General features: G+C 37.8%; 5 protein-coding genes, 2 long non-coding RNA genes and 1 other non-coding gene across 9 annotated transcripts in view; 3 read left to right on the top strand and 5 right to left on the bottom strand.

The window, feature by feature from the left end:
* Positions 1 to 8380: 8380 nt before the first annotated feature.
* LOC112194569 lies at positions 8381 to 9805 on the bottom strand. Of its 2 annotated transcripts, none has more exons than XM_040517104.1 (2): positions 9743 to 9805; positions 8381 to 8953 (listed from the first exon to the last, which is right to left on the bottom strand). In XM_040517104.1, the coding sequence occupies exons 1-2, from the start codon at positions 9775 to 9777 to the stop codon at positions 8446 to 8448; spliced, it is 543 nt and encodes a 180-aa protein (XP_040373038.1). In that variant the 5' UTR covers positions 9778 to 9805; the 3' UTR covers positions 8381 to 8445. The 2 variants fall into 2 exon arrangements, with proteins under 2 accessions (XP_040373038.1, XP_040373037.1); XM_040517103.1 differs by having other exon boundaries at positions 8381 to 8957; positions 9747 to 9805.
* Positions 9806 to 10604: 799 nt separating this feature from the next.
* On the top strand, positions 10605 to 16607 carry LOC112194568 (protein C2-DOMAIN ABA-RELATED 1-like). Its single transcript, XM_024334790.2, has 2 exons — positions 10605 to 10872; positions 16386 to 16607. Exons 1-2 carry the CDS (start codon positions 10762 to 10764, stop codon positions 16605 to 16607), a joined length of 333 nt encoding a protein of 110 aa, XP_024190558.1. The 5' UTR covers positions 10605 to 10761.
* Positions 16608 to 31587: 14980 nt separating this feature from the next.
* LOC112195135 lies at positions 31588 to 38763 on the bottom strand. The gene is made up of 7 exons (XR_002934371.2): positions 38624 to 38763; positions 38418 to 38523; positions 38124 to 38277; positions 36954 to 37055; positions 35986 to 36055; positions 35389 to 35521; positions 31588 to 34309 (listed from the first exon to the last, which is right to left on the bottom strand). It is a non-coding gene; the product is annotated as an uncharacterized LOC112195135 (transcript).
* Positions 38764 to 39329: 566 nt separating this feature from the next.
* On the bottom strand, positions 39330 to 45445 carry LOC121048972. The gene is made up of 4 exons (XM_040517050.1): positions 45343 to 45445; positions 40183 to 40634; positions 40051 to 40079; positions 39330 to 39465 (listed from the first exon to the last, which is right to left on the bottom strand). The coding sequence occupies exons 1-4, from the start codon at positions 45443 to 45445 to the stop codon at positions 39429 to 39431; spliced, it is 621 nt and encodes a 206-aa protein (XP_040372984.1). The 3' UTR covers positions 39330 to 39428.
* A 4794-nt stretch (positions 45446 to 50239) lies between these two features.
* Positions 50240 to 52454, bottom strand: LOC121052046 (secreted RxLR effector protein 161-like). The gene is made up of 2 exons (XM_040515903.1): positions 50789 to 52454; positions 50240 to 50501 (listed from the first exon to the last, which is right to left on the bottom strand). The coding sequence occupies exons 1-2, from the start codon at positions 51501 to 51503 to the stop codon at positions 50485 to 50487; spliced, it is 732 nt and encodes a 243-aa protein (XP_040371837.1). The 5' UTR covers positions 51504 to 52454; the 3' UTR covers positions 50240 to 50484.
* Positions 52455 to 59633: 7179 nt separating this feature from the next.
* LOC112193894 (transcription factor MYB1) lies at positions 59634 to 61672 on the bottom strand. Its single transcript, XM_024334153.2, has 3 exons — positions 61460 to 61672; positions 61195 to 61324; positions 59634 to 60315 (listed from the first exon to the last, which is right to left on the bottom strand). Exons 1-3 carry the CDS (start codon positions 61587 to 61589, stop codon positions 59820 to 59822), a joined length of 756 nt encoding a protein of 251 aa, XP_024189921.1. The 5' UTR covers positions 61590 to 61672; the 3' UTR covers positions 59634 to 59819.
* Positions 61673 to 69069: 7397 nt separating this feature from the next.
* On the top strand, positions 69070 to 69639 carry LOC121052238. Its single transcript, XR_005808616.1, has 3 exons — positions 69070 to 69133; positions 69250 to 69324; positions 69423 to 69639. It is a non-coding gene; the product is annotated as an uncharacterized LOC121052238 (long non-coding RNA).
* Positions 69640 to 70452: 813 nt separating this feature from the next.
* LOC121052344 overlaps positions 70453 to 71747 on the top strand; it is a 2967-nt gene continuing 1672 nt past the window's right edge. Inside the window, exon 1 of the long non-coding RNA XR_005808765.1 lies at positions 70453 to 70473. This is a non-coding gene — a long non-coding RNA (uncharacterized LOC121052344). The remainder of the gene's footprint in view (positions 70474 to 71747) is intronic.

Raw genomic sequence — 71747 nt, 5'->3', positions numbered from 1 at the left:
GGTGATAAATTTGTTATGTGATAGTTTTAGTAGAATTAATCATTAGATGTAAAATCATTTTTCTTATAAATAAATAATTGTTTTAAATTATATGAACTAGATCCTCAACGGTTCATGGGTAAGTAAAAACAGTTAATTGTTACAAATGATTTTCGGTTTGAGTAGACTGTGAAATATAGTTGGAATTGTTTGGTGAAGTGAAAAACATTGTTTTGTGTGATTTTACCACTATTGGGTTGAGAGGTGATTTTGAAGAAAATAAATGAATTTGAAAAGGGAAAATGACGATGTTGTTAAATTTATGTTTTGAAAGGAATATGTACCATTTGTGAAAATGTTGAGGTGTGAAAACAATATTTGAAAAATGGTTCGTTATGGTTTTGAGGTTGTTGGAGATGAGGAAACAGTAATTGAGGCGATCAGTTTTATTGTGTTATTGAGATTTGGGATTTCATTTTGTGTTGTGTGATTAAATAAATAGTATGGTGTAGTAGTACCAGTGTGGCGATCTGTGTGACGATTACTATGAAAAGAATATGGATTATTGTTGAGTGATTGATGTTTGAAATTGTTGATATGGTGTTTGGTGTTATCAGTAGATGAACGTGTATTGATTTTCTTGCTTATTCTTATTAATGAATTGCTTGTTTTTCTTTCGTAATCTCTTGAACTACACTATATGCAGGGATTACTGTTTTCTGAATTGATTGGTTTTAATGTAATCTCCTGAACTAAACGATATGCAGGGATAACTATGATTTACTTGACATGTTTTTGATGTGATCTTCTTAACTAATTCACATGCAAGGATTACTTTTTACTTGATTTTGAATTATCAGTGCTTTACATTTTCGAGAAGTAGTTGTTGAGATTTCAATGTTTTTGAAAGGTCACTGAGATGACAATTATTCCGTTGAGATAAATGAAGGATAATTTTGGATTATTGGAGTTTTTAATGTTTTAAAACATTACTTGTGTTTGATTGTTTAGTTGGACCTTTGTGAAATTAAATGCATCAATTGAGAGACAGAGCATGTGGGTTTTAGTTTTGAAGTAACGTATGTGAGCATGATATTGTTGGACATGAACTGATGTTTTTATTGTGAAAATTGCATAATGATTTTGTTAGGTTGAGATGGTTTATGCATGTGCTTCTTTTTTGTTGTTTTGAGTTTACTCACATGAGCTTTAATAAGCTTACCGCGTTTGTTATTTCAACCTGGTGCACTATTCAATGATGTAGGGGTCTATCCTGTAGGTTAGGGTGAACGTGATGGAGCTATGGTCCCTTGCCGTTGCAGTCATGAGTTTAGGAACTTAATTGTTGTACGCACTTGTTAGTCTTCTGTTGTGTAGTGAGTGGGGTGGAGCTGTTTACTTATTGAATTGCTATCCAGTTTAGTTTGTAAACTTGGTTTAATGTAATATAAGACTCTAAAGAATGAGTCTGTATTGACATTGTGGGTTATGGACATCTTTACTTGCTGTTCTTTAAAGAAAAATTTTTTTTCTAGTGTTTTGTATTGATGTCTAAACCATCACACTCAGAGTATTTGTGATTGTTATTTATTTATAAATTGTGCTTGAAAATCGGGGCATGATCGATGAGATAGTCTTCCCGTCGTTAAGGGGAGATAAGAACACATATGTTCAACAGGAACGATAGGAATTGTCGTGGTCTGTCCCCACTATGTCTCATCTCAATCCCCGTTAAAGTGACGAGATCACACATATCTTCTGCAAACATTCCTGTAAGGATGGACGTCCCTACGAGAGACATAGCGCCACCCTACATGGAGGTAGGCATGGTGCTAACGCCATATAGAGTGGCACTCTGGCGTTACAAGCTATGGCCTCAGCTAGATGCTCGGGAGGCCTGTGGGTTCAAAGGATATTTTGGCATAACTCAATCCATTGATTATCGACACTCAAAATCTGTCTCATGAGAATGTTTCAAATTATGGTTATCGTTGGGGGACACCTCAACGTCAGAACCTATTCCTGAGAATATAGAGCTCTCTAAAAAGTACACTAGTGTACATGAGTCGTGAGATAAAAACTCCATCATAATTGATGATGTATTCGCGCATTTCATAGCACATGAGTTGGTTGAGTCCGATGATATTGAACCACGCTACGTTGATGAATGAATGCCAACATAGAGAAATTTGGCCTAAATGGAAAGATGCGATTCAGGTTAAGTTGGATTCTCTAACGAAGAGGAATGTCTTTTGAGCCAGTGATGCCAACACCTACTAACGTAAAACCTATTAACTAATGGGTCTTCATTAGAAAGCGTGATGAGGAAAAGATATGGTAATCTCGCCTTATAGCGCAAAGCTTCTCACAAAACGCCATAGAATTGACTACAAGGAGACATATTCTCCCGTAATGGATGTCATTGCACTTCACTACCCTGTCAGTTTGGTAGCTTTCGAATAACTGAACATGCAACTTACGAATGTGGTCACTACGTATCTCTATGTGGATCAAGATACGGAATATACATGAAAGTTCATGGTGGACTTTATTTACCCAAGTCAAGTGGCTCTAGACCACGGAGCGCGTTTGCAATGAGGTTGAAACGCTCACTAAAAGTAACTACTTGATTGGGAAGGGATATGCCCGCGCGATTTCATGATAAGTTTTGGATCCTATCGCAGTTCATGTTGGACATGATCTTCATTGGAAGCCCTTAAAGAGTTAAGGAAAACCACTGAACACTAGAAATCCGAGTTTGAGATGAAGGATCTTGGGAGAACACGATTATGTCTCAGTTTGGAACTTGAGCATCGTGTTGATGGATGCTTAGGCGTTTTGACAAGGTCAAGCCTTCAAGCACACCCATGATCGTCTATAGTCTTGATCCTAAAAGGGACCCTCTTCGTCCGAAGGATACTGACGAAGATGTGCTAGAGGCAGAAGTGCCTTACTTGAGTACAATATGCGCATTATTGTACTTAGCTCAATGCACAAGACCGGACATCTCATTTATAGTGAACTTGTTAGCTAGATATAGCTCTGCGCCAACGTGACGCCATTAGACTACTGATATGGGCTTGTTCTATCCCTACAGAGAGATGATGGATTCAGACCCATCACACACCAGGAAAGCCTCCAACACTGTCCTGCGTCCTCTATCCCCATCCCAAAACGACATTTGTGTTTTGGAAGGTTTTGCTGCTGCTGGGTACCTCTCTGGCCCACAGAAAGGTTATTACCAAATTGGTTATGCGTTTACCATGGGTAAGACCGCGATATCTTGGACGTCTACAAAACAAACCCTAGTCGCTATATCTTCGAACCATGCAGAGATTATTGCTCTTCATGAAGCGGTTCGTGATGAATGTATATGGATTGGATCCGTAATTACGCATGTTCGAAGTAATTGTGGTTTGAAGTCTACCACAGATGAGCCTACGAGCATTTATGAGGATAATATGTTGCTTGCTTTAAACAAATGAAGCAAGGCTACATCAAAAGCGACATCACCAAGCATAAACAGCAATAACAGACTCTACTCAAGATCAAAGTGAACAAGGTTCAATTTGAGGACATTGTGATAGACTTGTTCATTAAGTCATTGCCTAAATTTCACTTTCGAGAAACATGTTGGTAGCATCGTTTGCGGAAGCTCTGAACTCCCATGACTGTTGTCATCAGGGGGAGATGCAGACATCAGGGGGAGATGTCTACATGTATGGTCTCGAAATGTGAATGGTGTGTTGTACTCTTTTTCTCCTTCGACCGAGGTTATTTTTGTCCCACTGAGTTTTTATTACTCGGCAAGGTTTTTGATGATGCAACGAAATGAGCACCACATTTGGGCTACACAATGGGGAATGTTCAAGTATATCTGAATATGTGTCTGGCCCAAACTCTAGGTTACTTGTCTTAGTTGTAATAGAGTTAATCTTAGAGATATTCTCTGAGCTATCTTCGTAGATATCCATTCAATGTACAATTACGTTTCCATGTACAACTCTGATTCTCTACTTGTAATCCTCTATATAAAGAAGCTCCTATTATCAATGAAGGATGCAGTAAATTCTCTTCCAATTTCGATTTCCTAAAACAGTTTGAATATTATTTGTTGTAGATTTTGATTTTTAAAAAGGCAATATGAGAAAAAATTATTTTATTTATTAAATTCTTATTGGGGATTTGGGGCGGGTTTGGAGGCTTAGTCTCCAGTGAGGATGGGGACGGGAAATCCCCAATATATTTTTATTGGGGATTGGGGTGGGGGGATGAGGGTGGAGAATGACCCTGGGGATGGAGATGGTATTGTGGTCCCCATCCCCAACCCGCTTCATTGCCATCCCTAGGTAAAATGCAGATTTCATAAGCTAAAAGCTAGAGCCAGCTGTTTACGGTTTAAGTTAAACTACCCCAAATTGAGCCAAGGTGAATCCACCACCTAAACGAGGGCCGTGTGCCAAAATCAATTGAAGAGAGCAACCTCCCCTCCATTAAAGATCGCCCAAGGCCCAACCACGCACCACCATCGTCTACAAGCAGCAATTGACTCAATCTATTCTCCCTACCCCGGAGTCGTTGTCGACAAATCTCAGACAAAGCCATACCTTCTCAACGAAGAAAAGCAAACCTAGGCAAAGGCCTATAAGTTCTACGTAGTTTAGACGAAAAGGAGCTTCTATTTCTGCTTTATGATGACCATAGGATCGAGAATCCTCTTACTAATTACATCCCATTTTTTGCTTGATGATAGTATTTGATCTGTAGCTAACAATTTTTTCCAAGTCTTGGTAGAGAATAAAGTCAATAAACTATTTCTTGCTCAGTATTCAAACTTTACCCTCGCAACTTGATTCAATCAATCAATCAAAAATTTAAGGTAACTGTAACAAGAATTTTACTCGATCAACTGCCATTTTATATAGTAAGGCAGACTTGAGGTGACGCTCATTCCATTCCGGAATGAATTTTTATAGTCCAACTCCAAAAATGAGTTGACTATAGAACCCACCAAGGTAAAATATACTGATTTAATTAGAAACGCAGGAAGGAACCCTTATATAAAACTCACCCGAGGGTCAATGTTTGTAGCACGTTTACAGTGAATTTGTAATGTATTGTTTATTTTTTTGTAAAATTATTGATGGAAGTTTCTTTCAAAATCAATTTATTAAAGCATAATACTTAATTGGCTGAATGAAGACGCATAGCACTGTATCATTTTCTGATAAGACAATCACAAAGCTTTCAAAGGGAGAGACATTGACTGTGTATAATGTTTGATATGTTTGCACTTCTTGCAAGCAATAAGTCCCTCCAGTAGTTGTGTAGGGCTAGTCGGGCTTTGTGCCTGTGTATGCACTCAAAATGCATTGTTTGCTCTAGGTAGGTGGTGAGTTGTCAAATGGTCGCTATCGTCTAGTGGCCGAATAAAGCTAAGTGTCGTCGGATCCCGCGGCAACATAGTGGGAAATCTGGTATTATAGTAAGTATGCTACGTTATAATTGTGTTACATATCGAGTTATCTTTTCGCTATGTCACTGCTATGTCAAAGCAAATGGAGCAGCAAGTAGAACACTCTTTGCTAGTTGGTGCTTTTTAGAATACATGTATTTTGTAGAGATTCCTAATATTAATTCATGAAATACTCTAGATGCTTATTGTAATCAGGGGTTTAGGCTCAATGTCCCTCTCTTGTATTCGGCAGTTTCATTAATTAAGGCTTGAAAGCAGCCGCACCAGCCCTTAATTCAAAAAAAAAAAAAAAAATGTTTGATAATAATAAAAAGAGTCATCTTATTGTCCCTATTAACAAAGATAAGAAGAGATCTGCATGAGCTGATTATTGTAATTAAACACTAGTATGTGGCATATGCACATGGTTCGATCCCTACTAACGGCTGTTTAGTCTGTGTCACATTATGTTCTTACAAAAATGCCTAACTGTAACACCGTGTGCGCGCTTGGTGAGAGGATCATGATTAAGAACACCTAATTAACATTAATTAACTAGCTGTAATACGGTTATAATCTTTGATCTTCTTCGTATTCTTGTTAATTGGATCTGATATGATCGGGACAAGTCATGGCATGCCCGCATTGACATGGCTACTTACTGTAAGGGCAAGTTCACCGGGCATCCTATTGCCCGGGCACCACGTCAAAAGTAGCAAAAAACTTGACCCAGCTCACTATTCACCTTTCCACCGGGCTTGGGGCAAAACCACAGTGGGAGGCCCAGGTCACGAACTCGGGTAGGAGGGTGACCGAGCCCGTGACCCAGGATGCCAGCGTGGCCCAAAAAACTGACGCTCGGGAGACGCGCCGCAGGGGGGAAGTGAAGCGCAGTTTCTTGTCGTCTAGCGGGGACAACGTCTGCAGGCGCGTAGCAGCCGTTTTTTTGTCGTCTTCTGGCGTGATGCGGCGACGTGGCGTGTAGCCATTGGGCTACTTTGCATATTTGAATGCAACGGTCCACAGATCTGGACCGTTGCTTATGAAACTGAAATGCATCTGACGGCCAACATGAAAATCGATTTGCAGAGGTTAAAAAAAAAAAAAATACCGTTAGATTTCAACGGTAACAAAAAAAATATAACCAAAATTTTCTATAAATACCTTACCTCCTATTTTACTTCTCACACCAAAAAATCATCTTTCTTCCTCAATATTTTTTTTGTTCCTTCTCCTCAAAGCTTTCATACTCTACAATTTTTTTATTCCAATATGAGTGTACGAGGCAATACGATTGTCCAACCCGTAGGAGATCCAAGTATTGACGGGACACGTTGGCAGACTAATGAAGACATTCAATTGTGCAAGTCTTGGAGGGCTGTTAGCAAAGATCCGGCAAAGGGTACGGAACGAAGAAAAGATGATCTATGGTTAGAGGTACGCCAACACTATGCCGAACATTGGGATGGATATGTCCGATCATTGCAAGCTTTTCAAGGGAGGTGGAAAACCTTGAAAGTCGAACTCTATGCTTGGCATTGTGCGTTAAGGCAAGCGAAACTTTGGTACAAGAGTGGTGCGAATATGATTGATGAGGTATGAATTTGTAGTGTAACACAAATATTAATTTTTATTATTCTTTTAGTGTATATTAAAATTTAATTAGTTGATACATCTTACTTTAAATTATTAGTTGAAATATTTTGTTGATAATTATACTTTAAATTATTAGTTCATATATAAAAATTTAGTTGATAATTATACTTCAAATTAGTACTTCATAATCATACTTTAGACTTCATTTTATTTAAATTATACATTATACTCACCTTATACTTAAATAGTTGATACATTGTACCTCGTTTATATTTATACTAATAGAATTATACTTTTTTGTTTAAATTCAATAGCTACGTCAAGCACAAGATTTGTGGAGAGCTGCGATGACCAAATCTAAAGGAAAACAAAAAAAAGGTGATTTCATTAATTTAGAATGTTACGAGATTGTTAAGGGGTTTCAACAATTTGAAGACATTCCAAACCATTCCTCTTCGGCTGGAGGAACCTCCAGGGGAGGAACTGAACGGATGCACACACAACAATCCGTTCCTGATTCTCATGTCCAGTTGGACATAGATGCAGATGAGGTAAACGCCGATGCAACTCCAAATCCTTCGGTGAGGCCTCAAGGAAAGAAGGCTGCCAAAGAAGCTCTTCGGAAAGGAAAGAAAGCATCTAATGATTCCAGTCCTCTGACAGCCGCTGTGGAGACTATAGCAACCAACCAAACATCAATGATGTCTGCCAAGGAGAAACGTGATGAGGAATATGCTCGACATCTCCGTGACCAACAACAACGAGATTATATACGCTTGCAAATGGATATGCGAAACGAGGCATTCAAAATTCAAGAGAGGGAAGAGCGTATTATGGAGATGGACACAAGTAAGATGACGCCAACCAAAAAGAATTACTGGCAAAGAAAACAAAAAAAATTGCAGAGAAAGAAGCTGAAGATGCAACCCGTGGATCTAACATCCCACAACCACCATTCCCCGGTTGGTATTATCCACAATCTCCTTTCTCCGGTGGCTATCCACAACCACCATTCCCCGGTGGGTATTATCCACAATCTCCTTTCCCCGGTGGCTTCCCACAACCACCATTCACCGGTGGTGTCCCTTCCCCACCTTTCTCTTCGGGTGAATCCACCAACCCCAACCATATGGATGACCCCACAAACACAAATTGGATTCCTAATGAAGATGAGGATTAGGAAAATTAGGGAGTTATATATTTTAAATAATTGTATTGTTATGATTCCAATGCTTGGTTTTTGACTTATGTAATATTAGATTGATGAAATTAAAATTTATTGGAATAATACCCTTACAAATGAAAAGCTAAATGAAACCACACAAACATAATTAAAACATTAAAACTAAAGTAGAAACCACACAAACATAATTAAAAACATAAAAACTAATAGAAAACACACACAAATAGCAGATCTAGATACGCCTATTGCCTTGAAATTCCCAAAAGTGTTGAATGAGGTCTTCCTGAAGGTTGGAGTGACACTGCTCAGATCTAATTTGTTGGTAGCGGTCCATGAATCCGTTCATATGATGAGCATCTCTACCAACAGGATCAAAGTCTCTACCGGTTGGTCCCTCCCATACCTCAGCAATCCTGGGCCTCATATTATTATCCTCCTCATCATCGGACTCCAACTCATCATCGCTATCTTCAGGTCGTTGATTTTCGACAATCATGTTGTGTAATATAATACACGTCAACATAATGTATCGAAGGTCCTCTTTATGCCACCCACGAGCAGCTCCTCGAATAATACCAAATCGTGACTGTAATATACCAAAACATCTTTCTACATCCTTCCTATACCCCTCTTGAGCCTTTGCAAACTCGATTTCCTTGGGGCGTGTAGGATTTCGAACAGTTTTCAAGAAAGTCGCCCATCGAGGATAAATACCGTCGGCGAGATAGTACCCTAGATTGTGAGCTCTGTTGTTAACTTGGAATTGGACAAGAGGTGCTCTACCGGCGGTAAGGTCATCAAACAATGGAGACTTTGCCAAGACGTTCAGGTCGTTGCATGCCCCAGGCACTCCAAAGAATGCGTGTCAAATCCAGGTGTCGTAAGATGCGACTGCTTCCAGGATGATAGTGGGGATCTGTTTCCTACCACTATATTCTCCAGCCCAACCTGTCGGACAATTCTTCCATTGCCAATGCATACAGTCGATGCTCCCAATCATTCCTGGAAAACCTCTCCTCTCAGCTTTGGTAAGAAGTCGTCTGAGGTCGGCTGCAGTTGGAGTGCGGAGGTATTTTGTTGAGTAAAGATCAACAATTCCTCGTGTGAAGTGCTGAAGAACGGAGGTGGATTTCGCCATCCTACAATACTCAGCACATTGATCTGCCCCTGCACCGTACGCAAGCATTCGCAAGGCAGCTGTCATCTTCTGCTCCGGAAGCAGTCCGACTTTGCCAGTAGTATCTGACCTTTGAACAAAGTAACGATCATACTGGCAAAGGTCAGTAGATATATGCTGGAAGAGATTGAGACTCATCCTGTAACGTGTTCGGAACTCTGCATCTTTGAACACTGGCTAGTCGACAAAGTAGTCGGCCAACATACCTTTACCCCTTTCTTCTCTAAATCGTTCCTCATTTGGTGCACGACCCGGATGAGAACCGCGCCCTCGGTGTTGGTTTCCAGATTCTTGAGCGACTGCAGCCATGACAATGGCGTTGGTGGCCATCATCTCTTCATCATCCTCATCCTGAGACCGTCGAATTTGATCCCACAAATTGTTCATTGCAACGAGGGGAATTTAGGAAATATGTAATGCTAAAGATATGAAAAGGGTGAAGTTTTGTTAAGCTCGGATGGTGTGTGTATGTAGTGAAAACATCATGTCTATTTATTGAAATTTTCCACACATAAAAGTGTCGGTGGGTTATCACTCACTCATTTCAAAAAACTTGTCGGTGGTGTGCATGTGATAAAAGTGTCGGTGGATTTTAAAATTTGTTCACACTTTTCAAAAAACTTGTCGGTTGTGTGCATGTGATAAAAGTGTCGGTGGATTTTAAAATTTGTTCACACTTTTCAAAAAACTTGTCGGTGGTGTGCATGTGATAAAAGTGTCGGTGGAGTTAAAAAAATTTTCACACTTTTCAAAAACTTTGTCGGTGGTGTACATGATAAAAGTGTCGGTGGAGTTTTAAATATTTTCACACTTTTCAAAAACTTTGTCGGTAGTGTATATATGATAAAACTGTCGGTGGAGTAAAAAAAAAAAAAAAAGAGTGTCGGTGGACATATAATTTGTCTACCAATAAAATTTTCTTTGGTTGCATTTTCAAATTGTTTATCAATACTATTTATTTACATCATACATTTTTCATTTTCCAAAAAAAAATTTATAAAATATTCGATGAACAGTAACTGACTGGTGACCCTGACCCAATGGGTGGAAGCAAAGATCCAGTGGCAGTCAATAGTTTCCTGCCCTGGTGACCCAACGGGTGAACTTGCTCTAATGGTAAAAGATCAGTGGGACTAACGCGCCCTTCATGGTCAATCCCTCCCTCTGTAAGACAGAGTCGTGGGTTTAGTGCATATATTTCAAACTAGCTACCTCCTCCTTTCTCAACAACTTCACAGTTCACACACCTTGGTCTATTTCTAAACAGATCGAGATCGCATCCATACTACTAAGCCCTTCATCCTTCTCCTACTAATTTGTTTGTGGTGCGCGATTAAATCTGGTCGTACTGTACGTTGAAGCTAACTAGCAATGGAGAACATGTTGGGTCTGTTGAGAATTCATATCCAAAGAGGAGTGAACCTTGCCATCAGAGACATGAGAAGCAGCGACCCTTATCTCATTGTCAGAATGGGCAAGCAGGTACCTTCATTTCTTTTCTGTTTTTTTCTTCCATTTCTAGGTTTGGGAAAAGTATATCTACTTTTCCGCTGTAACAAATTTATGGCAGAACATTCTACTAAATTGTAGATTGCTATATATATGAATTTAAATAATATCCGGAATAGCTTGCAATAGGCATTTAATATCTTCAACCAAGCAACCGATCACTGATAATGCTCCTTACGAAACACAGATTGGACTGATAGATTGTAAACTATTTTTCTTCTGGTGTTGATCAGGCACTTAGATTATTTTTTTTCCCCAGATTGGATTAGTATTTTGTTTCCATTTTAACCTTCTAATCTGATCCTATGATTTGTCTTTATTTTTTCTCAGCCTTGACTTTTTAATTGAGCATGACATAGAGGTCAATCGAAAGCACTCTATGTCAATCAATAAATTAAGAAAATCTAATAGAAATATAAAAATTGAAAACAATATCGGTCTCAGTAAATATGGAAATTCTAAAGTTCCTATTAAGGAATGAGATCGAGGATGATGTGATTGGTTAGCTGTAAAGATATGCGTAGTTAGGTTTTGGTTTCATACTATAGTTATCCCTACTTTTACGTAGGAAGATTTGCATGGAGTTGTATATAAAGTCTGTAATCTTCTTTGATTCATTATTAATCAAGAATATATTCATCTTCAATTTCTTTATGGTATCAGAGCGGCAACGCTTCTGAGAACCTAGAAACCCTACCAAACCAACAAACACACTTACAACCTTTACCTCATGGCAGGAGACGAAGAGAAGGCTGTCGTTGAAAAACCTCTCGAACAACAGACCTCCAAGAATGCTGCTCCATGGGAGAATTCTAATCACCCGCTATTTCTCCACCACTCAGACCAGCCAGGCGCCATGCTCGTTGCGCAGGCCTTGGTGGAAGATAACTATACTGCATGGGAACAATCGATGCTTATGGCACTAACCATCAAGAATAAGAAGGGCTTCGTCGATGGAACTCTGGCAAAACCAACTCATAATCCTTCCGAGCAACTCCAGTGGGAGAGATGCAATACTCTGGTGAAAACATGGCTGCTAGGGGCCATGTCGAAAGATATATCCAACAGTGTGATACACTGTAAAGATGCACGAATCATGTGGCTGGAATTGAAGGAGAGGTTCTCTCAGGTGAACACAGTTGCACTATTTCAAATTGAGAGTGCTATTCATGGTTGTGAACAAGGAGGTACATCTGTTACTTCATTCTTTACCAAACTGAAGGCTTTATGGGATGAGAAGGACTCTCTCTGCTCTTTTCCTCCTTGTAGTTGTGATGCTGCTCCAGAAGTCAAATCCTTCATGGAAACTCAGAAGACAATGAATTTTTTGATGGGACTGAATGAAGGATTCGCACAGACTAGAAGCAACATCATCAGCCTTGATCCTCTACCACCACTGAACAAGGCATATGCCATGGTGCTTCGTCAAGACAAAACAAGCAGCAGCAATTGCAAGCAAGAGTGGATCAATGACAGAAGCCTCGGCCTTCGCAGTCAAGAGGCCAGAGAAATATGAACAACGAGAGAAGAATGCTCCATCTTTTCCTCGTGATACACAATTCACAGGAGGAGGAAATATATATTGTGAAAAGTGTAATATGACAAACCATTACACAAAGTATTGTAGAGCACATCTCAAGTGCACCTATTGTGAGGGCAATGGTCACACCTATAACTATTGCAGAAGAAGAAAGAAATTGATGGGAGAAGGGTACAACAATCCAAAGGCCAACCATGTTAGTGCCACCAGTGAAGGAAAAGAGGATGCTGTGAGTTTTCCACTCTCCCAGACAGAGTGTAACCAAATGCTAGGGCTGCTAAGCCGTCTCCAAGCAGCAGGGAATAAACCAAAGGATGAGAGTCAATTGCTAGAGATGCTGAACATCAACAAACCATCCACGACCAACTTTGTGGGTAATGTACCAAACCTTGAAGATATCTCAGGTAAAATTTGTGCACTTCATCAGCATAACAAGGATGTAGTATGGATTTTGGATAGCGGGGCTAGCAACCATATTGTATGTAGTGCAGAATTTCTTTCTACATGTTATCCTGTGCACAATAGAACTGTGAGATTGCCAGATGGAAAAAGACTTTCAGTATCTCACATTGGGACAGTGACCTTTTCGTCCCATTTCATCCTCCACAATGTTCTATGTGTTCCCACATTCTACCTGAACCTCATTTCGATAAGAAAACTTGCTTTAGATTCATTTTATATCACCATATTTCTCAAGCATATTTGTTTTATTCAGGACCTGTGTTCGGGGAAGATGATTGGGACGGGAGCTGAGAGTGAAGGCCTATACTGCCTCAACATGCCTCAGGAAGGAACGTGCAATGCGGTGAGCAGCAAAACCGGTGATTTATGGCATCAGAGGCTAGGGCACCCGTCAAGCAAAATAACCCCATTTTTTCCTTTCTTGCACAATAAGTCGTGTGACACAAGCCATTGCTCTATTTATCCTTTGGCCAAACAAACTCGAAAGCCATTTCCTTTAAGTACTTCTTTGAGTAATCGTTGTTTTGAATTGATTCATGTTGACATATGGGGAGGATATCATGTTCCATCCATTTCAGGGGCACAATATTTCCTTACAATCGTAGATGATTTCTCTCGTTTCACTTGGATTTATCTCATGCACAATAAGTCTGAAGCACAAAACCTCCTCATACAGTTCATCACACTTGTTGAAAATCAGTTTGATAGTAGGGTTAAAACAGTACGTAGTGACAATGGCCCTGAGTTTAAGTGTTCCCAATTTTATTCCTCGAAAGGTATCTTGCATCAAACCAGCTGCATTAATACGCCACAACAGAATGGCATAGCTGAGTGCAAGCATAGACATTTACTGAATATGGCTCGCGCACTCTTGTTCCAATCTCACTTGACCAAACCTTTCTGGGGTGATGCCATTCTTTCCGCTGCATACTTGATCAATCGAACACCAACACCTCTTTTGCAAAACAAAACACCTTTTGAAATGCTCTTCAACAAAGCTCCAACCTACTCCCATTTACGAGTTTTTGGCTGTAAATGTTTTGTTTCCACACATCCCTTACGTCCTACAAAGTTTGACCCTCGTTCTTCTGAGTGTGTGTTCTTAGGCTATCCACATGGACAAAAGGGCTACAAAGTCTATCGTCTGCATGATGCAAAGATCTTGGTCTCTAGAGACGTCGTATTCTTTGAAACTGAGTTTCCTTTTCAAACTAGGGTTTCTTCGAGTCCTTACTCCACGTCACCACCAACCATGTTGTTTCCTCCTCCCACTACTATACCTTCTCATATCGAAGATGATCTCGGGCATACCCCAAATCTCTCTGATCCTACCATATCTTCCCCTCAATCACCAAATCACTCGGATTCTACCATATCCCCTACTTCCCCGGATGATACACTCTTTCCTTCTTCCACTATACCACCACCAAATCCGGATGTTCATTCTCCATATACTATCCCTATTCAGGTCTCTACTTCCCAACCTTTGCTCCGCCGCTCTACACGTGCAACCAAGCCTCCTACCGCTTTGCAAGACTTCCACGTTGAGACGGCCTTGCCTTCACGCTCTGCGTCCCCATCTTCCACGAGCAATGCAGCGTCAGGTACGCCATATCCTATCTCTGAGGTTATTTCATATGACAGACTCTCTCCCAAGCATAAAGTCTTTACTGTTAACATCTCTCACACACGAGAACCTCAGTTTTTCTCCCTAGCAATTCATGATCCTCAGTGGCGTGCTGCCATGAATGAAGAGATTCAAGCCTTGCAGAACAACAAGACCTGGAGCATCGTACCTTTACCTCCCAACAAACGACCCATTGGCTGCAAGTGGGTTTATAAGGTGAAGTATAAACCAGATGGCACCGTCGAGCGTTATAAAGCACGCTTGGTGGCCAAAGGATATAGTCAAGTTGCCGGAGTTGATTATGGTGAAACTTTCGCGCCTGTAGCTAAGCTTACCACTGTGCGTGTCTTGTTGAGCCTCGCAGCATTGAAAGGTTGGTACCTTCACCAGCTTGATGTTAACAACGCCTTCTTAAATGGCGATCTCCTCGAAGACGTATACATGAAGCTACCTCCTGGTTTTGGAGGTAATTGGGAGACTCAGCATGTTTGCAAACTACATAAGTCGTTATATGGTCTCAAGCAAGCTTCGAGACAATGGTTTCTGAAACTTTCAAGTGCATTACAAGCTGGTGGTTTCACACAATCTTGGTCTGATTATTCTATGTTCATTCGGAAGTTTAAAGACACAATCACAGTGCTGCTTGTGTACGTAGATGATGTAATTGTTGCAGGGAACAACCTACACGATATAGAAGCCACAAAGCAGTTTTTATCAGCACATTTTAAACTCAAGGACATGCGAGCACTGCATTATTTCCTTGGGATTGAAGTGGCACGTTCCCGGCAAGGCATAGTACTTTCACAACGCAAATATGCACTGGAGGTGCTTGAAGATGCTGGATTCTTGGGGGCCAAGCCATCCAAATACCCCAATGATCAGAACCTGGTCTTAACTAAAGATGAAGGAGCCTTGTTACAAGATGCTTCTCAGTATAGAAGACTCGTTGGTAGGCTCATTTACCTAACAATTACAAGACCTGATTTAGTTTATGCAGTCCACATCCTAAGTCAATACATGGATAAGCCTCGGCAACCACATCTTGAAGCTGCTTATCGAGTTTTGAGATATGTCAAGCACACACCAGGACAGGGAATTTTATTGCCTTCTCATGGACGCATAGAACTTACGGCCTATTGTGATGCTGACTGGGCGAGATGTAGAGATACTAGACGTTCTACAACTGGATACTGCTTGTTTCTAGGCAAGGCACCGATTTCTTGGAAGAGTAAGAAGCAAGGAACTGTTTCTAGATCGAGTGCAGAGGCCGAATATAGATCAATGACTGCCACCTGTTGTGAAATCACCTGGATATTAGCATTGTTGCGTGATTTACATGTTGATCACAAAGAAGCAGTCCAGCTCTTTTGTGACAATAAGGCGGCAATCCACATTGCTTCAAACCCTGTGTTTCACGAAAGGACAAAGCACATTGACATTGATTGTCATGTTGTGCGTGAGAAAGTTCAGAAAGGGCTTGTGAAAACTATACATGTCAGGACTAATGAGCAGACAGCAGATTTGTTCACCAAGCCTCTTGGTTTGAAGCAGTTCGCAGCTCTATTAGGCAAGTTGGGTGTTCTTAACATACACACCAACTTGAGGGGGAGTATTAAGGAATGAGATCGAGGATGATGTGATTGGTTAGCTGTAAAGATATGCATAGTTAGGTTTTGGTTTCATACTATAGTTATCCCTACTTTTACGTAGGAAGATTTGCATGGAGTTGTATATAAAGTCTGTAATCTTCTTTGATTCATTATTAATCAAGAATATATTCATCTTCAATTTCTTTAGTTCCAATCCTCGTCTTGTTGTTTTTAACTCATAGCTAATAGAAATTCCTTCGTAATGCAGAAGCTAAAGACTCGTGTAGTGAAGAAGAGCGTGAATCCTGAGTGGAATGAACAATTGACTCTTTCAATTGCTGATCCAAGTCTTCCAATCCTGGTCTCTGTGTATGACAAGGATACATTTAGTTTTGATGACAAAATGGGGGATGCAGAGTTTGAGTTTGGTCCATTCATTAAAGCCTTGAAGATGGGTTTCCATGTATTGTCATCAACATATGGGATGTGAGAATCTAATAAACTACAAATTGTATGCGATACCTTTTCTATTTCTATGTATGTGCACAGTAAAAAAGAAATAAATATCGCTTTCTCTAGATTGACAAAACGTCCTATGAGAAGCTCTGCTAGGATTTTTCTAGGGACCACCAGGTTGGAGAGGGCTTTCGACCTTTCAACGGTGTATCGGGTTCTTCCCTCGTATACTTATGGGTCTTTTGGTTGAAATGAGTATGGAGGATGCGGCAACGTTCTTATTATTGGGTCCTATTTCGGGGTTCTGGCAAGTTTGTTTCTTTTCTGAGTTTTGTTTCACCGTTCACGGTGTTTGATTGGTTCTTTGGTGAACATCGGTGGTTTCAATGGGTTTTTGGTTGGATATACTGGTGTGTATAGATGGCGTGATTGGTTGCGAATTTTGCTAGGGCTAGAATTCTGGAATTCTGCTCTAGTCGGGTCGGGGGCTAGAGCTTCGAAGTAGGATTTTGTTGTTCCTCTGTCGATGTCTTTTGCTAATGGTCTTGGATTGTTTAGAGGCATGGGTCTGGATCGGGTCGATGGTTACTACCGTAGACTCTTCCCCATGTGTTGTTCTGGTCACAGGTGATTGGGCGGCGCGGTGGAGGTTTTCCCCCGAGTTAGAGGTGCTCGACATGATGAAACGGTGCTCCTGGGGGTGGCTATACGTCTGTACAGGTCAGTTTCAGGTCCAAACTGACTTCAACCCGAAACAGTCAATTAGGCCCAAAGTCCAAATCAACAATCGACTTAAAAATGATTGAGCCAAATTTTCGGGTCAGCCCAATTCAGTTTCAGGCCTTCTTTTTTTTTGGTTTTTGTCCATTTCTAGAGATTTTTTTCCCACTTTATCCCATTAAGTTTTTTTAATTTTCTCTTACCCAAAACACACTAAAGAGATCTTCCCTAATACCCTATTAAGATTTTTTTTAATAACATTTTACCCTCACCTTTGTTACTTAGAGAGAGAGAGAAACCATAGGGGACTTCGCCGGAGCCCGGTCACAGGCCGCCTAAATCCAGTCACCGGTCGCCGGATTCCGGCCAACTTTCTCCGGATTCCGGTCACCCGCCGCCGCCTACCGGATTTTTTCTGAAAACCTCTATTGCACCCAATAGACATCTATTTCCCCCCAATAGACGTCTATTGCCCTAATAGGCGTATATTGTCCCCCAATAGACGTATATTGCCTCCCAATAGAACTTTCAGTCTATTGCCCCCCCAATAGACGTTTCGATTACCGAAATGAGAACTAATTTTTCTAAAATTACACAAATAAAACTTTGATTAAAGAAAATACGAGGAGATTACATCAATTTTAAAACGTCTATTGCCCCCCAATAGACCTCTAATGCCTCCTAAAAAAATCTTTTTTAGATTCTGCTCCTATCCAAAGGAACCATAAAATTGCTAATAATGCATCACAAACTAAATGCAACAGATACAAAGCAGTCACATCAATCAATTTAACTACTCAAATCCTTTCATTTCTAACACAAATCTTCCTTACAACAGAAACAAAATGGGCCCAACCATCAACAGCCTTGACTTCAGTTGGGACTTGGGAGAGCAACCAAGTAGCTCTGTCCTTCTTTGTCCTTCACATCAAATACACAACAGGAAGGGCCTGAGCTCGTCTCCAGAGCATGCACTCACCCATCTCCTTTTTCATTTTCCTTTCATTTTGGGCTTCTGCCCTATTTTACAGCAAAAAAAAAAAAAAAAAAAGAGGAGAGAGAGTCAGATCGGAGGGGAGAGAGGAGAGAGAGCTCGATGGCATAAAAATATGGCACCGGAGAACCTTGATCTAGCGCCGGAGAGCCTTCATCGACACCAGAGAACCTTGATCGAGCTCCGGAGAGCCTTCGTCGAGCACCGGAGGACCTGGAATGCCTGAGGGTCTACGTCGTACCCCGAAGAGGCTGGGTCCAGAGTGTCTGGGTCAACCTGCGAATGCCAGAAGGGCTGGGTGGAGCGCCGGAGGGCTTGGAACATTGCCGGAGCTGGAGGTCAGTTGGGGGGAGAGAGAGAGAGATCGGGGATGAGAAAGAGATTACCGAGTGGCAGTATATAATTTATTAATTAAGCGGAGGGCAGAATAGTCATTTTCCTTTAAATTGGGTTAGTGGGAATAAAAATCTGTTGCTGGGGTAAGTGGGATAACTTTGGCTCATTTTGGGGCTTTTGGTCAAGAGCCTTTATTTTTTTTCTTCTAGCGAATGTCTGTTTTTAATTTCCTTTACTATCTTCTTTTTAATTTATATTTTCTATACATATCAACCCAATTTCTTATTTAGCAAAATATTAAAAAATCTAACAAATAATAACCAGTTTTTTTAGCTTTATTTTTTCTTTCATATAATTTTTTGTTGGTTTCAAGGCGAAATTCATGAACTGATTGTGAGAAGTTGAGAATAAGAATAAGTCGACTAATAGCTCAAATTTGCAGATTACAAGATTACAAACAACAAAATATTTGAAAATTTGATAAAATTAACAAATCATATCAATTGCAAAGTGCCAAAGTTCTCAAAAAAAAAAAATAATAATAACAACAACAATTCATATCATATCTTTAAACACATATTCTCAATTACCAGATTGCATCGCAAAATAAATTCCTGACTTCATCTCAATCCCTCTAGATTTGCTATGATTCCATATCTTGCAATACATAATTTGAATCATATATTATATAAACCCAAATAAAACAGACATGCAATTCCAAATCTCAATAGCCTAATTCAAATCCTAAATAGAAGCTGAAAAGACCCGCCCCGAATTTCACCCTAAAATCCGGAGTAGCCATGCGGGGCCCACCTTAGAAGAAATTTTACCAAAAATTTGGCAGAACTTCCCCTATCCAAAACTTGTAGAAAGACAATTACACTTCTAAACAATTCATCCTTATTCTCCTTGAGCCACCTTGCTCCCCGATTCACAACAAACTCCACCACAACACAAGTCTCAACTTAAAAACGTTTTGCCACTAGGTTATCAAATCAATCTAACATACAAGGTATACAAGAAAATAAAATAGAAACGTAAAGGATTGATAAACCTACAATGTGGAAGCAGTGACAGCTATGCCTCAACTCCATGTACTCCCAACCTCAACTAATCTAGCCTGCAAATTGGGCATTTGAAACCGAATGGCTCAGGGAAAAGCATTTAAAACGTCAGAGTGAGTGGACAAAAAATAAGTAATTTTAAAATAAATAAACAAAACTTAATTCTTCCCCAATTTATTCTGTTAAAAACCAAGCATGCAGTAAAGTCTTGAAAATACTCTTAATCCTCCTCTAAACTGAAATCTCAATCACGTATTGTAGAACATCTCGAAAACTGTCTCGAAATCTCTTTAAAACCTCGTATCATAAGTACCTCAAAATCATTCAGAAATCTCGAAAACCTCGTAGTCTCATAAATTCCATTAAAATACTCATATCTCAAAATAGGCGATAACTAGAGGGAACTGCCGACTACTCATCTCATGCCACCTGGAGGGTACTGCCGTCCAAGACGCATCGGAGGGTGTTGCCGACCGGAAGAAGATGAGATGGTTAGAGGGTACTATCGACTAACCAGATAGATTAGTCGGTAGTACCCTCTAACCATCAACTCTTCTGATAGCTCTTATTCCAGATAGATTATGTTGACATTACACTAGACATGGACTATATACTGTTAAGAGTGGTTATCAATTGGCACAAAACTACAAATTTTGAAATGAGGGGAGTGAAGGCAGTTCTAATCCACATGACCCGATCTAGAAGTATGTTTGGTGTCTGAAAGCTCCAGTTGTTGCCAAGGCCTTTCTTTGGCGTGCAATCCATTACATCTTTCCTTGTGCCTTCTAATTCACACTCAATTTACGTGTATTTCTAGCCCTAATTACCTTGAAATTAGCGAATACTCAAGTATTATTTCGTAGTATTCCTTTGTTTTCTTCATTTGTAGGAAATTATGGTCAAAAGAGGAAAAAGACGAAAAAAGTAGCGAATTCGAGCAAAAAGTCAACTCCGACTAAAAGACGAAAAGTCAACTAGTTGACCATCGGGTCAACCAAGTCAACTTGGCCAGATAGCAAGAAGTTCAAGGCCCAAGACCAAAGAAGCACAAGTGAAGACCTAAGCCCATTTGTATTACATCTTTGTATTCAAATTTCAAACTCAAAACAAATGTAATGATAATAATAATAGTGGACCACACCTCACACATATCACACATGTGGATAAGATATTTATTTGTGTTCACACTATGCACACACTCACTTACACTTTTTGACCAGGCCCGCCCTGGATTTCACCCTGAAATCAGAAGTGGCCCTGCGGGACCCACTTTTAAATAAGATTTTACCGAAAAATTTCGGTAGAACCTCCCCTAAAAGTAGGCAACCCAACCTGTAAAAAACCAAAAACACTTCTAATAACCCAACCGTATCCTCCTGGAGCCACCCTACTCCCATGTTCCAAACCAACTCAAAATCAAAGACAATAATAGTATTTCAAATACTTAAAGTCCAACGAAGCTCCATAATTAAAATACAACAATTCACCAAAGTTAGGTCATAGACCTCAAATATAATTCATTACAAGTCTGGGTCACAATTCCCATAGTAATCAGAACAATCTAAAAACAGAAATTGATATAAAGTTCAGTAGGTTAACAGGCAACCTACTATATGAGATAACGGAAGCAGGTGCGGTCACTATGGCTCACTCCTAATGCGTCGAGCAGCAACACTGTAAACTGGGCATTTGAAACCGAAGGGCCCAGAGGGAAAGCATTTAAAACGTTAGCGTGAGTGGACAAAAAGTTAATAATTATAACATATAGAAAAAGGAAGAAGTTTCATACTTTCCCACAATTTAACTTTGGAAAAATAAATTTCCGATGCATGCAAGATTTAGAAAATTTATTTACTTAACTTCGAAAGGAGCGTAAGAAAGAAATAATCCAGCCCCGCTGGTTAAAATAAATAATCAATATGGGGAAGCAATATCACCATATGGGTAAAAGAGCCCCTTAGGCTCTACCCTCGACTGCCACTCACACATAGATTGTGTGAGGAGGAGAACTAGTAACCTCGACTACCACTCACGTGAGGAGGAGAATAAATCACCTCGACTGCCACTCACAAACACAGAGTAAGTGAGGAGGAGACACTATAGAACGACCCCAGTATGGTGAAGAAAATAATCGAAAACCAGTAAATCCATAAAGCTTCTCCAATTTCTCACAAGAAAAATAAGTATATTCCTATGACGTGACCCCGCACGCCAAAATATTCTCAAAATCATAACAAATAGGCAAGAAAATAATCGATAACTATAAATTGTCGAAAATCATATAAATCATAATTGATCTGTGAAAATCAAATCATGTTACCAAAAATAATTCACAAATCCAAATCCGAGCATAACAATTTCATATCCGCAATTCATACGTAAAACAAAGCCAAAATTATAATCTCGAGCAAAATATTATGCTCAATAAATAACATGATAAGTAAATAAATCAATCAATCATCATTTCGGAAAAATAAATGCATGCATCATTATTTAAAACAAAAGTCCACTCACAGTATTCGGCTAATCCTGTCGTCGATCGGTATTCTCCTCGTCTGGAGACTACTCTCATCCTATACAAATAGCACTCGTAAAAATATAATTACAGGACGGAAATTTTTAAATTTACGATAATTAGAAATTGAAATTCTAAACGACTCCTTTAAAACCAACTCCTTCAATCCACATCGGATTCCATCCAAACTACACCAAAAAAGTCAATTTACAAATTCTAGGCAAATGCGAGAGATGATGCCAGTCGGATTCTTGAAATTCGATAACCGAAATTCTAACTTTTCAAAAATTCAAAATTTCTCCAATCATCACTAAAATCACATTTACAGCTTCTACAACTCAAGTACCATTTAATTAGCTAAATCCAGAAACCAAAACTCTGCCCTACGCACCACCACACGCCACCCACAGTGGCGGCGCGTGGGCGCCGCTGGCAACTCCACCATAGGCCACCAAATTTAACCAGCAAGCACATCTCAACAATCCAAACATGTTTCTCAACTGCTCCTAAGCCTAATTATCCTGGAATTGCCGGAATCGGAGCAAAATACGAAGAACACCGAAATGAACAGTGAAAACTTCAATTCGTCGATTCTCCTTCCACACCTCAAATTGGATCATCAAACTTGGGGGATTCGTCTATGAGAAGTGGGCTTTCTAGAATGATCAGTTTTGTAGCCGAAGGTGGCCGGAATTGAAAGAAATCGGCGATTGAAGTCGATTGCTACGGTAAAGTTTGGGAGCTCGATCTGCGAAATTCCGGCAAAATTGTCGTGAACCACCACCGTAGGTGTGTCAAGGAAGAGGAGGAGCGTCGTCCAATGCCGAGATGGCAATGGGGAGGGTAGAGTAAGGGGATTAAATTACCATCCCCTTACCCGCCCCAATCCACATAATAAGATACCGGGGATTCCCCGTCCCCATCCCCATAGGGGATTAGGTCCCCGTACCCGCCCCAATCCCCGTTAACAATATTACAAATTTATTATATAAAAATTTATACAAATAATTATAGATTGTAAAATATGAAGTTAAAATCAAATATCAAAATAAAATAAATTTCTTATTTCAATCAAGGAAAATTGATATGTTGATAAAGATCTTTTATTAAAAGAATCTTCATTTTTTTTAACATATTTATTAACATAATTTAAATATTGACAATATTACTAATTTATTATATAAAAATTTATTTAAATAGTTGTAGATTGTAAAAAATGAAATTAAAATCAAACATCAAAATAAAATAAATTTCTTATTTCAATCAAGGAGAATTGATATGCTGATAAAGATCTTTTATTAAAAGAATCTTCATTTTTTTAACATATTTATTAACAGAATTTAAATATTGACAAAAGATGAAGTTTACATAAATATTTATTTATAAATAATATCAAAAAAAATATTTATTAAAAGAATCTTCATTTTTTTTAACATATTTATTAACATAATTTAAATATTGACAAAAAATGAAGTTTACATAAATATTTATTTATAAATAATATCAAATAAATATATATAATAAATAATATATATATATATATATATATTTCAGATAATTCTTATTGGGTGGGTATGGGGATGGGGATCAAAATACCATCCCCGCCACGTACCTGATTTCAGAATTCAAATACTGGGGATCCCGTTACCCGATTTCCCCCAAATTTCTCCCTGTTAGGGTCAAATACCCGATGGGGATTTTTGCCATCCCTAGTCCAATGCCCGGAGTTCGTCGTTGGGTGGCCGGAAGGAGAAGATTAGCTGGAAATGGAAGGGAGGCCGGAGGGGAAGAGAGAGCACGGGGAAGAGGAGAAAGTTACTGAGGTGGGGGGGGGGGGGGGGGGGGGGGGAGGTTTTTGGAAATGGAAACCTACTAACAGTAATTTTCCATATATATACTAATTACTATGAACAATAACTTTCACATACGAACTCCGATTTAAGTGGGCACATGTCCACGGACTCAGTTTAACGTCCCCTACAACTTTCGTGAATTTTCTCAAATTGTTATCCCATAAAATTCAACTCCTAGTACCCCCCCCCCCCAAAAAGATAAAAACTGAAACCGAGGACAATAAAGTATATAGTAATTCACTTATACACAGAAAAAGGGTAAATCAGATACGGGGCATAACAATTCACCCCTCCCCCCAATAAAAATTTCGTCCTTGAAATTTACAGACCTGTCAGAAAAGATGGGGTACTGCTGTCTCATCTGGTCCTCTGGTTCCCAAGTAGCTTCTTCCACCAAATGATTACTCCATAGTACCTTAACCAAAGGTATCGTCTTGTTCTTGAGTACCTGCTCCCTTCTATCGAGTATCTGGATCGGTTTCTCCTCATAAGTCAGATCCTCCTTCAATCGAATAGGTTGTTCTTCTAAGACATGAGAAGCTTGCGGAGCATGGATACATGGAAGACATCATGAATTTTTGATAACCTTGGAGGTAGTATTAACTGATAAGCAACTTGGCCAACTCGCTCTTTTATCTTAAAAGGTCCTATATATCGAGGACTGAGCTTCCCTCGTTTTCCAAATCTTACAACGCCCTTCCATGGGGATAATTTCAAGAATACCCAATCACCTTTTTGAAATTCCAAGTCTTTCCTGCGATTATCCGCATAACTCTTCTGTCTACTCTGAGCTACCCTAAGCTTCACCTTGATCAACTTAACTTTTTCAGTAGTAATCTGTACGATCTCTAGACCTGTGAGCTTTCTTTCTCCTACTTCATCCCAACACAGCAGAGTACGACACTGTTTCCCCTAGAGAGCTTCATACGGAGCCATGTCGATACTGGAATGGTAATTATTATTATAAGCAAACTCTATCAATGCCAAATGGCTATCCCAGCTTCCTTTGAACTGCATAACACAAGATCTCAACATGTCCTCCAAATTCTGGATAGTTCTCTCTGATTGCCCATCAGTCTGGGGATGAAAGGCAGTGCTAAAACTCAGTCCAGTACACAAAGCCTCATGTAGACTCTTCAAAATTTTGAAGTGAAACGGAGATCTCGATCAGAGACAATAGAAATAGGTGGCTCATGAAGTTTTACTATTTTATTCACATAAAGTTCCTCCAACTTGTCCATCCCGTAAGTCTTGCTGACTAGTAAGAAATGAGCAGACTTAGTAAGTCGATCCACAATCACCCAAATACTACCATGACCACTACGAGTTCGTGGAAGACCAGAAACAAAATCCATGGTGACATGCTCCCACTTGCACTCCGAAATTTGCAACGGCAGTAGCAATCCCGAAGGCTTCTATCTTTTGGCTTTTACCTATTGGCACACCAAGCACCTACTCACATATGCTGCAATTTCCCTCTTCATATTTGGCCACCAATAGTATTCTCTTAAAGTTCGGTACATTTTAGTACCGCCAGGATGCATGGCATAAGCAGAACTATGAGCCTCTTCCAAAATTTCTCGCTTAATATCATCAAGATTAGGAACACATATTCTATTCCCAAACATTAAGGCTCCATCCCTTTTAATAGTAAAGTCCGCTCTAGTACCGATATTCACTGCTTCGTTTAATTATTTCATGTATTCATCATCATCTTGTGCCTCCCGTACTTGGTCAATGAGAATTGGTCTCACATGGAAGCTAGCTATCAACGCTCCAGATTCTTTCTCAAATGTCATATTAACCCCCGTAGCTCGCAATTCATAAAGTGGGGGAACTCAAACTGCCCTCAAATGGGCTAAAGAGCTAAAGGGCTTCCGACTAAGTGCATCAGCCACCACATTGGCCCTTCCTGTATGATACTCAATAGTACAATCATAATCCTTAATCAACTCCAACCACCTCTTTTGCCTTAAATTTAAATCCCTTTGAGTAAGTAGATGTTGGAGACTTTTATGATCCATAAAAATCTGGCATCAAGGCCCATAAAGATAATGTCTCTACAACTTAAGTGCAAGTACCACGGAAGCAAGCTCAAGGTCATGAGTTGGATGGTTCATTTCATGAGGTTTCAACTACCTAGAAGCATAGGCAATCACATTTCCATGCTGCATTAACACAAAACCCGGGCCTTGTCTTGAGGCATCACTGTAAATCACATACTCCTTGCTATCATCAGGTAACGCCAGAACTGGGACACTAGTTAAACGTCTCTTGAGTTCTTGGAAACTTTGTTCACACTCCTCTGATCAAACAAATTTAGCACCCTTTCTGGTCAATTTAGTAAGAGGAGCTGCAAGCCTAGAAAAGTCCTGAATGAACCGTTGATAGTAGCCTGCCAAACCTAAGAAACTACGAATCTCTGTCACAGTGGTAGGTCTTCCCTAGTTCAAAACCGCTTCCACCTTTTGAGGGTCTACACTAATACCTTCAGCTGAAACCACATGACCCAAGAATCCTATGCTGTTAAGCCAGAATTCACACTTACTCAACTTAGCATATAGTTTAGCCTCCCTCAAAGTCCAAAGCACTAGCTTCAAGTGCTTAACATGAAGTTCATCACTCTCAGAGTAGACCAAAATATCATCAATTAACACAATCATGAAACGGTTCAGGTACGGACGGAAAACCCGATTCATGAGATCCATAAAAACCCAAGAGCATTGGTCAATCCGAACGGCATTACTTCAAACTCGTACTAACCATAACGTGATCGAAAGGCGGTCTTGGGTATGTCAGACTCTCTTATCCGTAACTGATGATAACCTGACCTCAGGTCAATTTTTGAAATGACCTTAGCACCCAGCAATAGATCAAACAAATCATCAATTCGCGGTAAAGGATACTTGTTCTTCACTGTGACTTTATTCAATTTTCTGTAATCAATACACAATCTCAAGGTGCCATCCTTCTTCTTAACAAAAAGCACTGGGGCACCCCAAGGAGATACGCTTGGTCGAATGAAACCTTTGTCCAACAGCTCTTGTAACTGAGTCTTTAACTCCTTTAATTCAGCTGGGGCCATTCGGTAGGGTGCCTGAGATATAGGTGTCGTACTAGGAAGCGAATCAATAGTGAAATCTATCTCTCTTACTAGAGTAAGCCAGGTAGTTCATCAGGAAACACATCCGGAAACTTCCTAACCACAGGGATATCCTCAATACTCAACACCTCCCTCCTTGTATCCACTATGTGTGCCAAGTAAGCCTGACAGCCATTATTCAAAAGCTTTTCAGCTGATAAGGCCGAAATCAGGCAAGAGGAGAGAATATTATGTTCACCACGGAAAGTAATTTCCTGTTTTCTGGACTTCGAAATGTGCGCCCCGAAAAAATGTGTCAAGCTTAGTGAAGATCGTACAATAGATTATTCAACGATCTCGATAATCATCCAAGCGCTCGAGAAAATTTTCAGAAATTTTTATAAGGTAAAATCCTCGATTTAAGGATTGAATGATAAATTACACGACTCGACGAGTTAGTGGGAATTTTCGGAGGATTTTTCGGATACCCGAGATATCTATAACCATTTTCTGAAGTTGTGGGATTTTTGAAAATGAATTAAAGAAATAGAAATTTCTGCGGTGTAATCCTAACCATCCATAAATCCATCGCTTCATCCTAGCCATTAAAATAGATTGAGCTTGGGGTTATAAATACCCTTGATCAGATTAAGGATCGTGATCGATTGCTCCCAGAAAACTCGAGAGAGCATCAGAGCTCTCTGACCCGGAGACAACCGCGACCCAAGAGAGAAACCCTACAAGAGTGAGGCCGTCTTGCCACCGATCGACGATGCACGACCACTGATCTCTTCCTCTCGTCATCGTCGTCACGTATGCATTCTCGAATCGCCCATGCACCCGGCGAGGAGGGAGAATCGACGGTGAGAAGGTTTGACTGCTCCGGCGAATTTCTGCGATTTTCGGCCACCATTTGGACTGCATTCGGTATGGAAATTCCTCCTCTCGTCTTCCTCTACCCGTCTGTGCAATTAGTTTTTGATTTGGATTAAGTTTTGATGGTTTACGTTTCTGGGTAGCTATGGCTTTGTCGTGTTCTTTGATTCCGGCAAATCTTCCGGCACTTCTGGGCTTGCTTGGCATAAGAAAGACGGTCACTTCTTTTAGCCCTACAAGTCTGGGTAAGTAGTTCTTCAATTTGGTTAGTTTTGAGGAATTGTGTCTTGGATGTTTCCTGCTACCGCCGGCACCACCATCTGGGGTGGTGGTTTCGGGCTTCCTTGGGACCATTTCTGATTCACTTAGATGTATTGAAGTGAGAAATGATGTATGAATGTGTTTGATTTCAGAATTGGTGGAGTGGTGGAAAAGGTGAGCAAATAGAGAGAATCTGTCCAAGCTGCTGTGTTCTTCGTCTAAGTGCATACTGTTATTCGGGATTCCAATTTGATCTGGTTCGGTTACAAGGTGAGTCGGGTTTTGTTGAAAGTTATGAGATTTGTCTTGTGTAGTTAACTCCTGGAAGTTGGTTGCATGGTTGTATGTTTATGGTGAATTCAAGTTGAGCTTACCAAATTGTTATAGTATGTAAGCTGGAGTATATTTTGACTTGGAGAGAAAATTTGGATTCATTGATAAATTGATTTTGTGATGTTAAGTACTTGGATGTGAACTGAAAGTGTGCAAAGGCAGTTTGTTTTGTAATGGTTCCTGAAGCTTTGGAAAAGGTCAAGTTGTGTGATCGGACTAATATTTACAATGTTTTTAGTACATTTCTCTCTATATTTTACTTAGTTATTTCCTTAACAATGTCATTTCTAACTTAGTTTTTGTTTTTAGGTACTTTTGAGTTGAAAATGAAGGCAAGGAGGAAATGAGACGCATAAATGATCAGAAATGGAGAACTGAAGCTTTCCTAATCCTACCAGGAAAATGAATCCCAGTTAAAGTAGGAATCCTAATGAAACTAGGAGTGAGCTCGGAAAAATGGTGTTCGGAAATGAAGAAATGACAGAGTCCCAATTGGACTAGGAAAACTGATCACACTAGCAGTCCTGATGCTGCTAGGAGACCTGGTGAGACTAGGAGATGCTGTGTCTTGAAGACGACTCAAGATAGTTCAAGAATGTTCTAGAATATTGAAGAAATTTCGGCAATTGAAGAATGGGCTTTGAAATTGTCCAATTGAGAAGTCAATTTCAAAGCCCGGCCCAAAGATTGAAGCATGTGACTTGCACATGAGTTTCTAGACCCTTCTTGACGTCTTGGAGAAATCCTAAATCAATTCTATTTGGTTTTAACCATCAAAAATACAGAATATTCAAGAAGATTTCGGAAATCCCAAAAAGGGAGAGTTTTTAGGAATCTGCTTGTGCAGATCAGTCAACTTCGACAGAGTCCTAAGGACAGCTCAGAACTAAGAAAATTATGATCTTTATATGGTTGGAAACCTACGGATGTCTAGTTTCCAGGGCATTTTACGGTTCATCAATATCAATTTTCTAGAAAAAGTTATGGCCAATTTAATACACGAAGGTCAATCTTCCCGGAAATTGATTTTATGCGAATAAGGAGAGTTTGGACGTGAATATCTTTTGGGACGAGTTTGGGAAGGTCTCTACTCCATATTTGATCCGATTTTGAGGATATATTGCAGCCATGATGATGTTGACCAATGAGAAAATTCAAGAAGAAATCTACATCAACACAAAGAAGGAAAATGAATCAGAATTGAAGAAGGAGCTAGAGCTAGGGTTTGACGTCTAAAGCTTCCTCTATATATACACACCTATGTTGGACGTTTTTGACATATTCCTTCACTCCATTCAGCCATCTCTCTCCCTCCATACACGTTCATCCCTTCCACAACTCAAAAATATCATCAGACCCAGAATCAAAACGCAATTCCTCTCCCTTTACTCTCTAAATTTCGATCCAGCTCCATTGTTCAAGCATTGAGGCCATGAAGCATCTCCACCTCCTTGCCGTAGTCATCATCAACGTCCTCCATCCTTTTGAAGATCATCTTGCATTCTTGAAGGTCTTCAAAAGTGTAACTATGTCATTCTATCTTTTGTTTTTGCTTTCTTTGTTTTGTAACTTTAAAAATAATTATACTAGCGTTCTAGATTCTTGTTTTAAATGGATGTTTCGAATATTTATGAGAATAAAGTTTATGTATTGATGTTTAGTTTTCTATAACCATGAAGCATGATAAACGTTTTAGGATTTTTAGATTATAAATTGCGATATCTCTATGTGATGATGATTGTTTGTTGATTTTGTGCTTTAATCCCACATTTTATGTGTTTATCTTAGTTGGTTCGAAACAATTAAGATTTGCATGTAATTGAATCCAAATTAAGATATGCTAGCGTTCTAAGTCTTAATTGCTTAAGTGGAAAACCTATAATTCCGTAGGTAAATCAACAATGAGCTTTGCATGATAAGATTAGCGTTCTAACTTGTTGTCTTTGCTTAAATCAATCAAACTTCCACAAGTTCTTAATGCATTAATTATGTTTTGTTAGAGAATTCACTAGCTTTGCATGATTAATAGGATTAATTATGGTGCGTTTATCTAGTTAATCTAATTAAGGGAAATAATAAGGACTTTGTATGCGTTCATCTCTGTTCTTGATTGATTTCTATATTCATTGTATGTTGATTCGTGATTTATGATTTGATATTCTGTTTTCATGTTAATGGTTGATAACTACATCTTGCATCTTATCCATCCATCTTTTCCTTGATTCATGATTTATCGATCACTTGTATCATATTTAGTAGTTAGATTTAAATACAAATTCTTATAAATCCCCTTATCTTGTAATTTTTGTAATTATATACTTTGTTTTATTTTTGTTTATATTTTGTGAATAATACTAATCTGTTTAACATTTTTGACATGAAATATACTCCAATCCCGACTTAGAACGATACCCTACTTACTCATACTACAATTCTATACAGGGTTTAAATTGACACTCACTTTATTGTGATATTAGGTGTCATTTGTGTTTTGAGCACCTTGATTTAGAATGGAATAAGTTTGGGTGTCCATAATAAATTCCGTCGAATCACTATGCGACGAAATCGTTAGAGCAACTCCAACAGATTCCCTATAATTTCTGTATTATAGGGAAGCAAAAGTCAAAGCTTTAGCCTCTTTTTCTTCTCCAACTCCAACAGATTCCCTATATTACAACAATCTCTAAAATCTCCATATTATTCCTTAAATTTTAGAGTTTGCTGTAAATATAGGGAATTTGGTTTTCTCCTTCCTTACTCTACTTAAAATAGGGATAGTTATAGAGAATCTGTTGGAGCAAATGAGGCTTATTTTTCCCTAAAGTAGAGAAAAATTAAAATATAGAGAATCTATTGGAGTTGCTCTTAAGTAAAGTTAAATTCACTCGTTGACAAAATTAAAGAGTGAACATAACATTCGTTTGCTTGAGTATTATGTGAAAGGACAGCAAAGAAAAGAACTTATATATATTGGGTGGCCTTAGTAAATCGGGTGCACTTATATTTGGACGATATAAGTTAACGTTAGAGAATTGAGATGTTAGTGTTAGTTTGAACACGAGAAGTATAGTGGTTCACCTCCCGATTTGAGGAGGCTACATCCACTTGTAAGCTCTACTAGTGTTTGGGAGGATTACAAGAGTTGCAATAATGTGTTGAGTGAATGGGGAAGGAGTCCCCTTTTATAGAGAAGAGAGACTCCTTCCTTTACATGAAGTATAAAAGCTTATCATGAAGCATATTGATTATGTCGAGAGGGTGACCTCCCGGTGAGGTCTTGGCCTCCTTCGACAACCACGGGATAGCTTGGGCGTTGGGGTACGAGATGTATATCGTGGTCAGGTCCCACCATGGCTCGTGGGCCCACTAAGAAAGGGTTACTTATGCTTGGTGACATAGTTATAGGTATCTACAGACTGCGAACCGACTCATAAAATCACTATAGTATGGGAAAGAAGTTATTACATATGATGGGTTAACAGCACCAGGGATACTAGTACCCCGTGATTATCGAAAGCTAGTCAGGAGTCTACTTTTCAACATGATAGAGCTACACTGTGAGAAAAAAAAACTCTGAGCTTAGCTTGGATTCTCTAGAGGTGTTGCACGAATCACTCCTACGAATGTGATTCCCGGTTCGAGATTTGATTTCTCGAAGTTTAAGACGTTGATGAAGGAGTTGTTCCCACTAGGCTTGCCTTGAGAATTGAATGACATGATCGACCAACTTCTTTCTTATCGATGAGTTGATTTAAAATGAATTTGTTAACCAATTTTATGGTTAAGGTTTATAATTTAGTAAATTGTAGTCTACTTTGACTTTTTTCTTGTTCAGTGATATTGACTCGACCCCTGACGCATTCTTCTATTGAGAGAAACATCCATAGCCTATATCTCTTTTCAAGGATCGGTGAGCCAGATGATTCTAAAGTGAAGGTGCATAACTTAACACTGAAAAGATGGTACCATTTAAGAGAGATACTTATAGTAATGTGGTGTGGATGGTTACGGCAGAGAGAAACAAATGTTCAAATGCATTGGATCATCTTATGTGGACCCACAATCTTGGAGTGTTTACACCACCTGAAATTAGTACTTATCTTTACACCCATAGATCTTAAAGAATACGTAAGTCATCCGAGTTTCTGCGGATCTCAAGACATGTTATTGTTCATCAACTTCCTCGAGTATGAATTATTTTGCATTTTAATTTAGTTTTATTTCCTTAATTGTGAGTGTAGTTAAATATATTCTAATATTTGTTTCTTATGTTATATGTAGCAACTCTATAAAATGAAATTCGGGAGTGCTAAAATGAAGCTTCATGAAGTTGATACGATTTTGTGCTTAGCCTGGCACCAACATTTGGTGTTTGCCAACAATTTGCAACTGCATTTGAGAAACAAACATGCCCAGCTTACGTTACGCCCAGCTCTAGTGGTTAGAATGTAACTCAAAAATCAGCCCAAATGTTAAAATGGTTACATTAATATTATAATATTTGACAAACTCTCAAACTTCACACATTCCTAAAATCAAAATTTTCTCATAACGCACGATTTACATGCGTCCATGGAACATGACCACTAGAGCTAAGCGTAACAAAAGCTAGGCATGTTTGTTTCTCAAATGCAATTGCAAAATTGTTGGCAAAAATCAAATGCTAACGTCAGGCTAAGCTCAAAACCGTATCAACTTCATGAAACTTCATTTCAGTACTCCCTAATTTCATTTTATAGAATTGCTACATATAACATAGGAAACAAATATTATAATATATTTAACTACACACATGTAACTCACAATTAGGGAAACAAAACTGAATTAAAATGCAAAATAATTCATACCTGAGAAAGTTGATGAACAATAACATGCCTTGAGATCCGTAGAAACTCGGATGGCTTGCGTATCCTTTTAAGATCTATGGGTGCAAGATAAGCACTAATTTCAGGTGGTATAAACACTCCAAGATTGTGGGTCCACAGAAGATGATCCAATGCATTTGAACTTTTGTTTCTCTCTACCGTAACCAACCACACCACATTACTATAAGTATCTCTTTTAAATGACCACCATCTGTTCATTGTTGAGTTATGCACCCTCACTTCAGAATCATCTGGCTCACTGATCCTTAAAAAGAGATATAGGCGATGGATGTTTCTCTCAATAAAAGAATGCATCAGGATCGAGTCAATATCACTGAAAAAGAAAAAAGTCAAAGTAGACTACAATTTACTAAATTATAAACCTTAACCATAAAATTAGTCAACAAATTCATTTTAAGTCAACTCACCGATCAGAAAGAAGTTGGTCGATCATGTCATTCAATTCCCAAAGCAAGCCTAGTGGGAACAACTCCTTAATCAACGTCTCAAACTTCAAGAAATCAAATCTTGAACCGGAAATCACATTCGTAGGAGTGATTCGTGCAACACCTCTAGATACGCTGATTGAATCCAAGCTAAGATCAAAATTTTAATTCTCACAATCTAGCTCTATCATGTTGAAAAGTAGACTCCTAACTATCTTTTGATAATCACGGGATACCAGTATCCCTGTTGCTGTTAACCCATCATATGTAAGAACTTCTCTCCCATACTTATAAGTGATTTTATGAGTCGGTTCACAGTCTTTCTTCCAATCCCTCAAAAGTCTGTGCCATTTGGTGGGGCATCGGAAGAATAGCACAGCACCCTACCAACCTGTAACGTTAACATTTAAATTTTAACTATTTATTTATGCATGTAGACAGAAAATGTCATAAGCATATCAACACAGAACTAGCTCACCCTTACAGAGTAATCTAAACAACGAAATTGCAATTCTTATAAGCATGTAAACATAGATTATGTTCGCCCTAAAAGAGCAACCTATAAGGCAGAAAACTATCAAGATTGCAAGTAAATTCAATGATATATTGATGCACATAGATAGAATCAGCTCATAAGCATAATAAAACGCAAATCAACTTACCCTTACAGAGCAATCTAAACAACAGAAAACAATAAGACATGGTAGATTATAAAAGACAATTTGATAATCGGCACTCATCAAAGTTGGATACAATGCAAAACTGATGCACACAAAGGACACCTCACATGCTTGTCCATCAATTCAAATGTCCAATCCCCACCATTAAAGTTAGGGCTGTCAATTCCGACACGACCCAATAACACAACTCAAAACCCACACGAAATAAAGCGGGTTGAACCCGCACGATTAAAAAGCGGGTCAGCCATGGGTCAACCCGCCATGACCCATTTAATAAATGGATCGGCCACGGGTCAACCTGTCAACACGAAGTGAATCCGTATGACCCGATTATGCTATGCTTCATCTTGAAATTTTAGACGTTGGGAGTATTTAATCATAGGATTAGACAATTTGAAATATTTTGCTTTATAATTATTGGATTTAATTATTTATGAATTATATATAATTATTTATATTTTTCGTCTTATGGAGTTTTTAGTGAATTTAATCAATTTATGCATTTTTTAGTTAAATGGGTCGCATTGTTAACCCCTTAAATTGGTCATTTTATCAAACATGACACAACCTATTTAATAAATGGGTTAAGCGGGTTGGAAACGGATAACCCGTTTAATAAATATGTTGGGTTTGGGTTTAAATTTTTGACACGATTATTAAATGGGTTGCGTTTGGGTTTGTATCTTGCGACACGACAAATACCTTGACCCGACACGACCCATTGACAGCCCTAATTACAGTAAGCTAATGATAGAAAAAATATCAAGTAAGCCCATCTACTAATTGGTACCTTGCCTTGTTGTTTAACTTTTCATTTCCTTGTGCCCAACGGTGGCGGAAGCCCGATACCACATTGCGAAACATGCTTGGCCGGAGAACTGAGCCCAAAAAACAAGTTCCAGTTTTTTAATAAATTGGTGAACCTGTAAATTTCAATTGAATGTGCTGATATTAACCAAAAAGAATTTAATATGCTGATTGCTGAGTAACACTAATGCTCATTGAAAACATAGGCATGTTTACAGTTAAACTCCAATATGAACTAAAAGCATAGTGAAGGTTGCCACAGCATGACTTCAGAATTAATCAATAAGTCTGGATGCCCAACAGGTCTACCCAGAACCATAATCAGAGAGTTTTGGTTTGAGAAAGTAGTACATATATATTGGGTATGCATAGGATATAATCGCAATTAAAAATCAGCGAACAAACAACATCACTATAAAACTACCGTGTTTCATCATCATACCCATATTCAAGTCATGCTCATATAAGTATGATCTGGAACAACTACTTAAGTATGAGAAAACTACTGAAACAGATCAAACAATATGAAAATTGAATCCTACACTTAAGGAATAATATGCATGCAGGTAACATAGAATACCTCTTCTGGAGAAAAGAAAGCTACTGCATCTGGGTGAATAGAACCAGCAGGACGCGATGATACTACAGCTCTGAAGAAAGGAGGCAATGATACACACTGAAATCAGATTTCTGAAATAGAAGAAGGTAAAAAAAAAATAAAAAAATAAAAACAATGTTATTTGATAACATTTTATCAGCAATTGATTACTACTGTTTTTGTTCAAAGTTGCTTATTTTTTCACACTTTAGAATTTTATCATTAATGGATCAGTAGGGTATCGGTGAAAACCTTGTTCTTGGTTATATTCTCTTAGAAGAGAATACTTTGCCTACAATTTAATTTGTAAGTGATGCATATCTTAAGATCCTCAATCTTTAGTATCTTTTAAAGTTTTGCAAATCAAGGTTGATGAAGAATATATCCTATTGCCTTTACCAAAATCCAAATATCCTATTGCCTTTTAGATACAATTTACAACACCAACTTTCAGCCAATGAAATCTGCAAGATGCAACTCTACTATCACCTTCAGAAAAATAAAAAATGAATGAGGCATGAAAACAAAATTTAGGGACTTAATGTTGTAAGTTATGCAGAGGGCCAACGAAAGTTTTCATATTGGCTGAGGTCAGAACAAGATAACCAAATTGCTTTGTAAATAATTATTCCATATATTGATATATACAAACTATTCTATCAAAATATTATCTAGGTTAATAAAGGTGAACTAACATGGTAGAAAACATTATCTAATTGCAGCCAACACATGAAGGAAAAAGGTTTAGAGTTAAAACTGAAGTAAGCTAAAACCCTCCTACTACTGTGCTCAATCAGCAAAAATGATGTAGTAGCTTCTATATTCTAGCAAGTTTTTCTCCCTTATTTTCATCATGAATGTTGAGAATACAAAAGAACTTAGATGTTCAGATAACAAATAGGTAGATCAATTGCAGTAACTTTTACAAAACAAACTTCAGAAACAATTACCTGTGGCTGTCAAGGATGCCTTTCTTTGTCCTCGCTCTCCCTAAAACAGCACATTTCCCTCTCTCCCACTCTCTTTCTATCCACAGCGATCAGCCTCCAGAACTGAGAAAAGGAGCAGTAAGGGTCAAAACAGTGGGATAGGTCAAAGCATGGGAGGGGAAAAAAACAGATATACACTGTTCACACATGCTTGTACTTTTCCCCACGCGCTGAGCTTTTATATAGAGAATGTCAAGAAATAGTTGCACATTGGCCATCGACTACAATCATGCACTACAGTAGAGGTATATGATGGAGCATGAGACAATAATATTCACTAATTATGTTAGCCTGATATTTGCAGAACCATTCATTCTGCAAAAGTAGGTAAGGACTTCATACTCTACAAGAAATTTCTTCATGTCACCTCAAGAAGCGACATATATCTCACTGAATAACCAAATGATCAAAACTCCTAATTAATAGCTCAAGAAGCTTCTAATTCAGTTGCATTTTCATGTGAAATGTATGTGCTCTGTTTAATGATTCTTAAATGTTCAAACAGTTCTTATACACTTAGCACATGAGTGATTTAGTCCTAAACTTTGCCACAAAGAGATATGCACATCAACACAAAAATAGTGTATCAGTTTTGAAGCCAAAGACTAGATTTTTAAGACCAGATCAAAACAGATTTGCAAAAGGATTGATTTACTAGAAAACCAAGATGTGGATTTAATACCACTTTGTATCCAGAAATTAAACATGTTGATGAACAATTTATAGTTCGCATGGTAGTGGCCAATGAGATGAATAAGGTGAAGGTAAAAAACATACATAACAAAACCGTACATAAATCAGTTTTGCATTGTTCACCCTAGACTGATTGAAAACATAAGCCTGTCCATAGCTAAACTGCCATCTGAACTAAAATCAATCTCCTCATGTTGAACCTAACAAAAAGGAGTGGAAAATGAAGATTACATTCACAGTATCTAGTTTCTAAGCTTCTACACCACATAAAGCATGTCTAAGAGTCATTATTCAAAAGACCATAACCACTGTGGAGGTCAACTGAGGGAAGGAGCTTCAACTGAATAGAAGTCAAATTTACAACTGGAGGAGTGGAATCAAAGGAAAGATAAGTACTAGAGTCACTAGCAGTATACGAAAGGAACCTTGAATGCTTACCAAAATGTCTTCCAGACCATTGATAAAGTTGTCAACTCTCCACTGCAAGTAGATTGGGTTGTACTCTGACGACTGAACTATGAAATAAAAGCCAAAAACACCAAATATCACCTCCCAGTCACACTGAACAACATATCCCAGCTGCTCCTTCGTCCTATATCCAGAAATACATCAACAATTTTAAGAGTATAAATCTCAATATACATCATCCACCCCCTAAAAAACTATATTATCAAATTCAGGTTTTCTAGCAAGTCAATGTTTAAGTAACACTTTCAGCCTCTAAAAAATTACCTTAGTTGATCGTAAAATGGTTCGTCTATAATTTCATCAAAAAGATCTATTAATGCTCTCAATCTGGTGGACTCAATCCCACTGCCCGCTCAATTTGAAAATATAGCTACAATGTGACATAAAAAAGAAAAGAAATCCACATATAAGGCAAAGAATGTTCAGTTATATATGGATACACAAAAAAGAAACAAATCCATTTTTATTACCTGAATCACAGAGTTTGTTTCAGTCTTATACTTCACACTGACATCTCTAATGAGGTTAGCATCAGGAGCGAGACAAATACAATTGTTCTTAAGCATCAGTTCGGTAGGAAGTGGTTGTCCAGAAAAAATTGTTTTCACCATATTCAAAAGGCTAATTGCTTCTTCTAACAGATTTCCATGACCAAGGCCTTCAATGTAAAGCTGCACATATAGAGATGACAGTAAGTTGAAAATAGTTCTACATTTTCCACTAAAAAAACTCCAAAATACAGTAACCTAATTTCTCATTTGACAGCTATGTACTCTCTGATTCTTTCACTATTTAATAATACCGACATGAAAGTTGAAGAAAAGGAAGTGAATAAGTTTTCACTATATGTGTAGTATACCTGGGACCAAAGCTCTGGAATAAATGACTTCACATCAGAAACAGACAATCCATTTAAAACATGCAACTGGTCATCTACATCGTAGAATCTCTGGTACAAAACTTGCAGTTTCAAGTATTCAGCATGACTCGGAGGCTTCATATTAGTGTTCTTTATCAGACGTTCCATATTTTCTTTAATAACCTGTTACATGTGAATTCATCATAAACAAGCCAGAAACCAGCAAGGTACTTCCTTTTGACATGAATAATCAAACTTAAACCAAAACACACTAGAGTGCAGACAATGGCTATGCCAGCGTACCTTGAAACAATCATAAGTTGGCAGGAAATTTTTGGTTGTTGTCAAAATTGTTGACAATAAAGCTGGAAGCTTATCATTGAAGCCCCAGAGCTTCAGTTCCGGATAGTAATTATTCACATACAAAGAAGTATCCAGCAGGGCAAAACTGGCCTGAATACAGAGAATACAGGTTACTGTCATGTATCTATACTGATTGACCATTTCTACTTTCCAGGGAAAACAACATTTGATCCACAAATTACTTAATGTTGCGGAACACTGCTAGTAGAAATTGTATATCACAACTGAATTAATAAATGTCGAGATGACGGAGTGTGTTAAGAATGGAAATAGAAGAGAACAGCCTAGAAAGATTTGCATAAAGAAACACAAATTTTCAAGACAAAAACTAATGGTAGATTTCATTACAACCCACAATAGCATCTGAGTCCCTGTAGAGACACACTTGGATCCAGACTATATAGAGATTCAAAATTGATCCAAGTGCAAACAGGCATTCCCAAAAACATCATTTAATATCAGCCTTCTAAACTGAACCACAAAGTAACTAGTAATTATAAGAGAGGAGACATTGACCTGATATAAAATCTCATTCAGCTTATCTCTAAGAAGGACAATTGTTTTGGATAAACAAATAATCATCCCAAACAGACATTCACGAACACATGTCAGACACACGATTACTTTCTACATTTCAACTTACCAAAATGAAGTAGAAAAACAAGAGACATGTACCTGGGATTTTCTGATCCATCAATCTCACTCTGCAAAATAAAACAATTTCGAGACTCAACTTTCCAAATTCACGCTCCAATTTCAAATTTCAGAACATAAAATAGTAAATAAGCTACTCCTTTTCTTAAGTACCTTCATCGGAATGTTCTGAGCGGCAGAGGTCGGAGATTTGCTCAAATTGAATAGCGGCTTGGTAGCGAAAGCTGAATCGTGGCCGGCTTGGATGTTAGGGTTAGGTGAAGGGGCTTTTTCGGCATTTGGTGGGGCAATTTTGGGGCTGAAGAAGGATTTTCCATGCCTTGTTGAGATGGATCTGTGGTGGAGGTTTCGAATCGATGAGGTGGAGATGGTTCCAGGAATCGGGACTCGCCGGTGGTCTCTGTGGGGTTGTTCTTCGACTTCATTGTTTCTGAGACGAAGAAGGAGAAAGGAGCAGGAGGTTACGGTTGGGTCCGGGTCTGAGCTAGAGAATGGAGGAGGAGGTCGAGTTTGTGGTCGGGTTGAGAATGAAGGAGGAAGTGACGTTAGGGTTCGAAGCGAGAAAAATAATATAAAGTGTGAAACTTGGAAAATTTTGTTCCCCGCTTTGTTTTAATTTTCAAATGACCTGGTCGCTTCATGAAAACAGGTTCCCGCAAATTTTTGAACAAAATTTATAACACCGGTTATTTTAAGAACCGATGTTAGTAATAATATAATATACATTTAAATCAGTAATTTTTAAAATTGATGTTACTTACTTTTTTATATCACGTGAAATTCCAACCGATTTAAATGATGTGATATCTATTAACAAAATTTTAGTTATGTCTTAACACTTTGGGAGTCAACAAAGGTTCCCTTGGTGCATCCATCTCCACATCATCATCATTAAGAGTAACATCGTTGTCATATACATTTCCACTTCTTAAAGTTATGACGGCCTTGGCTTGGACTAGTGGGTTCTTCCCGACCATGGAAGGTAACTCTCCTTGCTTCCTTTCTCTCATATCACTATACAATTGCCCCATTTGTGCTTCAAGCTTATGCAAACCTTGGGTAGTGGATGCCACTTTAATTTGAACACTTCGAATGATCTCATTTTGATTTGCTAGCACCTTGGAAAGCATCTCCTCTAAGCTAGACTTCGGTGCTTTCCTTGAGGTGGATGAATATGTGTTTGAACTTGAGGAATAGGAGCTTAGAAGGGAAGCCTTACTTAATAAGGTGGCCTAGGGTAAGCACTACCACCAACTACACCCTTATTTTCTTGAGAGCCTTGGCTTCCACTTGCCCTTTCATAATTACCGCCACCATAACCGACTCCTTGTGTACCTCCTTGATTGCCACCTTGATTGTCACCCTATGAAAAGTTAGGGTGGTTTCTCTATCTGGGATTATATGTGTTGGACTAAGGATCATTCTTGGGCCTTTGCACTCTTCGATAATCTCCAGGAAACAATCTCCATGTGGACAAAAAAGAGTATCATGGTTCATCCTCTCACAAATCAAGCATACTTGTGGCCCTTGGACTACCTCATTTGCTTGCTCACGCCCCTTGCCTTGTTATCTCATCATTAACCCAAATTTCTTGCACAAGTTATCCTCCATCTTCTTGAATTCTTGAACCATGTCAACACAGAGTTCTAACTTCATACATGCCTCTGGTCTTGATTGGGTTGCTTCCCTTAATAACACTTGGGAAAGAGGCTTTTGGCCTTATGGGTTATTATCCCACAATTGAGACCACTCCGCATGCTTCTCCAACAGTTGTTAGGCATTCTTCGCTAGCAAGTCCATAAAGCCGCCACCGCTTGCACTATCCACATTCCTCCTCATCTCGGATGTCAAGCCTTGATAGAACAAGTTCATTCGCATATCTTGGGATTGCCTATGATTTGGACACCCGTATTCTAAATCCTTGAACCCCTCCTATATCTCATAGAAAAACTCATCTTATTCTTCATGAAAAGTCCTTAGCTTGATTCTCTGCTCATTGGCCTTGCTCTCAGGGAAATACTTGGTAATGAACTTTCTTTGCATTTCCTCCAAAGTGTGGATAATAATTGAAGGCAACTTGTTAAGCCACATTTTGGCCTTGTCCTTCAAAGAACAAGGAAACAACCGAAGTTTTAATGCGTCCTCCGTCTTCTTGTTAAACTTAATGTTCGCACAAGCTTCTTCAAATTCAAGCGAATGGTGATAAGGGTCATTGCTTGGCAAACCATGTATAGAAAGTCGGAAGAGTTTGCAAGAAATTTGGCTTAATCTCAAAAGATAATGCACACGGTGGAAGCACAATACACTCTGCGTGTAGATAGTGAAGGGAGGGCACAATCCCTTATAGGTCTTATAGGTCTTCTCTCCCCGATTTTTATTGTTCTCTCCTCATCATCTGTCATAATACGGTACCGTCTTGGGCCAAGACTAAGACCGACAATCCTTGCATCTCAATCTAGTTTGAGTAACTTCTCCAAGGTAGCGAGATTATGCACCACTAGTACTGGCCGGATCTCTTCTTCACTGCTAGAACTACCCTCGAATGATGATGCCACTAGGTTCGAATATAAGGATGTAGGGGCCATGACCTTAGAATCTTGCAGTGTCTTGAGATTGCTAGACGATAATATATAATGTAGACCTATAGTGGATGATACCGACATAAACACCTAAAGAACACACAAAGTAAGTATTATAAGTAAGTAGAAATAAAACAAAATGCAAGGAATTAATATACAAAATTGAAATTTTGACTTTTTTCTTTTTCTTTTCTATTTTTTATTTGTTTATCTAAGAACTTATAATAATTTCTAAAAAATTAGAAACCAATCAAAGTTTTTAAATAGAAAAGCAATTAAGAAAAAGATTTCCAAATTGGCAAAATTCAAATTCAAGTGTAACGAAATTGGCGTAATTTCAATTTAAGTTTAGCGTAATTCTAAACTAAAGCGCAACTTTGGCGTAGTTCCAAAATAAGTTTTGCGTAGTTCCGAAACTAAATACAATTTGGAGTAATTCCAAAATATGTGCTAGCTCATCCGTTTGTTAACTTTTTTCGGATTATAACCAGATAAGAGCAGGTGGCCTACGGTAGAGACAAAACTCACCTAGCACACAACCCATCCAGGATAAAATCCCTAGCTTCTTGCCTAGACATCATAATCCTACTAAGGTGCGCCTATTAGAGATGATTGATAAATTAATTCGTTACGAACTATTAATCCAATTTATTAAGTAAAAAGAAGAGGAATCTGATCCTTGAATGTTGCGTGCCGCGCAACCTTGCGGTAACTCTTTTCAGTGCGACTAGGTAAGGAGGGTGAAGATTTCATTAGAGCAATGCTCACTTTCCAACCTTTCAGTTACCTTTTTCTTATTTGATCCCATTAATTGGATGAACCTAGTCGTGTTGAACGAGTAAGCTCAACGTTACAAGGATAGAATTCCAAATCTAATTTATTTTAAATTTTTACAAATTTCAACCAACTTCTAATCTAGAAGAAATAAATCTAAGTACCAAATATTAAAATGTAATTCTTTCCCTGTTTTTTTTAGCCAACTAAAAGGTGAATTTGCACAAATAATAAGTAAATAGCAAATAGGCAAGATTAGTTTTTCATTTTCAACATGCTCACATTTTATCCTTTTCTTACCACAATTTACTATTCTACTTATCCAAAGTACTTGTAACAACTTCAAAAATAAAGTAGCTATTTACACAAATTAAAACTAACAAAATAAAGAAAAAGTAAACTACAAAATGAGTTCTTTAGTCCCATGGAAACCTAATAGGGATTGAGTTTTACCTCAATCCCCGGCAACGGCGGCAAAACTTGTTGGTTGCATCACCTAACTTATATTATGTGCATTGTGTGTGATACCTACTCCCAAGTTTAGGAGGTCAAGTTTTTTTTTTTTTTTTTTTTTTTTAAAGAGGGCCAGTACGGCTGCCCTTAAGCCTTGATCATTAATAAAACTTCAGAATACATGGGGGGACGTAACACCTGAACCCCAACTTACAATAAGCATAGGAAGAACATCCCGAGATAGTAATAGGAGTCTCAACATAAAGTATGCATTATGACATGCACCAATTAGCGAAAAGTGCACTTCTGGCTACTCTATTTGCACTAATTAGCGATTAGGAGGTCAAGTTTTAGTAAAGGAAAATAGTAGAGTAACGTACCCAAAGGATTGGGGGACACTCAACCTAACTAAATTACCACGAAAATAAACTTAGAAAACACATACAATTTACCTTTTACAAGCCTAAGAAACACAAACCCTTTGGAGGTTGTGATTCCTTTTTACAATGTTTGTGTAGTGATTCGATTTTTCAATGTTCAAAGTCAAAACAAATTAATGCAGGAACAAGGAATGTAAACTACCTAACTAAAGGAAGAGATTTTGGTATAAGAATGAAAAGGGAAACCAAGGCATCGCACCTAGCCTCTAATGTGTCAAACTTAGTGCTAAGATGCAAAATGGTAATGCTTTTGATGAAATCCTGAAAAATACTAGGCAAAACGTGAATCTGGATATCAGGGATTGATATGCAAGTTTCAATCCTCACTGGGTAGAAACCAAAAAATAGACAGAACACAGGATTTTGGTTACGTAGTGAAAACCTCAAATTTGAGATTAAAAACACTGCGGGGCTCTTACTCTTGAGAACCCAAAATAAGATCAATTCACTAATGGTGAAGGATACGTTTCTTTACAAACATAATTAGCACAAGCTTGACTACAATCACTAGACTTAACTAATGAGGTGTTTGTCTTCAACCTTGAACGCCTTCTTCACTTGAACAATCTGCAACTATCCCTCTTCTTGCTTCATAGCTTCTCTACTGATCTCAAGAGAATCAATGCATATGAGTGAATGAACAAAATCACTTAGACATGGAACAAGTGTTTTGGACTTCTATGAAACTCGATCTAAGCAAGCAAGACTCACAACAATTCTTGCATCTCAAGTCATACACCAAATGAACTCATACTTTTTGAATATAAGGAGGAAAAACAAAATCCTCAACAATGATGATTTTACCCTAATTGGACTCCTATTAGGAAAAGATCTTTTAATAAAACATATCCAATTTAAAACAACAAATCCTCAATCACCTAGGACTTCAAAGGACTAATTATAACAGCTAGAAAATATCTTTGTAGAATAATAATTTGAAACCCTAAAGATACTTTCCGAAAACAAGTTCCCTAAAATGTAGGACTAACTTAGACTGACTCGGACTGACTCAGGGATTGCAACACGTACATGTTGTAATCCCGTGCTTATGCATGAGATGCATTTACCTGAAATTCTCTGAGACCAGTTTGTAGGCTTCTTCACTGCTTTGTATGGGAATGCCAATGTAACATGTAGAAATCTTGTACCTACAATCTCTCCCTTTAGCATTCCTATACAAAACTACTCTATTCTAGGCACACTCCCCCTCAACAAGTACTTGAGGAACCTCGCTTGGGAAGAAGCCTTCAATTCCTGAAACACTTAAGAACAACACATGATATAATCAAGACAAGAACCTATAATTCAATTAGCCATGTAGCAGCAATTTAACACATGTCCAAAGTCAATAACTAGCTCAAACCAAAGATAAGTCTAGCAAGACTAAGAAAAAGAACACAAAATGACAATGACTGGCTCCAATAATCATATCCCCCTTTTTGGATAGGGATGCCAAGGATCAAGAGAACTCGGCCACTTCTGCCTCTCAATGTGTTCCACCCTTTGAAGAAGCGCACCCATATCAGTTTGGAGCTGATCCAATTTTCGGTTCACCACAGTGAAGTGGTCTTGCAAGAGGCAAGAAATAGAAGTAGTTTCAATAGAGCCTCCTTTAGTCTTGCTTTGACTGGTGTTGCGATGGAGAGAACTCCGAGAAAAGACTTTCAAGGGCGGGGCCATTTCATCAGCATCTTCAAACTGGACACCCTTGGCTTTGTAGACAACAGTGATGACAGAAGGGAAGACTAAGGTGGCCTTTTTGTGACAGCGACCCTCAACAGAAGCTTTCCGAATTGCCTTGTACATGTAATGCTTAGGAGGGATGTAAGGACCGTTGTCATTGAGCACATGGATGAGTCGAGCTTCGTCCAAAGTAATCTTGCTACTCTGGGTCGAGGGATAGAGCAATGTGTGAACCAAGTGGCCTAACAATCGGCAAAACCACTCAGATGACCAACAGAGGTCTCCTTAGGGGTGGCATTTAGTCGATCCTCATAGATAGCAGCCACAACTGTGTCAATAGATAGTGCCTCAAGAACCGGATCAACATCAGACATCTAAGTAATAGGTGCAATAAGACCCAAAGTCTCTCGGATAATGATAGGAGTGAAGGGAACCGAGACTCCTCAGATATCAACGTTGCACCTAATTGGAGTGGGAGCATTAAGCAAATCAACCTGCGCTAGTATGTTTGGAGAACAACAAGCATAGAACTCTCTAACCACTGTGAGCTTAAGAGTGGGCAAAGCATCTAACACAGATTCCCAATGAAATATACGCACAGTATTGAAAAATAATTTACTCAACTCAGCCACATCAAAATTCCCTTAAAAAACTAGGGGTCTAACACAAGTATAAGTCTCAAAATCGACCCGCTGAGTACAATTGCCAAATCAAGAATCCTTACTTGGTTTGGATGGAGCCTTCGTTGATCGAGAGGAGGTAAGATCAGTGGTGCCAGAAACACGAGGGCACTTGGACGGAGGGGCAGCCTTGGCATGGCTAGCAGAGCGCCGACGCGAGGTAGGTGGAGGTGAATAAGAGACATGCAGGGACTCGGAGGCAGCATAACCGGAATGAGCAGCGGCGGCGGAGGAGTTTCAGGACCTAGAAGGGGACGGCAGTGCCTAGGCGATGGACCGAGATTCCAAATCCTAAGGATGCTCCACCGAGGTAGGAGGTCCAGTGTCGTGTTCACGGCGGTGAAGGCGAGAGGACCGCTGAGATGGGCCAGAGGCCGGATGATGTGCCGGAGGCGACGAGGGGACCCGAGCGGTGGGACGCTTGACAGTATGCTTGATGCGGGCCATAGCGAGGTTTGAGTGAAGAAGAAGGCGGTCTCGAGAGGGGCTTTGAAACTTGGAGAAAAAGACCTAACTCACAAGGACTTAAACACACCGTGAAGGAAATAAAAAGAAAAAAATAGAATTAATTTTTATTTATTATTTATTATTTATTTAAAGTTAAGTTAATAACAGAAACAGAGAACAATGATTCACGAAGGAAACTCAAAGGCACATGTTGAATCAAATAGAGCACATCAAAGTGGCCAAGTACTGGAACTCCCCCTTAATTTATCATGTTATGAAGAATGCGAAAATGATATGCAATCACACAATGATTTGGTTTGTATCCAAAGGCCTTAAACAGATTCTATTCACATAGTTTTTCAGATAAGAGAACGACCACAAATCGAAAAACATGAGAGCAAAAGATGAGGTCACATGAATGAATTGGTTTTGGCACCAACAAAGTACGCTAGAAGATGATCGAGTATTCTGTACCTTTTGTTGTGGAAAGTGAACATAACTCAAGATGGGGTGTGTAACATTCTTAGAATCCTTGAACCCAGAACCCACATAAGAAGAAAAATAGATGCACATATTCGACAGATAGTTCACCTTCTAACACCGTGTGGGCATAGTTTTTATTTTTCTATTGCCTTTCACACAAAGTAAAGTTTTACACATGAAAACTAAGTCCCATGTAACGAGTTTTATACCAGCAACTCCCAAGTCAGTTGACTTTAGGGTACTAGATGTAACAAGGACACCCCATAGGACACATCAACTCGAGTCAATAGTTTCACAATCATTGGAGTGGCCAAACCATTCATGTTTCTTCCCAATCCTCATATCGTTAGTCATGACCGAGGCATGTTTACGTTGGGACTAGCCTGGCCATGCTCCAAAAATAATGTACCTTTTTTAACGAGGAGCACAGATAATTTTGAACAACTTCTTGTGTGAACTAAGATCTGATCAACCAAGAACCTTACTTATCACCACAAGGAGTATGTGTGCATGTGAGGAGACAAAGTGATAGAGAATATGTTGTTCAAGCTCAAGGTTACAGAGTGATGCAAGAACAAAGACAAATCATGCTAATTAGCGCATTGCACACAGGTTTAAGGAAAATGAGCAGAGTCCTTGTCAACCCAAGTTCTTGTCAGATAGTTGGGGATACAAACCACACTTTCAATTCTGAATCTCCAGAAACTGAAACTAAAAATGCATAAAAAAATAAAATAAAAAAACAATGCACCTATGCTGCGATGAAAACATACAATATGAATGCATGCAGAGAGATATTTAAATCAAGGAAGAGTCTCAGAACTTAGAACACCAATGGAGCTTCTAAGTGATTCAAAACGAGCATTATCCAAGGGTTTTCTAAACAAGTCTGCTAATTGATGCTCAGTTGGAACAAATGAAAGTTCAAGTATATTTTTCTCAACCAAGTCTTGGATGAAGCAAGTATATTTTTTTCAACCAAGTCTTGGATGAAGTGATATCTGATCTGCTAAAACTAGCATCCAACTTAACCCTATAAACTATCATTTTTAGTACACAGTAAATAGGGATCGTTCAAATCCGGGGATTAAGGGTACACCTGTCATTTCAGAACAATTAAAGAATTAACAAAAATACAAAGTAAAATATTTACAAAGATATACAAAAGATATATACACAATTAACGAAAAAAGGGGTTTTAGGTTTTAGGATTTCGAAAATTAAAAGAAATAAAATAAAGAAAATACAAAAACACAAGTACAAGAATGAAATGTAAGAAACAAAGATCAAAACTCATTCCAAGTATCAAATTTGATTCAAACCCTACAATTGTTCTTACAAGTCATGAGAAAGAAGTTGATCATGTAAAACATTTGCAGCAAATGGTTTTCCATATTTTACTTTCCTTTACTAATTAATCTAAGTGAAAGCACCTAGATCAATCCTATTAAACATGCAATCAAAATCTAGAAAGCTAGCTAATCAAAACATGTCCAACACAATACACATAGAGAAAGGTTATCAACTTAAGTGCACAACCTAATATGAATAAGTTCATCTATTTGCAATCTTTTTCAATTAAATTTGATTTTTGTCCAAAGCCTTTACTACTTTTGATTTAAGTTCACAAAATTATTAGGTGAATCATAAACTTAAATTTAGCATCAATTATATGCAAATTAAGACAAACATATAAAAGATATCAATCAAGCAAATTTAATTGAACAATCTCACATAAGCAATTATAGAATCACAATCATAGGAATCGAAAATTTCATTCAATCATAAGAATTCGGATTAAACTTTGTTCAAACATATAAAAGATATCAATCAAGCAAATTTAATTGAACAATCTCACATAAGCAACTATAGAATCACAATCATAGGAATCGAAAATTTCATTCAATCATAAGAACTCGGATTAAACTTTGTTCAAACATAGTTATCAACTAGAAACAATTTCAACGAAAATCAAACAAGGAAAACCTAAAAGGTTACAAAGAAAGAGGACGAATTACACCGTGAGATGGAGATGGGGATGGAGGCTTGACGTTGGATTCTTGAATCTTGGAAGCAAGTCTTCAAGGTGGATGATGGAGGACGTGTCACACGGCTCCTTCTTCTCTTCTTCTTCCTTGCTTGAAAACCGTGGAGCTTGCACTAGAGGATGGAGAGAGAAAGACTTGACGTTTTGGTGTGAATTTTCTGAATGGGAGTTTCTCTCAACATCAAGAATGGAGAGTATATATAGGGGATGTTGGCCTTGGTCTCCAAGTCTTCATGAATCTTCTATTATTTTCCAAGGAATTATCAAAAAATTCCACATAACTCCAACCAATCACAAATTGCCATGTAAGCCATGGTGTGTCATTCAACCAATCAAAACTCTCCAAAATTAAGTCCATATCCCTTTTAATATATTGTTGCCGAAATATATATAGGATTTTTCTGATTTTCTTCACTAATTTCAGCCAAGATATCCTTAGAGAAAATAGGGAACGAACCTAGACTTGTTTTGAGCATTTTCTTATTGTCCACACTTCTTCTTTCCTTAAAACTCTCCCTAGAAAATCTCCAACGCAATCTTCAATATATTTTCTTGATTTTCACGTTGCTTCCTTGTTTCTCTCTTGGCATTTCACGGCAAAACACATATACTCTCCCAAAAATATCTCTTTTGCGTCACAAACCCTAATTCCCAATGGGCTTTTATCCATTTTGCTGAAATCCACAACATTCTAGAAGGATCTTAGGCCTCCATGCGTTATCTTCAAGCCTTGATGCCTCCTAACGTCATTTCCCTTCATTATTTCGATCATGCTTCTTGGTTGACTTAGGATTCTTGCTTTGTCAAAGTTTCCTCTTCTGAACAGGATTTCCTGGTTGAAACAGGAAACTTCATTTCTTCCTTTCAGCTCATTTATGCAGAGGACCTAAAAATAGAAACTATTGCTAAAAATAGAAACTTTCTAAAAATAAGAAATGGAAAATTTCCTTAACTAAATGGAAACTTTCTAAAAATAGGAAATAGAAACTTTCCTAAACCAAAAGGATTTATTTAAAGAAATAATTAGGTAAATATGAGGAAATAACTATTAAAACGTAGCATTAAAATGCTCCTATCAATATCTCATGTCAATATGCTTAGTGCGGGAGTGTTGCACTAAATTCTTGGAAATATTTATGGCACTTGAGTTATCACAAAAAATAGTCAACTTACCTTGTGATATTCCATAGTCACGAAGCATTTGCTTCATCCAAAGCGCTTGAGTACAACAACTACCTGCAGCTACATACTCTGCTTCAGTAGTGGAAAGAGATATGCAATTTTGCTTCTTGCTATGCCAGGCCACCATGTTGTTTCCCACAAAGAAACAACCTCCAGAGGTACTTTTTCGATCTTTCAAGTTTCCTCCCCAATCTGCATCTGAATATCCTGCAATTTCAACATTAGTATCAAAGGTAAAATAGATGCCGCAATTTGTTGTACATGATACATATCGTATGATACGCTTTACGGCTTCCAAATAAGATTCCCTGGGATTTGCCTGAAAATAAGCACAAACTCCAACACTATATGATATGTCAGGCCTACTAGCAGTGAGATAAAGAAGACTACCAATCATACTTTTGTAGAGAGTTTGGTCAACAGACTTACCTGTGAGGTCCTCACTAAGTTTGGCACTTGTACTCATGGGATTGGTGACAATTTTAGCAGATTCAAGCCTCAACTTTTTAACAAGATTCTCAGCATACTTAGTTTGAGATAGAAACATACCTACTTTCAGTTGACGAAGTTGAAGACCAAGAAAATAATTCAACTCCCCATACATGCTCATTTCAAATTCACTTTCCATGATGTTAGTGAATTCTTTAACATAAGTATTAGAAGTGGAGCGAAATATGATATCATCAACATACACTTGAGCAATCATGATATGTTTCTTATCCCTTTTAACAAACAAGGTTTAATCTACTGAACCTCTAATGTACCCTTTACTTACTAGGTAAGTAGACAGACGCTCATACCAAGCTCTTGGAGCCTGTTTCAAACCATACAAAGCCTTTTTTAAGTCTACACACATGATCAAGATTGGAAGGGTCTTTGAATCCCTGAGGCTGTTCAACATAAACTTCCTCTTGCAACACACCATTCAAGAAGGCACTTTTTACCTCCATTTGGTACAACTTAAAGCGAAGATGACAAGCAATAGCAAGAAGAAGTCTAATAGATTCAAGCCTTGCAACGGAGGCAAAGGTTTCATCAAAATCAAGTCCTTCAACTTGTGTGTAACCTTGAGCAACAAGTCTAGCTTTGTTCCTAGTAACATTTCCATGCTCATCACTTTGATTTCGAAAAATCCACTTGGAACCTATTACATTACACTTACTAGGCCTAGGCACAAGATACCATACATCATTCCTAGTAAACTGATTTAACTCATCATGCATGGCATTCACCCAATCATCATCATTCAAAGCCTCTTTAACATTCTTTGGTTCAATAAGTGAAACAAAACCACAATTCAAAATTATGTTAATGTTCACCTCATTTTCAGTGAAGAAGCATACAAAAGCAGAATCAATACTTACCTGAGTTGCAGCTTGTCTGCGAGTTTGAATTCCCCCATGTACGTCCCTAATGATATCCTGAGTAGAGTGATCTTTCTGAACTTGTTTGAACCTTGTTCTCGAACTGGTAGAGGATCAAAAATAGGATCGTTAGGTGAATCATTCTTTTCCTCATTTATTTCCACACTTACTCGGCTTTCGGAGGGTTGATCATCATTTGAGTTAACCTGAACAGTACGCACAACACAATCATGTTAAACAATGACAAGTGTGGCCGGTGGCCCACCATTGTACCGATATTGTCTCAACTTAACCACCCGATAGGTGTTGGGTTTTAATCACAAAATGCCTCGGTACAATTAGGTGAGATCCACCCACTTATAAGTTATATTTTATTTGTCACTTTTCCAATGTGGGATCTTTCCTCTCCAACACGCCCCCTCACGTGCAACCTAGCTCTAGGTCTACACGTGAAATTAATTAACAATCCAATTCCTACATTGAAATTGGGATACAAGTCTCATATTATAAACTTGGCCAATATAACAATCTAAGGCCCACATCGGACACTTGATAACAATCCAATCGGAATATTTCAATGGCAATATAAGGAACCCAAATTCAGGCCCATGGCAATTGGAGACGCAATTGGAGAGAGACCCGCGCTGATACCATGTTAAATAGCGACAAGCGTGGCCGGTGGTCCACCATTGTACCGATATTGTCTAAACTTAACCACCCGATAAGTGTTGGGTTTTAATCACAAAAGGCCTCGGTACAATTGGGTGAGATCTACTAACTTATAAATTATATTTTTTTGTCACTTTTCCAGTGTGGGATCTTTACTCTCCAACAAATCATCAATGGAAACATTATAGGATTCCATAACAGACATGGTTCTCTTGTTGTACACCCTATAAGCTCTACTATCAAAGGAATAACCAAGAAAAATGTCTATATCACTCCTAGCATCAAATTTTTTAAGATAGTCTCTATCTCTATAAATATAGCAAGGACTTCCAAAGGCACAAAGATGACTTACATTGGGCTTCTTACCTTTCCAAAGCTTATATGGAGTCTTTGCTAGTACCTGGTCTCATGAATGTACGGTTTGAAGTATAGCAAGCAGTGCTAATAGCTTTAGCCCAAAAATTTGGTGTAAGTCCAGCTGAGTGTAGCATCACTCTTCCCATATCCAACAAAACCCTGTTCTTTCTCTCAACTACACCATTCTGCTGTGGAGTACTTGGAGCTAAAAACTCATGTGAAATACCATGCTTAAGGAAAAACTCAGCAAACAAAGCATTCTTAAATTCAATGCCATTATCAGTCCTAACTCTAACAATGCATAAGTTTGACGAATGTTTTTCATTTAGAATTCTTTTGCACAGTCCTTTAAAGGTTTCAAAAGTATCACTTTTTTCTCTAAGAAAATTCACCCATGTAAAACATGAGAGAAATCATCAACTACAACCAAGATTCTAAAAAACGCTAGGCGCTAGTCGGGCAGTGACCCAGGGACTAGCGCCTAGGGGCCTAGGCGGTTTTTTTTTTTTTTTTAATTTTTAAATTATTTTAATGACATATAATAATATAAATGACAATATTTAAAGCCTAAAAATTAATTATAAATATAAAAATAGTCAAAATATATAATAAATTAGGGTTTATGACTGCTTAGGCTCTGCCTAGAACCCCTAGCCCGCCTAGTCCCTGCCTAGCACCACCGCCTAGTAGCCCAGTGCCTAAGGGAAACGCCTACTTTAGATATTCGTGTTTCTAAAACCAAAGGCTACGTAGCCGAGTTAATTGCTCCATATGAGGCTCGGGTTTGCTTACCTGCTTTGCACCCTTTACACATCTTGTCTGGTTTACCACTCAGAGAAGGCATACCTCTCACACTTTCCTTGGTCGATAGTTTCAGTAAGTCTTGGAAGTTCACATGCCCCAGACGCTTATGCCAAAGTTCAAGAACAACATCTGATGTCTTGGTTTTCAAACATGTCTGCATTTCAATAGATTTATTAGCAAGTACATGATAACAATTATCTTTAGAGTGCAAACCTCCCATGATATTTTTTCCATTGTTATCAATCACAACACACATTTTTCTGTTGAAATTAACATCCTCATAATCATCAGTTAATTTACTAACACTTATGAGGTAGCTTGAAGACCTTCAACATATAAAACATTTTGGAGATTAGGAATACTTGGAGTATTGACAATACCCTTACCCATTACCTTGGCCTTTTGTCCATCACCAAAAGTAACTGAATCCACCTGTAAACTCACCTGAAAAAGACACGAACCAGATCTTTTCCCTAGTCATATGTCTTGAGCATCCACTATCAATTTACCAAACATCACCCTTTTTATTAGCGAGAGCAGTCAAAGCCACAAGACTAGTGGCTTCTACATGTTCAACCTCGTTAATTGATCTTTAAGTGGTTAGTAAGCAAGTTGCATCAAAAATTTATAGGACATATCACAATCATTAAACTTAGCTGAAAAACATTTGGATCCTTTTTCGACCCAGGTCTTCTTTGTTTCAGTTTCCAGACCTACAGGGATTGTAGCCAGCTTTGCAATCCTCGTGATCAGACTCAACCCCTCTTTCAACTCAGCTTGCAGCGATTCAGTTGACCTTATTTTTGAAGCTTTCCTCTGATTTTGAATGATCCTGTGCAACATATTACATCTAGGATGTATGTGTCCTAATTTTCCACAATAATAACAAGTGAGAGTGAAGCTTTTGGAGTTGTGAATATACTTGGGCTGATGCATAGAGGTGTGCTTGTTAGAACTTACCTGAGCAATTTTCTGATGGGTTTGGATGTTTAAATTTGGTTATGATATTTTGGCCAACTTGGGACCATAATCAATGTTATTCTAAGCTTGTAGATGACCCAGCAAACTTTCACATTCTACACGTTTTACAAAGTTCAATGGCTTACAAGACTCACCTTCATAACCTAATTAACCCTTCTTTGTTACCGTGAGTTTTACCAAATCCCATCATCTTGGAGACCTTTTCAGACCCTATGGAGAACTTGTTGAAGCTTTCCTTGACTTTAAGTAACTCATCCTACAATTTCTCATTTTCAAGAGTTAGTGAAATATTTAGAGTAGACTGAGCCTTGAATTTAACCTGCAAAACTTTAATTTTGTTAATAAGATCACCATGTTCCTTGTCCCAATCTTGAGACTTAACCTCTCCCTGCAAAACTTTAATATTATCAACAAGGTCAGTATGCTCTACATTCCATTCTTTTAGAGAAGTTTCAAATCGTAGCTCAATTTTTTCTTTTTCCTCCCTTAAAGAATCAACTTCCTTTTCAAGTTTATAATTTTTTCGAAGAACAATTTTTGAAGCATTATATAATTGCTTACACTTGTCATTTGTTTTTCATTAAGGGTATCATCTTCTAAGTCAGAATCATCATATAAATCAATATTAAGAGAGGAAGTGAGAGCAAGATTTACCTTTTCACCATCTGATTGAGATCCTTCATCACTATCACTCATTACCACGTGAATTATACTTCTTGTTGCCACAATCGGCAGCAAGATGTCCAATTCCACCACACTCAAAACATTTAGGCTTATCAGGAAAACTTTTCTTTTGAGGAATCTTAGCAAACTTTGAATTTTTGTCAAAACGATTTTCAAACACTTGACCTCTTTTTTATTCAGAAAAGTTTCTTGAAGTATTTCCTGAAGAACTTTTATTTTTTAGAAATTTTTTGAATTCTTTAGTTAGCAAAGCTAAATCCACAGAATCATCAATATTATCTTTCTTTTTAATGGAAGAAAATGCAACATTTTTTATCTTCTTTTCAGGCTTGAGTCTCATCTCAAAAGTTTTGAGATTTCCTACCAACTCGTTAAGAGTGTAGGTATCCAGATCCTGAGCTTCCTCGATGGCAATTTGTTTGGCTCAAAATTTAGGAGGGAGTGACCTAAGAAACTTCTTGACAATTCAGTGCTCCTCAAATGGATCATCCAAGCGCTGCAACATTGGCTTGTTACATTGAGAAGCCGAACATGAAAGTCATCAATCGATTCATCTTCTCCCATTGACATGTTCTCAAATTCCAAGACCAACCTTTGAAGCTTCTGACCTCTAACCTTTTTGTTTCCTTCATAAGTGACCTGAAGGAGATCCTATGCCTCCTTGGCTGTATAACAATGGCTAATTCTCATCATCTCCTTCTTGGACAAAGATATGAATAGTGAATTTCTTGCCTTAAAATCACAGTTTCTATCACGAACCTTCTCTTCTGTCCATTCCTTCCTAGGCTTAAGAACTCTTGCAGATGTCCCTTCTACTTTCTTGGAGTCTTCTGCCTTGGTTGGGTGTTCCCATCCAGTATCAACTATATTCCACATGTTCTCATCCTGAGAGTATAGGAATCTGGGCAACCTGCGACTTGGGCTTGGGCCACTTGGCTTTTATGGGGACCTTGGGTGGCTTTTGGGCTACTAGGTTGTTAAATAGGTTTTTTTGTTGTTTATTTCGAATAATTCCCTTTTTTTTAGGGAGTTATGCTTGCTAGTTCCCTAATGAGCGTTAATGGGTGTAGTTAGGTAGTTTTTTAGCCTGCAAATTATGATGTTTCTTTTTACATCTTGATAATGGAAGCTTCTGGAGTACCGCCATTGAGTGCATTGGTAAATGAAGTTTGCACACAAAATTATCTCTGTGTAGGATAATTTTGTAATTTGTTAGGCTCCTTGATTAAGTGAGCTTTGATGTCTTAGGTGAATGGTGCATGATTCTCATTTCTGGGAAATTTATAAGTGTCGTTCTGGCCTGCGATTATCAATGAAATCTTCATTTACTCAAAAAAAAAAAAACTAAGTAATTCACAATGCATATGAGATAAACTACATTACAATTAAAACATGAAACCCAAACATGACATGCAAATAAAAACACGCATTTCTAGCCATTACATCCTGAAGTCTACGTTACTTACTTCTCTAGTTCTCTTTCAGTAAATGAGAAACATGTTCTTGATGATTCTGCCATATCTTCAACCCAAAAATTTGTGAAGAGGTCTTCCTCGAACCCCAGACGACAAGAATCTCTTATGCTTCTTTCAACAGTACTACTATCCATGTCATCTAAATAGGTTTTCGGCCAGTCAATTTCATTCTCTGTAGTTGGTGATGCTTGTGTTGAGCGGCCAAAATTCTCTTCAAATTGAAAAGGTTCCAAAATGGTAACTGTCTTGTTCAAAAGATACAAACTTTTGGTGAAGGTTTGTGGTCGAGGCCTTGTTATTGTGGTCTTTATTGATTCTGGAGATTTATAACTTTTAATTCGAGAATCTAGCCATAGTTGGGAGTTCCAGTAATTTTTCACATCGTTTCCAGTTCGTCCGGGAAGTCTTCCAACAATTAATGACCACTTATCAAACATGCATCCAATTAGTGTATTCAAATCGCTCAAGTAAACTTTCTTATCCAATCAGGTCAGGTTGATTTGATTTTGCTGAATACAATATATCAAGATCTGGGCTCATCTTGAAATTGTAAGGCTTCAGAGTTCATTTGCAACTCCCATTAACAATCATAATAATTACAACAACCCATTGCAATAGCCTATTCTATGACTTTAATCAAGAATTCAAGACTAATAATAGATTGATCTGATGTCAATCTAATATAACAAACCAACATCTTGAAACACCTCTCACAAAGCTCAGTATTGGTTTGAGAATCATGGATCAATTGTCAGATCTTCGTCCTTTAAAAAAAAAAAAAAATCTTGGTCTTTTAAGAGATCGAGGGACGACTCTGAACAAGGCCACCATGGCCGTTGCAGATGAGGACTATTGATTCTGCATCTCATCTCTTCGATCTGTGGAATGTTGAAGTTTAATGGGGATAATTAGAAACAAGTTATTTTTTAAAAAAGAACGAGTTTAGAACATATTTTGTGGAGAAACTCTTACTTAAACCCTAGAGGACGCTGTGGTCTGTGCTACAACTTGTCCAGCTCCACCTTGGCAGCGGTGATGGCCTTTGGCCTAGCCGGCGCATGTAGAGTGAGGCCAGACGGGTGCTTTGTTTCAGGTATGTCTCCAAAGCTCAAGGGTTTGGATCGGTATGTATTCTGGTACTTTCTGGTTCAAAACGAATGGCTGCATCGGGGAAGTGGGCTGGGATTGGAAATGGCTTTCACTGGATCGGAGCGACATTTGTTAGCGCTCGACGGTTGGCCGGCCGGTTGGTGTAGATTGAAGGTTGGCTGAGATCGATGGCGTGATTAGGCGATCGATCCTGATTCAATTGCAGGGGGTCCAGATGTCGGATGGTGCTAGGTGGTCTGTGATGCTTGGAGTTGTCCGGCATTGGTTGGACAGCGACGAAGGCGTGAGGGTGGCCCAACGCCAACGGTGGGATGGTGGTTTTGGTGGCGGGGCAACCAGCTGTTGCTTTGGGCTGGAAAGGCGGGATACATTGCTGATGTGGCCTTTTGGGCTTAGAGGCTGCTAATGGGCCTGTTCTGGGCTAGAGATGGGGGTTGGGTTCACTTCGTGGGCCTAGCCCAAATTTACTTTGTATTATTTTCAATAATTCCTTTTTTCTAAGGACAGTTAGGCACTTTTTGTGCACCTAGGGGCTTGCTATTTTTTAGTGAGCATTAGTCTACAAAGCTATGGTTTCTTTTTACACCAAGTTAATGAATCTCCTGGAGTACCACAATTGAGTGCATTGACGAAGGGAGATTCAAGATAGTTTTCTTTGTGTACGCTGAGATTTGTAATTGTATAGGCTCGTAAAAGTCAAATGAGCAGCATTGTACTAGTGGATGGTACCCGTATTCCCTTATTTGTATGTGCCGTTCTGACTTTGGGATTAAATGAAATCTCTATTCCTTTGTCAAATTTTTATTTTTATTTTTTTAATAAATAAAATCTATAAAGAAATTAAGTTTTTTTTTCTTTCTCTTTTTTTGTAACTGGGAGCAAACGGTGTTTCATTGATTTAAACAGATTGGACAGGTGTCAACAATCTATCAGGAGACAGGGAAGGAGACAGATAATTCAGGACAGAGGATTTGCTGCCCCTATGTCCATTATTCTATCTCTATTATGTTCCCTTAACATGGTTGGTCCACAGAGATTAAAAAAATATTTTATTAATCTTTTGTTTTATTTTTTAATCTCTGTGGACCAATCATATTAAGGGGACAAAATTAGGACACAGGAATCTGGGACAGGTGATTTCATTAATGACCAAGAATTGTGGAATGATGACTTTTTTTCTTTTCTTTTTTAATTTTTATATATATATATATATATATTTTAGAGAACTTGAAATTCACTAAGTAATTCACAATGTAAATGAGATAAATTACATTACAATTAAAACCAACATGAAACCCAAACATGAGATGCAAATAAAAAAAAATAAACACATGCATTCCTAGCCATTAGGTGTACATCCTGATTAAAGAGTAGAAAGAAGCAGCTAAGAAGTTTTTTTATTTCAATTTTGTATTATTATTATTAATAATAAAAAAATAAAAATAAAAACCCTCCCTTACATATGTCAGCGAGAAGAACTCATGACCTTACAATATTAGAATTTTAACTTACTAACAGATCACAGCTCACCAGCTAACAAGTAATAATTTGAGAAAGGTGCAACTTACATCTTATTGTTCATGTTTTCTCTTCTTCTTTTGGATGATTCCAGAGTTCCATATTGAAACAGAAGTCTACGTTACTTACTTCTCCTTCAGTAAATGAGAAACATGTTCTTGATGATTCTGCCATATCTTCAACCCAAAAATTTGTGAAGAGGTCTTCCTCGAACCCCATACGACAAGAATCACTTGTGCTTCTTTCAACAGTACTACTATCCATGTCATCTAAAATGGTTTTCGGTGAGTCGATTTCATTCTCTGAAGTTGGTGATGCTTGTGTTGAGCGGCCAAAATTCTCTTCAAATTGAAAAGGTTTTAAAATTGTAGCTCTCTTGTTCAAAGGATACAAACTTTTGGAGAAGGTTCGTGGTCGAGGCCTTATTATTGTGGTCTTTATAGATTCTGGAGATTTATGATTTTTAATTCGAGAATCTAGCCGTAGTCGGGAGTTCCAGTAATTTTTCACATCGTTTCCAGTTCGTCCGGAAAGTCTTCCAGCAATTAATGACCACCTAGCAAACATGCAACATAAATAATAAGAATGTACTTATGAGATTATTACAACCTCACATGTATTTAACCGGAGTTTGCAAGGGTACATTATTTTTTTATTATTAAATAGGAGAAAAACAAGTACATTATTTTATTATTTAAACAAAACGAGGTAAAATGAATACATTTTAATGGACCGAGTAGGCAAGAGGCGATAAATTCACATACATAACCAAATAAACGCAATGAATTGAAACCCTCCCTTAGGGCGCACCAAAGAGAGATGTTCCAAAGTAAACTCACATTTTCTAGACAATCAAGCTTCGCAAGAAATGCATGCACCATCTTAGAGACTCTGGTATATACGGTATCAAAATTCATAGCCTAAATACCAGATTAACTCTGATGATCGACTCTCGATCTAACCCCAAGGAAAGGACTTAGAGTCCTCAAATAAGGACTAGATTTTATACTTCAAACAAATAGAGCAACGCATTGGAATGAATGTGCTATAAATGTTGCCAAGCAGATGTTGATGTTACGGTCTCCCATTAGAAAACCATGAAAGGGACTTGAATAAAAAATCATTGGCCTTCCACGTGCTTCTGTACTGTATTCCTCTCTCAGCTCTTCGGGAAAGAGAGTTTTGAACTTTTTCCCTCATCCAAACTTATGAGAAATAGAAAAAAAAAAAAAAAAAAACTTATGAGAAATAGACCAAGTACTAGACTTGTTCTTTCGTTGTGCATAATTGAAATGTCTTAATTATATATTTTCCCTTTGTTGTTTGTGCAGGTACGGTTAAGATTTTATTCAAACCAGCAGTACTGGTAAAGAGTGTGATATATTGAACGGAAATTAATAAAGAGCAATAAGTCTATAATATATAGCTTTCCTACCTGTTTCCCAAAAGCTTGTGAAGCCTAAATATTAGATCAGTTTCATCCTCCGTAAAGCCACCTCTTTTGATGTTTGGCTTCAGATAGTTGAGCCACCTTAGTCTGCAGCTTTTCCTGCATCTGTTCAAACCTGCAGCGTACATGCATAAGATACATTAACTCATCTCTAAATCAGTACTATTATGATTGAAGCTCTTTATCAATAATATTGTAGTCATTATCTACAAATATTTTCATGCATGCATTTTATATAGTTGGTATGTACCTGCTTTGGAAGGAACCCGGTGCCACTTTTCTTCTCCATGAGTCTTCATGCAATGCCTGAGAAGATCATCTTCCTCTCTAGTCCAAGCACCTTTTCTCACACCCAAGTTGTTGTTACAAGCCCCATCCATTGTTATGATTATGGAGTCACTTAGCTAACTATATACGCAGCTTTTCTCTGTTGTGCCTTTATATAAGCTAGCTAGCTACTTCATGTATGTATGTATATATAACCTCGTGTGTGTGTGTGTCTGTATTAAAGGTCAGGGTAGGTTATGAAGTATGGACACCAAGCATCAAAAGCTTCTGAAACCAGCGACGTGCTTATCTCGTATCCACACAGGGGGCGCCAAATAACTACTAGCTAGCTAATTCAAAAGACTGATTGTAACAGTGAATGAGCTACCAGTCTAACCATTTCTACATAATTTTAAAGCTTCACTCGTATATTCTACTATAACCTGATAGCTCTCTGGTTCTAAGGTCAAACTATTTTCCTGCGCATATATGCGAGAAATTAATTGATCACAAACGCGCGTGATGAATATTTATTTTTCAAAGCATAATAATTCTGGCTAGGAGTGTGGACTGCAGCAATGTACGTGTTCCTACTTACTACACACATCTGTAACACCATTTTTTTATTCCTACTTAATTGTCTACTCACATTAATTTTTCATATGCTGGAGTTATACTTAATAGAAACAGCGAACATGTATACAATGCAGCAGGGGGAGCGGCGGGTGTGCCCCTGTGGGCCAGGCGTGCGTGGCTGATTTCTGTCCACACAATGTGAATTGCAAAGCCAATAAGGTAATTGTGGAGATAACCATCGTTATCAGTAAAAAAACTGCCGTTACTGTGACAACCTGAGGGCAGTAACGTAATATGCCCAAGAGGTAAGAAGTTGCTTATCCATCTGAGTTGCCAATGCTAATATCTACCGGTACCAATACAACTAGGCCCTAAAACCATCTGAGTTGAAGTCGGAAGAGTCAAAATTGGGGTTTTTATCCATAGCTCAAGCCTATTATTTCACTGTGATGATTTAAGCTTGAAGAAAAGATTTGGACCCCTAGCAGTATCCCATATAGACCATAACCCCGGATCTTCACACCTTCTCGAAAACCCGATTCTCGTCGATTTCAAATTCAAATAGGTCAATTAGATTATCGTAGATTCCAGATGGCATAGAGCGAACAAATTAGCAAGTACCAAGCCTCCATGATTGTTGATAATGACGGAAAAAGCCACGATTCCGGGTCGGATTGCTCCGAATCGAGCTCCCCCGCCTCCATTGTTTCAGATCTCTTCGAGGTTTTCACTCGGGTGAGACTGGTTATGTTAGAAGAAGATGATATGGAGTATGAGTTTATGAAGAAGAAGTTTTCCATGGGTATGGAAACGACCGGAGTAGAGGCCAGGTCTGGTGTTGCAGTTCAATTGTTCGCTAAAATATCTTTTGAGGCTGATGAGAATGGTTTGAGGCACATGTTGCATAGCAGCGAAGCCACGTAGTCACATACTAATAACTAATTAATGGTGATGGTGGTGGGCTGCAGGCCGAGCCGAAATTTTTTTTTTTTTTTTTTAGCAGAAAGCTGTTTCTTCTTTTTTGTTGTTGGACTTTCAGAAAAAATTAAAGAAATGCAATGTTGAGGTTTGTTAACCAAAAAAATATATATATGCAATGTTGATGTTTGTGTTTAAATTTCTTTTATACTAAACATAAAAATGTGTAAACAAAATTATAATAAGAAAAAGCATATTTATTTTTAACAGTAGAAGATGAATTTTTCAGATAAAAGAAATATGCATATGAAAACTGTTATGTTAAGTAAGAATTTCATAAGAATAACAAAATTTGACGAATTATTCAACATGAGTAAATAGACTATGAACAGACAACTGCATGTATGTGAGACCATTCACCCACTAGGTTTGTGAATGAAACAATTTAGTCTTGTTCGTTGTCGTTTCAATATGAAGGGCTAATTTTTATTTAACGAATTGGGTTAATCTTTTTACACGATACCTATTAATACACTATGAATAGATGAGTAATGTCAAATTTATCAATTTCCTCAATTATTTGGATAGCACAAAATCATTTGATGTCTACTAATGTAGTCTAACTTGTTTATTAGTTGTATCAAAACATATACCTTCCATGAGCAACAATATGGAGGAAATAGATTTTATCAAAATCGACCGTTGGATGTAATCATAATAAGAAGAAATGATCGTACTCAAAATTTCAGCAATTTTCGTCATTATTTGGGTTTCAATCTACCAGGTCAATCCTAAACCCTAAATACCACATAAAACTAAAATGCTCATAACGAGTCATTCGCAACTTATTTTTTCGATCTGTCAGCTCTCACACTCTCGTGGGTATGAGCTATATAACCTAATGTAAAAATTTCGGGAAGTTTATCTCTTCATAGTTCTCCCCTTAGAGAAGTATAAGCGTATAAAGGGTTGACCGCTTTGTTTAATATCGAAATGACAGCGGATCTGGTTAATTTTTTATACACAGCACCTGTTAATACGTTATAAATAGATGTGTAAGCTCAAATTTATGAACTTCCTCAATTATTTGGATCACACAAAATTCTTATATGTCTACTACCGTAGTCTAACTTGTTTATTAATTATTAGTTGTATCAAAAAGTATAGCTTCCATGAGCAACAATGTGGAGGAAATAGATTTTATCAAAATCGACGGTTGGATGTTATCATAATAAGAAGAAATGTTCATGGTCAAAATTTCAGCTATTGTAGTCGCCATTTGGGTCTCGATTTACTAGGTCAATTTTAAACCCTAAATACCACATAAAACTAAAATGCACATAACCGCTCATTTACAACTTATTTTTTCGATCTGTCAGCTCTCACACTCTCGCGGATATGAACTGCATAACTTAATGTAAAAGTTTTAGGAAGTTTATCTCTTCCTGACTTAGCCCCCCTTAAGGAAGTAGAAGTGTATGAAGGGTTGACCACTTTATTTGATGTCAAAATGATGGCGGCTCGGGTTAATTTTTTTACACGGTACCTATTAATACTCTATAAATAGATGAGTAATGTCAAGTTTATGAATTTCCTCAATTATTTTTATCGTACAAAATTTTTATATGTCTATTACCGTAGTCTAACTGTTTATTAGTTATATCAAAAAGTATACCTTCTATGACCAACAATGTGGAGGAAATAGACTTTATCAAAATCGACCGTTGGATGTTATCATAATAAGAAGAAGTTGTCATGGTCAAAATTTCAGCAATTTTCATCGTCATTTGGGTCTCGATCTACGTGATCAATTCTAAACTCTAAATACCACATAAAACTAATATGCACATAACCGCTCATTCACAACATATTTTTTTTAGCTGTCTGCTCTCACACTCTCATGGGTATGAGCTATATAACCTAATGTAAAAATTTTGGGAGGTTGATCACTTTGTGATTCAGCTCCCCTTAGAGAAATATAACCTAATGTAAATTTTTTACATTGGTTGATATAGCTTAGATTGACATGCCTACTAATGTAGTTTATGTTGCATGTAGAAGTATACCTTGACAATCAAGGTGGATGAAATATAATTTATCAAATTCAACCGTTAGATATGATCATGACATAAAGAAATGTTTACGGTCAAAATTTCAATTTTTTTCGTCATAGTTTGGGTCTCGATCTATGTGGTTAACTGCAAACCCTAAATACACATAAAACTAAAATGCTCATTACCGCTCACTCGCAACTTATTTTTTCGATCTGTCAGCTCTTACACTCTCGTGGGTATGAGCTGTATAACCTAATGTTAAAATTTTGGAAAATTTATCTCTTCGTGATTAAGCTCCCCTTAGGGAAGTAGAAGCATATAAAGGGTTGACCGCTTTATTTAATGTTGAAATGACGACGGATCGAGTTAATTTTTTTACACGATGCCTAATAATACACTATAAATAGATGGATAATATCAAACTGATCGATTTTCAATTTCGATTATTTAGATCACACAAAATGCTTACATGCCTACTAATGTAGTTTTAACTTATTAGTTGCAAGTAGAAGTATACCTTCCATGACAAACAAGGTGGATGAAATATAATTTATCAAATTCAACCGTTAGATATGATCATGACATAAAGAAATGTTTATGGTCAAAATTTCAATTTTTTTCGTCGTAGTTTGGGTCTCGATCTATGTGGTCAACCGCAAACCCTAAATACACATAAAACTAAAATACTCATTACCACTCACTAGCAACTTATTTTTTCGATCTGTCAGCTCTTACACTCTTGTGGGTATGAGCTGTATAACCTAATGTTAAAATTTTAGAAAATTTATCTCTTCGTGATTAAGCTCCCCTTAGGGAAGTAGAAGCATATAAAGGGTTGACCGCTTTATTTAATGTCGAAATGACGACAGATCGGGTTAATTTTTTTACACAATGCCTAATAATACACTATAAATATATGGATAATATCAAACTGATCAATTTTCAATTTCGATTATTTAGATCGCACAAAATGCTTACATGGCTACTAATGTAGTTTAACTTTATTTATTAGTTACATGTAGAAGTATATCTTCCATGACAAACAAGGTGGATGAAATATAATTTATCAAATTCGACCATTAGATATGATCATGACATAAAGAAATGTTTATGGTCAAAATTTCAATTTTTTTCTTCGTAGTTTGGGTCTCGATCTACGTGGTCAACCGCAAACCCTAAATACACATAAAACTAAAATGCTCATTACCGCTCACTCACAACTTATTTTTTCGATCTATCAACTCTCACGCTCTCGTGGGTATGAGACATATAATCTAATAAAATTTTGGGAAATTTATATCTTAGTGATTCAGCTCCCCTTGGGAAGTAGAAGCATATAAAGGGTTGACCGCTTTATTTAATGTCGAAATAATGTGGAATCTGGTCAAAGTTTTTACACACTACCTATTATTATAATATAAATAGATAGGTAATGTCAAATTAATTGATTTCTAATTTTGATTATCTAGATCGGACAAAATACTTACATGCCTACTAATATAGTTTAATTATTAGTTACATGTAAAAGTATACCTTCCATAACAAACAAAGTGGAGGAAATAGAATTTATCATATTCGACCGTTAGATATTATCATGGCATAGAGAAACAGTTATGGTCAAAATTTCAATTTTTTTCATCGTATTTTGGATCTCGATCTACGAGGTCAATTGTAAACCATATATACACACAAAACTAAAATGCTCACAACTGCTCACTCGCAACTTATTTTTTCGATCTGTCAGCTCTTACACTCTCGTGGGTATGAGATATATAACCTAATACAAAAATTTAGAAAAATTTATCTCTTAGTGATTTAGCTCTTCTTAAGGAAGTAGTAGCATATAAAGCGTTGACCACTTTATTTAATGTCGAAATGATGGGGGATCAAGTTAATTTTTTTACCACTACCTAAATTGATCGATTTTCAATTTCGATTATTTGGATCACAAAAACTACTTACATGCCTACTAATGTGGTTTCAACTTAATTAGTTACACGTAAAAGTATACCTTCCGAGACAAACAAGGTCTAGGAAATAGAATTTATCAAATTTGACCGATAGATATTATCATGACATAAAGAAATGGCGATGGTCCAAATTTCAATTTTTTTAGTCTTAATTTGGGTCTCGATCTACGTAGTCAACCGTAAACTCTAAATACACATTAAACTAAGATGCTCGCAATTGCTCACTCGCAATTTATTTTTTCGATCTGTCAGCTCTTACACTCTTGTGGGTATGAGCTATATAATCTAATCTAAAAATTTTGGAATATTTGTCCATTTGTGATTCAGCTCCCAAATTAAAAGTTTATAAAGGGTTGACCGCTTTATTTAATGTAAGAATAATGATGAATCGAGTTAATTTTTTTTACACAATACCTATTAATATACTATAAATAGATATGTAATGTCAAATTGATTGATTTCTAATTTTGATTATTTGGATCGTACAAATACTTACACGCCTACTAATGTAGTTTAACTTATTTAAATTAGTTACATGTAAAAGTATACCTTCCATGACAAACAAAGTGGAGGAAATATAATTTATCAGATTTGACCGTTAGATATTATCATGACATAGAGAAATGGTTATGGTCAAAAATTTAATTTTTTTCGTTGTAGTTTGGGTCTCGATCTATGTGGTCAACCATAAACCCTAAATACACACAAAACTAAAATGCTCACCACCTCTCACTCGCAACTTATTTTTTCGATCTGTCAGCTCTCACATTCTCGTGGGTATGAGATATATAACCTAATATAAAAATTTTGGAAAATTTATCTCTTAGTGATTCAGCTCCCCTTTGGGAAGTAGAAGCGCACAAAGGGTTGACCGCTTTATTTAATGTCGAAATGACGAGGGATCAAGTTAATTTTTTTACACATTACCAAATAATACACTATAAATAGATGGGTAATGTCAAACTGATCGATTTTCAATTTCAATTATTTGGATCGCACAAAATGCTTACATGCCTACTAATGTAGTCTAATTTATTAGTTCCATGTAAATGTATACCTTCCATGACAAACAAGGTGGAGGAGATAAAATTTTATCAAATTTGACCGTTAGATATTCTCATGACATAAGGAAATGGTTATGGTTAAAATTTCAAATTTTTTTTTTGTCGTAGTTTGGATCTCGATCTACGTGATCAACCGTAGACCCTAAATACACATAAAACATAAAACTAGTATGCACATAACCACTTATGCACAACTTCTTTTTCCGAGCTGTCAGGTCTCACACTCTCGTGGACATAAGCTACATCAACCAACGTAAAATTTTTAGAAAATTTATCTTCTCTTAGTTTCACTTACGTAAATAAGTATTAGCATATAAAGGGTTGACCGTTTTTTTAATTCAAATTTATTGATTTTCAATTTCGATTATTTGAATCCCATAAAATCGTTATATGTCTACTAATATGGTCTAACTTGTTTATTAATTGTATCAGATAGTATACTGTGAGCCATGGAAAATATATAAGAAGTGGAAATGCAGTTAGTGGATATTGAGTTTACGGTCACGGTAATTATAAAGGTGCTCGAGAATATTTTCATAAGTTCTCAAGGTGAAATCATTGATTTAAAAGTCAGATAATAAAGTACATGACACGATAATTTCATAGGAATTTTTGAAAATTTTTTCGCATACCCAAGTTATTTATAGTGATTTTTTGAAGTTTTGGAATTATGGAAAATCATTTAAGAAAAATAGAAATTATCGCGGTGCAATCTGAGCCATAAAAATTATTCATCGCTTGATCTTAACCGTCGAACTTCATTTTAAAAAGGAGTATTAAAGACCAGAGCATCGTACAACCCAGAACCTTGTGAGATCGGACCCGACGACGGTGAAACTTGACGCGACCTCATCTCTCGATTCCGGCCACCTCAGGTCGACGGACCAGTGGCGACTGAACCATCTTGGCGGTGAGGTGCAAGCCGTGACCTCAGATCATCCAATCGGTAACGGTACGACGTCGAGAAACCGCTGCAACTCCGGCTAGTTTTCTAGCAATTTCCGGCGACTACGGGGGCGGTTCAGCGTGCATGTTATACGGAATTTGGTCTACTCCTCGTCCTCTACACATCTCTGTAAGTAGTTGTTTGATTCGATTAAGTTTTGGACAAACTGTATTTTGGGTGCTTGGGATTTTTACTGTGATTTCTGTTTCCGGTAGCAATTCCAGACTTCTTACTTTCTCCGGTAGCTATCCTGGTCCCAGAACTCAGAAGCATGATCGGTCGAACCCAGATGGTTGGCCGAGCTGAGTTGATGATCTTGTGTAAGTTGTGCAGTCACGGTTGCCGTTTGGATCTTCATTTGTGACTTGCTAGTTTTGATTTGTGCTGTGAGTTGATTTGGTTGAATTCATAAACACAGAATTCTTTAAGTTTGGAAAAGGAGAGCAAAGGGAGAAGACACGCTTAAGTGACCAAAGATTTAGACTATGATCGAAGCCAATTACAAAGATTCGGAGGAAGATGAGTCATGAGACCCTTCCAAGGAGGTGTTTGAGGCAATACGGTAATAAATCAGACACATAGCTTCTGGGATTGTCACTCCTCCGCCGACTGTTCTTCCACCACCGAGTTCTCATTCAACGTCAACCGATGTGGGTGTGTCAGTCTCAGTCTGTACTTTGTACTTTGTGAGTTTGAGATTGATCTCAGGGCCTTCCTCTTCGATTAGGTAGACCATGACTACACTGTTTGTAAAATCCCGTATCTTAATTTATTGGTTTACTAGTCATTTGGACGGTAAACGACAACTATTTTCACTTTTACTATCGTTTTGGTACTTTTAGTGGCCATAAAAGTTGACTTTTTGTTCAGGTCAAAATTTGAGAAAATTTCCTTCATGAAAGTTGTAGAGGACGTTAAACCGAGCGCGTGCATATGTGGTACGTAAAAATCGGAGTTCGTATGGGAAAGTTATAAGTGAAAAGGTGAATTTACTGTTTGTGGTAACTCTCTATATATATGGAAACTTACCGAGGTAAGTTCCCATTTTCAGAACTTACCCTGACCCTCTCTCTCTCCTCTCCCTCTTCCCCCGCGTCGCCTTCCCTTTTTCTTTTTCCGATTTCTTCACCGTCCGGCGTCCAATTGATGTGATTCCAGTTGTCCTTGGACCGTCTCTTCCTCCTCTATACGATGGTATCAGTGGGTATTGGTGATTTGGCCGGAAAACCCCGAATTTATGTAATCATTGTTACTGTAGCAATTTGCTTCTCCGGTGAAATTCTCCAGTTTTCGGCTATCTCCGGCGGGAAAATTGGTTCTATTAGGAGCGCCTCGAGTCACTGATCATATTCCCTCAAGACTTCTAGCTGAAATTTCCACGTTTGGATGGTGAATTTGAAGGATTTCCAAATTGGTGGGTTTGGAGATTTCCGGGTTTGTGTTCATCTGCAAAATTGGAGTACTTCAAGGTATTTTCTCATTTGGTCACAGTTATGAAAAATGCTTAGAATGTTGAGATGATTATGTGGTTGAAATTTGGTGGCCGGAGGAGGAGTTGGCCGCCGCATGAACAGTGTCATGCGTGAACAGTGCGGTGAGTGAACAGTGGTGGCGTTTAAACAGTAATTTAAATTCTATTTTTTTAGCCCATTAAATCCTATAAATTGTGTAGAGCTTGTATGTGAAGTTTGGTAATTTTTGGGGAAACTTGGAATTAATTATGAATTTTTTGAAGTTTAGTTCGATTATCAAATTACGAGAATCCGACCGTCGGATATCTCTCGGTTCTGCCTTGAAACCTTTAAATTAACGAATTGGTATTAGAGGTATAATTTGGGCTGAATCTGAGAAGAATTGGAGAGATGATATATGAGGATTCGATTTTGAAAATTGTATTTAATTAGAATAGTTATTCACAGAATATATTTATGTACAGGGCGTCGTACCGAGCTATTGCTCGATGACGGAACTCGAATGCATGATCGTCGGAATAGTACTGTGAGTGGACTTTTGTTTTTAAATAATGATGCATGCATTTATTTCTTAAAGTAATGCTCTAGTTATTTATTATATTACATTTTGAGCATATAATTGTTTTCGGATTCCTGATTTTGATTTATCACGAGGAATTACTTTCATTGATGAGTTTCATGAAGTGATTATGAATTATTTCGGTTGTGATTTTTGGATATTAATTTTGTTATGCCCGGATTCGAAACTTTGAATTATGTTGTTTTTCAACAAAGTATTTTCCATGGTATTTTCCAAAATGAAATATTAGTTCATATTTGAACTTCCTTGCTTATTCATCATTGACCCGAGAATATTTTTGGCGTGTGGGACACGCCGTTGGTTTATTTATATTTTCTTATTTATTTATCGACTTTCGGATTTGGCATTGGGAATGCCTTGATGATGATCTTGGAATTGGTTTTGTTTCGATTTATGGAGATTATGTTTTATTATTATTCTCTCCTATTATTTTCTTGAATTTGAGATTATCTTGGCGTGTGGGACACGTCATGGGAATTCTTTTGCGAGAGTTGGGGAAGCCTTATATATTTATGATTTTACTGTGGTTTTTGGATTTTCTTTTGCCATACTTTGGGTGACTTATCATTGCTAGCTTTGATCTTCCGCCTTTGTGGCGAGGTGATGGGATCACCGAAGCCCTCCACCTTTGTGGCGCTGGTTACTGTCTCTGTGACAGTAATTCTGAAGCCCAGTATCCTATCGCTACACT

This window comes from Rosa chinensis, chromosome 3 (assembly GCF_002994745.2).
Source record: "Rosa chinensis cultivar Old Blush chromosome 3, RchiOBHm-V2, whole genome shotgun sequence".
NCBI classification, from domain to species: domain Eukaryota; kingdom Viridiplantae; phylum Streptophyta; class Magnoliopsida; order Rosales; family Rosaceae; genus Rosa; species Rosa chinensis.
This window is presented reverse-complemented; position numbering and strand designations above follow the sequence as displayed.

What these genes read in the sequence shown, in the direction of transcription:
- LOC112193894 (XM_024334153.2), bottom strand. Translation starts at nt 61,589, where the DNA reads ATGGATGGGGCTTGTAACAACAACTTGGGTGTGAGAAAAGGTGCTTGG. An exon ending in CCGGGTTCCTTCCAAAGCAG is followed by an intron (nt 61,325 to 61,459) that starts GTACATACCAAC and finishes TGTACGCTGCAG; the next exon opens with GTTTGAACAGATGCAGGAAA. An exon ending in CACAAGCTTTTGGGAAACAG is followed by an intron (nt 60,316 to 61,194) that starts GTAGGAAAGCTA and finishes CATGTTTGCTAG; the next exon opens with GTGGTCATTAATTGCTGGAA.
- LOC112194568 (XM_024334790.2), top strand. Translation starts at nt 10,762, where the DNA reads ATGGAGAACATGTTGGGTCTGTTGAGAATTCATATCCAAAGAGGAGTG. An exon ending in TTGTCAGAATGGGCAAGCAG is followed by an intron (nt 10,873 to 16,385) that starts GTACCTTCATTT and finishes TTCGTAATGCAG; the next exon opens with AAGCTAAAGACTCGTGTAGT.
- LOC121048972 (XM_040517050.1), bottom strand. Translation starts at nt 45,445, where the DNA reads ATGCTAAAGGGAGAGATTGTAGGTACAAGATTTCTACATGTTACATTG. An exon ending in CTGGTCTCAGAGAATTTCAG is followed by an intron (nt 40,635 to 45,342) that starts GTAAATGCATCT and finishes ATTAAAACAAAG; the next exon opens with CGGGGAACAAAATTTTCCAA. An exon ending in GATGGATCAGAAAATCCCAG is followed by an intron (nt 39,466 to 40,050) that starts GTACATGTCTCT and finishes CTCTGTATTCAG; the next exon opens with GCCAGTTTTGCCCTGCTGGA.
- LOC112194569 (XM_040517104.1), bottom strand. Translation starts at nt 9,777, where the DNA reads ATGAACAATTTGTGGGATCAAATTCGACGGTCTCA. An exon ending in GATCAAATTCGACGGTCTCA is followed by an intron (nt 8,954 to 9,742) that starts GGATGAGGATGA and finishes CAACAGAGCTCA; the next exon opens with CAATCTAGGGTACTATCTCG.
- LOC121052046 (XM_040515903.1), bottom strand. Translation starts at nt 51,503, where the DNA reads ATGATTGCTCAAGTGTATGTTGATGATATCATATTTCGCTCCACTTCT.